This window comes from Triturus cristatus, chromosome 12 (assembly GCF_964204655.1).
Source record: "Triturus cristatus chromosome 12, aTriCri1.1, whole genome shotgun sequence".
Taxonomy (NCBI): Eukaryota; Metazoa; Chordata; class Amphibia; order Caudata; family Salamandridae; genus Triturus; species Triturus cristatus.
The window spans coordinates 479,600,592-479,672,680 of NC_140595.1; positions in this window are offsets into that span (position 1 = coordinate 479,600,592).

Here is a 72,089-nt window from a genome sequence, read left to right on the forward strand (position 1 = left end):
CTCCCTGGATTGTCCTGTCTGCTCATTTTACCTTCCAAGACATTTCCAGCATCGTAGTAAAAGACAGGTGAAGGGCTGAAGCTTTAGAAGCATTTCCTTTCTAAGTTATTTTCAGTTTGGCTCCTTTTTTAGATGAAAGCTGATCAATGCATCACATCAAAGAAGCCCCAGCCATGTAGAAGTGACAGAAATGCATGCGGGCCAATGTCACGATTCTGCAAGATCCCTTCAGCATCTCAAAGCCCTTTGTTCCTGTTCTCTTTCAAATGTGTGTGCATAATAACACGGGGATAGGAAAAATGCTCTCTTTCGGATAGATTTTGCTGCTCTCACCTGTGTTCTTGCGTACTTTGAGATATGAAAGAATCAGGTCTATTCTGTGCAAATATAATAAACCAGTTTCTTGCTTATTTGCGTCTGTGCACCGTCCAAAAGAACAAATAATTTGCTAAATTCGTAAATTTAGCGAAAAATAGAAGTGCGGATGCGTGCTAGTGAAATTCACCTACTTTTAAAATTAATTCATGAAATCAGCAATAATGTTTCAAATTTTAAAGACATATGGTCACATAAAATTTCAAAAATCACTTGACTGCAGGAAAATGAGGCCAGTGATGCCAATAAAGCACTAATGAAATGATGGCGAAATGTCCCCCTCGGGGATATCTCACAAGCAATAGTCCAGGATTAACAGCGAACTAGACATAATAACAGATTATGGAGTAATTAATTATTTCCCTTTTTGCTTCTGTGATATTAAATCATGTATTCATTATTAGCTCTTAAGAAATAAAGTCGTAGAAGAATTAGGTAGGTAAAAATGAAATATCTAATTTTTAAAAGGTTCCCTTTAAAGTATGTTAGTCCTGCGTTTTCTTCTTGAACTGCATGTATGCTTGTCCATGACCTAATTTGGTTTCAGTTTTGCTGATACATTGTCAGGCTTGTAGGTCCACTGGGGCACGGCCCACTGGCTACACCACTGAAGGAGCCATCTGACAGAAACAATCAATGCTAGTGGAAACCTTAACTGTAAAACAGGGTAGAAGACCCCAAGGCTGTAGGAGAAAATGATAAAGCTACCCCAAAGATTTAATTCTGGATACTACTACTGGTCTGGGTTAGAGTGTGGTGGATCTATTACTGCCAAAAATCAATTGGGGAGAATGGACCACTTGTAACTACGTAGCCAGGGTTTCCTATGGTGCTGGTTAACCCTCATAAAAAACCCTCATAAACGCACGGAGATGGTATGGCGGTATATCTTGATTCTCCGCTATTTACGTTGCGTTAGTGCATCATCATAGGGTTTTTGTTTTCTTGTATGCTAACCTCCACCCTGAGGTAACCACTGGATTCATAGTAGTGTCCAGAAAAAATATCTAGTGCTCAAAAATAGTGAGTTAAAATTATTTCGATCAACTTCAAAATGCGTATTTTTATTGAAAAAAGGTGCTTCAAGAAATAAAAAATGTTGATGTGTAGTTATGGATCTTGTTACTGGATCCTCTGCACAGCATATAAAACTTAGGCCGACATGTTTCAGCCCCACTGTGCCCAGCCGGGTCAATGGGCCTTTCTTCAGGACCAATTAAAAGCATGTACTTACACAATTTGTGCAGCAACTAGAAGTGGTTCTGTATTCCTTTCTAAGAAGACTGAGGTCAATAGTACCTATAGCCAAAAGAAGAAAGAAAACAAGAACAAAAGAAATATATAGAGGAACAGTAACAAGATCCATAACTACACACCAACATTTTTAATTTCTTGAATCAGTAGCAGGACTCTACGTGAGTTATTTTGAGAACAAACATGTCCTGAATAATGACAATCCTTTCTTTTCCAAAAATATTGTTTTGGAAGCGTTTCATAGATGACATCATCGTCATTTGGAAGGACAATAATGACAGCTTACAAGAATTCATTCATTGATTAAACAACAGAGATGAATGTTACAATTTATCTTCACGGCAGACAGAAAGAGACTAGCTTTTCTGGACATAACCGTATATGTAGAAGACATAAAGATCCAGACCAAAACGTATTACAAACCTACTGCCAAAAACAGTCTTTTGTCATACAAGAGTTTCCATCCAAGACCATTAAGGGACAATCTGCCTTACAGCCAATTCCTACGGCTCAAACTAAATTGCAGTAAACTTCAAGATTATAAAACACAAGCAAATGATCTGACCGAAAAATTGGTGAGAAGAGATTACCCAATAAAGACAATCCGCAAGTGTCAGAAAAGAGCCAGACACCAACCAAGGGAATGCCTTTTAGAAACAACATCAAAAGAGCCAACAGAGAACCAAATTACGTGTGTAACAACTTATAACACAGAAACAAATGCAGTGAAAAAGATAATCAATAAGAATTGGGAAATCATTTCATCAGGAAAACTGGATTGGCCAAAACCAAGTTTTGCGAACCGCAGAACAAAAAATCTAAAAGATCTGTTGGTTCACACACGACCACAACAAAGAATAGGAACTGAAAGCATTATGACAGCCTTGAATATGAATCCAGTTACAGGACACTACCCCTGCGGATCCTGTGCAGTGTGTAATCTGACCTCTGCCACAAAAACCTTGACACTGTCTGAAAATTTGGTCTGGACGCAACTGCAACATACCAACTGTAATTCAACCCACGTGATCTATATGATCAAGTGTCCATGTGGCTTGAAATATATTTGTATGACTTGTCGTAAAGCCAAATTAAGAATTGGTGAACATAAAAGCAACATTAAGACCAAAAAAATTACCACGAAAATGAGTAAACATTTCATTGACTCGAACCACACAGTTGAAGAAATAAAGTGGACAATCATAGAAATGTTATTAATAAAAAACAACAATGCTGAGCGAATTTTGTTTTGAAAAAAAACAAAGATGGGTAGACCATTTAAAAACGAATAGCCAAGGACTCAATGATGATGTACCTTGGCATCAACTGTATTGATCAGATCTGTGCGTTGATGAGGACTGAAGAATAAAAATCTGACACTAAATAATTAAGACTAAAGACACCTGCCAAGTTATCTTTGAACATTTAAAACTGACAAATACTCCCTGCCCTGCAGGAATATATGAATGGCCGAGTGATACTGTAAGAACCAACTTGAAACCCTTGAGAATTAATTGGCAATAGTGACTACTAAAAATAAATATTGAGATCCCCCCCGTTATCACAAAGCTGCTACTCACTGGTGTATTAAATCTACTCAACTCTACTGTATTATATAAAGAGGACGAATTGCCAACACATAATAGCAACACTCTAGTTAACAGCACGATGAATTTCATTTTAACATAAATTTATAGAGGGACACTTTTTTAAATATAACACAGTCACGGGAAGAGAACTTGCTTCCTCGTAAAAACAGACCACCACTGCCACGAAAATATTTAGGATCATCGGTCCCTTCTATTTCTCCGCCACTATTAAAATTAATATGCACCAACACAATATCAGTTTGCAAACACATAAAAATAAATTGCACTTTTCAATTTTTAGAAAAAACATCCTTATATTTTTATTTATAAACACAATACCCATATGAGCATTGTACTCGTCATTTTGTAATCACAATATTTCTTTTGAAAATGAACAAAATCACGTAGTCTTTCATGTATCTTCGTTATACTGAAGATAGAAAATGGATGTTCCCATAACTACCTCTGACTTCCGGGGGCAGAGTAAGCACAAGCAGGAAATTCCTACATGCCGGTAAGGAGAGAGGAATGAGAGAAACCTCCATCCGCCATCCAAACTAAGATCGTTTTAATAACACAGATTTCTTTACTACAGAATACCGAGATACTTTCTCCAGTTCCCCGAGAAAGTACAGAACTTCGCAAGCTAAGATATGAAACGCACGATGTTTGAATGGTGACACGCTTTTAATTAGAAGGCAAGAACAAACAAAATAGACTAATGGCGCGAGACTAGTAACATCATAATCGCGCTATTTTTGGCTCGCATTAACCTCTTCAGTGCCCCGCCCTTTCCACGCCCTGTGCCGGGCGTTTCATTAGCGGGCGGGGTTCATGACGAGATAGTCTCGTCATGAGCACAGCGCAACCGCGCTCCATGACGAGACTATCTCGTCATGGGCACTGAAGGGGTTAATAAATTGTCTTGCCTTGACATCAAATAACAGTCGAATTTTATGAAAAACGCACAGTGATATACTTTTAAAACTGAACGCACGTACACACGTCAAACGAACGTATGGCGCGAGGCTAGTAACATCACGATCACGCTACTTTGTACTTGCCTTAATGAAACAACCGGCCACTCCTTTATCGAGAGGATTTGTCTGGTTGCATGAAATAATTTGATCTTGCTAATAACCCGCAGTTTTCAGTATAAATCTACACAGCCAATATCTAGCCACTTTTGAGATGTCCATATTAAATATAAGAGTGCTAGTTGCAAACTTTACACAGAGGTTCAGCATAATAAAGTTGAAGCTTAATAATAGGGTAAAAGATATGTAGAAAATGGATAAGTGTTCCTCTATATATTTCTTTTGTTCTTGTTTTCTTTCTTCTTTTGGCTATAGGTACTATTGACCTCAGTCTTCTTAGAGTGGAATACAGAACCACTTCTAGTTGCTGCACAAATTGTGTAAGTACATGCTTTTAATTGGTCCTGAAGAAAGCCCCATAGACCCGGCTGGGCACAGTGGGGCTGAAACATGTCAACCTAAGTTTTATATGCTGTGCAGAGGATCCAGTAACAAGATCCATAACTACACACCAAAATTTGTAATTTCTTGAATCACCTTTTTTCAATGAAAATAAGCATTTTGAAGTTCATCGAAAGAATTTTAACTCACTATTTTTGAGCACTAGATATTTTTTCTGGACACTACTACAAATCCAGTGGTTACCTCCGGGTGGAGGTTAGCATACAAGAAAACAAAAACCCTATGATGATGCACTAACGCAACGTAGATAGCGGAGAATCAAGATATACCGCCATACCATCTACGTGCGTTTATGAGGGTTTTTTATGAGGGTTAACCAGCACCATAAGAAACCCTGGCTACGTAGTTACAAGTGGTCCATTCTCCCCCAATTGATTTTTGGATATAAGCTTGGAAGCTGAATGGACTTTGACTTCTTCCTCCCTCCCCCTTTGATTGAAAACGGATCTATTACTGCAATTGGAGGCCCAGTGTTTATTTCGAGCCGATGGTTTCCGGTGCTCGGCACTGGCCCTTAAATGTCAACACCAGTACTTATGGCAGTCTGTCACATGGTGGGGCTGTCTATTTCTTTTCAGATGAGCACAAGAACAGTTGTTTAACTAAATTAAATATCCTTTAAAAATGACTAATACCTCACACCCAGGCCACTCTATTATCCTTGAGTGGCCTTGAATTGCCTGAACTGTCACACTTGTGGAAGTGTGATGGTTAGCAGTTGTGTTGATACTGTAATTGGCAGTGCTGGCAGGGGCAATGGGTTGTGCAAGCTACAGCGGCCTCCTTACAAGGATCCTTGCACCCTTGGCCTCTTTACAAATTAAGCACTGTGGAGGCCACTGCATTCCTAAAGAGAAGGCACTGACTTTAGTGTGAAAGATAGTAGCCAAACTTTGTAAAGCTCACGAAGAGATCACAAACTTATCAATAGTTCAGGCTACACCAGGCACCTGAGGGTAACAGTGGCAAAGGAAGGGGATGGGTGTTGAAGAGTAGAAGTACCTCAGAATACAAAATTGCAATCCAAGGAGATATACCATCAGCAGCTTAAGTTGGAAACCCATGAAACTGCTGGTAATCAAAGGAAGTAAAATGGGGGAATAGGTACTTCAGAAAAGGCCTGGAAAATCATGGAGAGAAGGCAAGTGTATGACAGGACCGTTATCAGTTTAGTGCCTAAGGGGCTACACAGGGAAAGAAAACAGTAAGAAGCTAATCAACCCTGAGTAGGGAAAGATATGTTGTTAGAAATTGGGTTACTGGTTGTCTGGAGTATGACCCCCGATCAAGAAGTAACCACAATCCTAATCAGGGTAAGAGCCAGGCAAACCCTAAATCAGCCTATGCTCACCCAATGGCATCTTCGCACAGTGCAGTTAGACTTAACGTAGAGGCAGTGCGCAACATTTCAAACAGTAAAACAGTGAAAAAAACACACAAAATGATTCCACATCAGCTTAGAAAAGTAACTCAGATGTTTAATAAATAAATAGGACCAAAATGACAAAAAAACAATTTGTAGTCTCAGAGATATATATTTTTTTGTTGCTGTTTATTTTGAAAAATAATGCCAGAAATCACAAAGCGCTGTAGAGGATATTTGGTCATACAGGACAGGGGTAAAGTCACAAGTTCATGACAACCGCGGTGGAGTGCCAGTGGGTTACAGGGACCCAATTAGGCCAGCTAAACATAGTACCTTAAATCCTGGTTGTTGTGCTTTGTGTGGATCCACGCCAAAGATGCGCCACGCAGCCAAGGCGATGTGCCTGTTTCGAGATATGTAGAGGCTGCGGTGCGAGGTCCTTATGCATCAACGTTGAGGATCCTGTTGACGAGATTGTGATGTGAAGTCCAGTGTCCAGGATGTGGAGGCAGCTTAGACGATGTGCTGGTTCTGATGAGCGGTGAAGTTGCAATGAGAAGTTTAAGTGTTGTCATCGGGTCTGCCATCGAAGAGGGATGCGAGGAGCTTTGTTCCAAAGGTGATGCGTCATCCCAAGATACAGGTCCAAGACGAACAGCAGCGATGATGTGGCAGTTGTGCTCAGGATGTGCCGCTCAGAGTAGTACCTGGGTCAGTTTTGCTCAGGGATGCGTCGTTCAGCAGGGAAGATGCATTGGTTCCACTGGCAAGTCCCTTAGGCCCATTTCCGAGGGTCCAGGACTGGGTGGCACTACTTGGCAGGGTAGATTCACATATGACAGAGGACAGGTGCAGGGGTTGGAAGCCTGTTATGTCCCTGAGGCTTCAGATCAGTAGGCCAGCCAGCTAGCCACTGAAGTCACTCTGAGTTCTGAGGTCAAGTGATGCGGGTCCAGTCCTTCTCACCTAGGCAAGAGGGCAGCAGGCAGCAGATTAGCACTGCAAAGCAGAAGTAAAGCAGAATGCAGTCCAAAATAATGGAATCCCTTCAGCAGTACAGCAGTCCTTCCTGGCAGAGTATCCGCAGGTCCAGAATTGTACTGAAGTGGTGGTGTCTGAGGTCCAGTGCTTATACCCAGTTTTGCCTTTGAAGTGGTGGAGACTTTCAAGACATGACTTTGAAGTAAATAGATGTCCTCCCTCCCGGCCTTAGCTACACACTCACTATAGGGTATATGCAGTCCTTTGTGTGTGGACAGAACACAACCTTTTCAGGTGTAAGTGCCCAGCTCATCCCTCCCATCCTGCCAGAGATGGCCCATTGAGATGCACCTAAGCTCCCATTGTGTGTGGCTGTGTAGGAGGAATACACAAAGCCCAACTACACCCAGTCATGGTATCAGAGACAGGACATAGGCACGAAATGACTGCACCAAGAAAACTCCACCTGTCTAAAAGTATACAAAAAGGTGATGGATGGAATGTTTGAATTAATCTAAGCCACTGGTAATTACTCAAGCCACATCCCAATCCATTGTTATTTTGCACACCATGTGACCTCAGTTTCGACCCAGCTATATGAAAATCTGTCTTCACCCTGTTCTGATCGGAAGAGTCCTGACAGAACTGCCAAACCAGGTCCTCCCTGAACCGGACCACAAGCAACCCAGGACCCGTTTTGCCCTAGTTATGAGCGGATCAGCTGGGTACAGCTTGGTTCTAGTGACACTGTGTGCACAGGAACCACATCTGGGCATATCCAACCCACTTAGGTCAACACACTTTCTAAAAGTGGCATTTTCAGAATTGCAATTTAAAATCCGACTTCTCATTAAGTTTGGATTTAAAATTGTAATTGTAGAGACACCAATTATGAATCAGTCATATATTCCTATTTGGAAATTACTCTTATAAGATGTAATAATGTAAACCCTATGTGATCCTCTGAGAGAGATAAGCCTTACAGTAGTGAAAACGAATGTAAGAGTTTTTCACTACCAGGACATGTAAAACTTAAAGGTCATGCCCTGCTTTTAAATAATTGCTTCCTGCCCTCTGGGCTATCCAGGGACTACCCTAAGGCTGTCTTATGTGTATTAAAAAGGAAGGTTTGGGCCTCATCAAAGGTTTATTTTGCCAGGTTGACATAGCAGTATAAACTGAACAAAAAGGCTGTGCAATGGGAGGCCATAGAAATGGTTAAATGACTACTTAAGTGGATGTCACAATCAGTGGTGCAGACCAACTAGTAGCATTTAATTTACAGGCCCTGGGTCCACTTAGTACCACCTTACTAGGGACTTATAAGTAAATTAAATATTCCAATTGTGTATACACCAATATTACCATGTCTAGAGGAGAGAGCACAAGCACTTTAGCACTGGTCCTAAGGCCAACAAAAATGAATTCGGCAAAAAGTGGAGGGGAAAGGCAAATACGCATGGAGGTGACCCTAAGAGAGGGTTTTTACCCCAACATATGTTATAATAGCTAGGTTAAAAAATGCTACATAAAGTAGTTCAGGGGAAGAGAAGGTCAAGATTGAAAATTCCAACAAGACACAGCTGGAACAATTAAGTCAATCCTGCAGCCGAATTGTGGAACATGGATTTTTGGACTGCCTTTTCTTTTATAATGCTTGTTCTGTAACTATTCATGCGATGTAAGAGTGCAGCGTGGTTCCTGGGAAGTGTAGTGCAGTGCCAACTTATAAGATATCTTTGTCTCTACATTGATATTTGTGTATACATGGAAGGAATCCCCAATAATAGAACCCCACAACTATATCACGATATCACCATTTACCTACAGCAGATACTTTATAGAGCCCACTGTCAGAGAGGACATCACGGTATAGTACGCTCTCAGTAAAGTTGTGCAATTTTGGTTTCAGTTTGCAATGGTATTATGCCTTTCTAGTAGGAACACAGAGACTAAATGTCTCCTTAATATTAAGTAGGAGGAACACTGTGCTTGGTGTTGTGTATCCGTTACTTTTCTGTGAAATTTAATATTAGATTTATACATCATCTAAACCTGTGCAAGTTGATGAACCATATGAACTATGGGACAGGTTTTCTTGGACTTTTGCAGTCATTGTGCAGGCGGAGTGCCCCGGATTAGGACTAATACAGTCACCTGAAAGCCCATAAGCACAGATAAACAGGCGAGCAAGAATGTACCCCTCACTCTTGGTGTTTTGATTTTTACTTCGATTTGTGGGTGTGTAGGGATGTAGGTATTACATGGAATAAGGTAGGATTGATGAAAAACAAGGATTTAGTCAGTGCAGATGGTATGATTTCTGTTGTGGAATCAGGCTTTAACAATAAGCTTGGCCTTATTCAGTGTTTGCCAGATGGGATACTGAACTTAAATGCTAAGGATTTTAGTCGATGTTTGGGTGGGAAATTACTGAAAATGAACTATTTCCACACCATTTCTGGCTGTGTGGATAATTACACTGGAACTGTAATGGCGAATTAAGAGGGAATTAAATTGGGTACGGTTAATTAAGAAAAAAAAAAGAATATATATATATATATATTACCTACTGGCGGTCGCCAGTAGGTAGTTATAGTTAGGACCCTGTTTCCATAGGAAAACCGCAACATTCTATTTTGAATAACTTTGGCGCCGGTCGACGAATCCTCGCGAAATTTTCAAAATAGGTGGGGCGCTGCGCTCCGCTCCTACCCTGAAAGTCTCGGGGGGATTCGTCAAGCGGGGGCTGAGATAAAAGGGGGGTCCCAAAACACGTTTTTCCCATGCATTTTTCCATAGGACCTTTAGACACAGCTACAGCCCGAACGGCTGAACAGAGTTCCTTGAAATTTGGCAGAGAGGTAGTCTACAGGTCAAGGAAGTGCCTTTTGTAGGTTTGGTGTAAATCTGTTCAGTAGATTCTGAGAAAATAGCCTTTAAATCAATATATATATCTGAGCCAGCTTACGGTGCGCTTACGGTGCGCTTACCGTATGCGTACGGTGACGTGCGCGAGCGCGATTCTGATTGGCTGTTCGATCTAAGTAAACATTCGAATCGGTCGAAACCAGGAAGCGGCGGCCGCCATTTTCTCTCTCGCACTCTGAGGGGGGCAGCATAAACAAAGTCAAAAAACATCTAAAGGGGTAGTATATTTAGTTCTTAACCACCCAGCATCGATATAGGTGTCCCACAAAAGCCCCCAAGGCCAAAAAAACAATTTTAATTTTTTTCGAAAAATCGCCGATTATGCTTACCGTACGCGTACGGTTAAAATTATAAAAAAAAAATAATAATTATCCACACTTGCCCCACCCCGTGTGCAACGGCATATGTTATAGAAGGAAACAAAAAATGAATACCTTTTACAACCATGCACATAATATGTCCCCTATGTGTGCAGGCTGCGCGACGCGCAACGTGCGTACATGGCCCATCCCGCGTAACGTGGGCACGCGGTGCGTGCAGCGCACCGCGTGACCACCGTGCGTGCACGGCACTAACTGCGTAAAATTGCCGATTACGCTTACCGTACGCGTACGGTTAAAATTATTTAAAAAAAAAAAATCAACCACACTTTCCCCACCCCGTGTGCAAATCGTGCCCGAAGGGCACCATTTGTGCATGGCATATATTTTCCAAGGAAACTAAAAATGAATACCTTTCACAACGAAGCACATAATATGTCCCCCATGTGCGCACGGTTCGAAGCGCATCGTGCGTACATGGCCCATCCCGCGTAACGTGGGCACGCGGTGTGCGCAGCGCACCGCGTGACCACCGTGACCACCGTGACCACCGTGCGTGCACGGCACTAACTGCGTAAAGTGGGCGCGCGAAGCGCGAAGCGCACCGTGCGTGCACGGAACGAACTGCGTTAACTGGGCGCGCACGCCACGAATGGCATAAAGTAACTTAGCATTTAAAAAACCGTACAAATTCACTGAAAAAACCATAGGTTTCACACACGTTATAGTTAGGAATTAGCATTTAAAAAACCTTGCAAATTCACTGAAAAAACCATAGGTTTCACACAAGTTATAGTTAGCTGTACATTTCACTCGTAAAAAACCAATGAAATTCCCCCGTTATAGTTAGTGCAGGCAACTATAACTCACGCGACCGCAATCCTCTGCTGATGACATATGTGTCTTTATGAAAAAAAAATATTTGTAATATATGTATAGCTAAAATTTAATGGAAGAAGACATGGGCAAATAAGTGTCTAAATACAGTATTAGCATCAGCAGAGGATTGCGGTCGCGTGAGTTATAGTTGCCTGCACTAACTATAACGGGGGAATTTCATTGGTTTTTTACGAGTGAAATGTACAGCTAACTATAACTTGTGTGAAACCTATGGTTTTTTCAGTGAATTATATATATATATATATATTCACTGAAAAAACCATAGGTTTCAGGGGTGTTGTAGTTAGCTGGACATTTCCCTCGTACAAAGCCCTAGAAATTCCCCTGTTATAGTTAGTTCAGCTAACTATAACACGCGCCCCCGCAATGCACTGCTGATGACGTCACATATTACATCACTCATGAGATGGTCAGTGACATCACTGATGACATCACTGATGACATCATCCATGTGAAAAATTAGTGCATCTTCTCACACCCTAAAATAACCTTTGATACACCGACTCAAAATTTCAGACGGCCATTTTGACAACCATAGATACTCCAATACCAATAACTACTCACCCACTCATTGACTTTTAAGTCTACATACATCTCCACTCACTCACCTCTACAGTCACTCTGTGCATTTATACACCTATATAGACACTCACACACCACCAATCATCCATTGAGGTACTGACACATCTAGTCAGTCATGCAAATAATTAATCACAGTAAAATGTACTCACCTATACAGTTAAAAACACTCAAGTTCACTTACTCATAAAAATACTAACAAATTCTGTGTCTTCCTGCAGAAAAACAAACAGCGCATGACACAGATATCCTTGCACTATGGCGCATACAGCAACTCCCAAAATCACACACTCTCACATATAGATAGTTATATACTCTTACACACATATACACTGCGTTTCACATATGTAGTTACTGACACATGTACAACCGAGATATACATTCAATCACTAACACACCCATACATACACTCACCCAACCATACAGTCCATCACAGATGCACTCTTAAAAACATGCACCCACTGAATCACCCACTCACACATCTTGTCACAGAGTCACACACACCCTACCCACACAAACACTCAGGCACCCATACAGATACTCAGACTACCAATCAATAACCCATATAGACACTCATATGGCTGTTCACAAAACCATGCAGCCACTTATACACCAACACACAGACACATACAGACATTCACACAGTTTAGTCACTAGTCAGTAGTAAGATACATTTAATGACTCACTTATAGACTCAGCTACGCACCTAGAAAATCATCCATTCACACACTTGTACACCCAATTATTTTTCAACAGGCCTTTCCCTATATATATTAAACATAATAAAACTGTTCAGAAACACATACTCAATGGATGATGTCATCAGTGATATCATCAGTGATGTCATTTGAGATGTCATCAGTGATGTCATCAGTGATGTCACTGACCATGTCATGAGTGATGTAATATGTGACGTCATCAGCAGTGCATTGCGGGGGCGCGAGTTATAGTTAGCTGAACTAACTATAACAGGGGAATTTCTAGGGTTTTGTACGAGGGAAATGTCCAGCTAACTATAACATCCCTGAAACCTATGGTTTTTTCAGTGAATTTCTAAGGTTTTTTAAATGCCAATTCCTAACTATAACGTGCATGAAACCTATGGTTTTCTCATTGAATATATATATATATATATATATATATATATCGCTGCTCCGTAGGTCTTGCCTGCTGCCGCACTCGTGAGCCGGCAATAACTAGTGTAGACACTAACTATCCGGTTGCACGACATTTTGCGAAGAAGCACAATAGCAATAGATCTCTGTTGCAATTTTTCTGTCTCGATCATGTCCCGAAGAGCATCAGGGGAGGTGATAGAGAGAGGAGTCTAAGGAGATTGGAATCCCGCTATATTATAGACCTACAAACAAAATATCCGGGTGGTCTTAATAGCGGGGAGGAACTTGCAGTTCATTTGTAAGGTGAATAGAAATTGGTGGCCCACACTCTGTGTAATTTTGCATGCGACTATTGGACGGTAATAGATCTGGTCATATTACATAAGTAATGATGTTAATCAAAACCACTATAGAATGCCCATACAGGGCGATATGTTGACATCAGATGATTAAGAATTATGATTGACACTACATGCGATAGACTGATCACGGGCATTGTATGTATATAAACTTATTTAAAGAGGAAGCTTGAACTTTGAATGCAAGCCCATTCAGGGCGTTAATCAGTTCTCTATAGAAAATGATTGAATCATATAACTTCAATGTACCACTAACTAAAGTTTGAGATAGATTCCATGCCATGTGTTAGATCTATCCCAATGGAAATGATTTTGCCATCCAATTACGTACTGGTGGTTGAGGAAAATAGCGCGATTCCATCTAGGATGTAATTATGTTATTGAATTTACACGCTATTACTCACGGCTTGTGAAGCGACTTGCTTATTAATCGTGGTTTTGAATGAATTATGATATGATATATTTTGACCAGACCATTACATCAGGCTGTATTATTATTTTGAAGCAGTACATGTGAAGAATAACATGTTACAAGATGGCGCTCGAAATTGAGCAGTAGTCCTTTGTCCATTACATGTATTTGGTTTGAATTTAAGTTGCCACGGCAACGGCGCTCGTCGACACTGACGAAGGCTGACGCCGAAACGCGTTTGTTGTTATTTTTGAGTCTCGTGAATAAACCGTAAAAGTTTATACCCAACGTGAGTGCTGGCCCTAATTTACTGGAAAGTAAGGAGCCTGATATATATATATATATATATATATATATATATATATATATATATATATATATATATATATATATATATATATATATATATATATAATCAAAATGAACGCGGTCCTCCCGTAATTTTCGCCAGTAGTATGGTGGCACGATATGCCGGTAGAGCTACCGCCGGCAGATTAATTTTGCAAAAGTTCAAAGTCAAACGTGCTCTCAGATGCAGTGAATAAAAGCAAAATGTATTCGTCAATATAACGCGTTTTGAGAGCAAAGACTCTCTTGTTCTATATTGATGAATACATTTTGCTTTTATTCACTGCATCTGAGAGCACGTTTGACTTTGAACTTTTGCAAAAAAACATAGGTTTGAGGGACGTTATAGTTAGTTGGCCAAGGTGTATTGAAGAATGAATGGTGTATAAGAGTCAGGATTGATGATTAAGTAGGTGTGTAAATGACTGTGTAAGTGAGTGATTAATTGTGTCTTACTTAATGCATGTGTTAGCGACTGATACAGACATTCACACAGTTTAGGTTGTCAGTTGGTGTGTAAGCGATTGCATGCATTGGTTAGCAGTTAAATGAGGATCTATATGGCTATTGATTGGTTGTCTGAGTATCTGTATGGGTGCCTGAGTGTCTGAGTGGATGGGTGGGGGGTGTGACTCTGTGCATAGATGTGTGAGTGGATAATTCACTGGGTATATGTGTTCAAGTCTATATCTGTGAAGGGCTGTATGGCTCGGTGAGTGTGTGTATGAGTGTATTGGTGAGTGAATGGATGCCTCAGTGGTACATGTGCGAGTAACTGCATATGTGAAAGGCAGTATATATTAGTGTTGAAGTGTATAAATGACTATATGTGAGACTGAGTGATTGTGAGAGTGCCTGTATGGATCAGTGTGTGCTTGTATTAGTTATTGTATTAGAGTGGAAGTATGTGTTAGTATATGTTTAAATAAGTGAGGTGGTATTTGCGTAACTGCACAGGTGAGTAAATATAACTGTGATTGATTATTTCCTTTTCCATTACTGACTACATGTGTGAATAACTCTATCATTGAGAGGCGGTGTGTGAGTGTCTGTATAGATATGTGACTGGATATGATAATGCTGTATTGATGGCTGACTGTATGTATGAGTGACTGTATGTGTGAATGAATAGACGTGTGTGTAGACCTAGGAATTAGTGAGTGGATATGTACTAACTGGTATTGGTGTGTTCATGGTGTTGAAAATTATAGTCTCTATTTTAGGGTGGGTGTATCAACTATTACATTAGGGTCTGATGAGGTGCATCAGATTTTCACGTGGATGATGTCATCAGTGATGTCATCAGTGATGTCATTTGAGATGCCATCAGTGATGTCATCAGTGATGTCACTGACCATGTCATGAATGATTTAATATTTGACGTCATCAGCAGTGCATTGCGGGTGCACAAGTTATAGTTAGCTCAACTAACCATAACAGGGGAATTTCTATGGTTTTCTATGAGTGAAATGTCCAACTAACTATAACGTCCCTGAAACCTATGTTTTTTTCAGTGAATTTCTAAGGTTTTTTAAATGCTAATTCCTAACTATAACATCTGTAAAACCTATGTTTTTTTCAGTGAATTTCGAAGGTTTTTTAAATGTTAATTTCATATTTTAATATTTATAAAACTTAGATTTTTTCTAATTTTTTAAATAATATTTTTGAACTCAATAAACCTTATTTTAACTTTAAAAATTATGTAATGTTTTATATCTTCAAAAAATAATCTATATTATTTTTTTTTTCCTGAGAATACTAAAGTCCTGTACCGGTAGTCTACCAAGCTCCATCAGCACACAAATTCTATCTGCCATATTGAAATGATGCGCATTTTGTATTCGACGAGTTCATGGCACCACATCCTGCATAAGAACATATACGTATGAGGTCGCACCAGCTGCTACTTTGGTATGCGACGGGTACGCAATACCAAGCCACGCGTTAGGTCATGTACGTATGGGGTCACACCCGCTGCGCGTTGCGTATGCAGCGACTGCACGCTGCCAGGCCTGGGTTATGTCATAGACGTATGGTGCCCCGCCGGGTACGCCATTCCCTCATTTTTTTGTATGTCTCAAAACTATAGCTACATAACTTTAAAGTGTATATGAAAGCAAGCGATAATCTAAACTATTTTAAACATTTGTATATTTCTAACTGTAATAAACTTATATTATGATAATATTTTCTCAAAATCGCGTCGGCTGCGGACTCCTTGCGCGCTCCCTGCGCGATTCCCATGTGACCTTAAAGAAAAGCATTTGATTGGTTAATAACATTTCCCATTGTAACAGTTGGAGGACCCCACCCATTTTTGCCATTCTGTCTACAGCGTTTGATGAGAGACTCCTCTTCTACTTACAGAGCTTTTTTGAAAACCTTTTGCTATGTACACTTATCTGACAGTACACACAACATGCAACCATCATCTTCATCAATATTCATGATCTGTAAAGCAGCCTTCCACCTGTGATAGCCATGCATCTAAAAGCTACATAACAGAACTTTTCCCCACTGCCAGAGGTAACATGGTTGCATACACTGTCCACAGCACATGTTATATGGTACGGCCCAGGGGCAGAATCATGCATAGATAATGAGCACGCGGACACAGATAGATAGTGGAAGTGGGTACGGGCAAGTGCGCTCGACTCCTTTTTATTACCAGGGTCACATATTCAGTGACGTCTGTGCTGGATGCGTGTGCGGTGAGTGTAAACCAGCCCTCAGGGAATGGTTGCTGCTAGCATCAGCTACAACAGTAATCAATGGATCACACACAGAGATTCATTAATAAAAGGGTCAATAGTTTGTGCTGCAGTAAGGTAGGGACAGTAGATGTAAAATAATACAGAAAAGATTCTATCGTAAAAGAACCATTACTTGTGGTATACTGAGACACAGGCAGTAGATCTGAAATAATACACAAAAAGATTGCATCATAAAGGGTCCAGCAGTTCTAGTACACTCAGATAGCCACATCAAAAGCATTCAGCATGTGCACAGCCAGCGATGAAGCGTGCTGCAAGTGGGCTGTACTAGCAGCAATATCTGTTGCCATCAACACTGCATCATCTGCAATAGCGACTCGATCTCAATTGTGAACACTGCTCTCTGCAGTGTAGGCCAGAGAGAGCGGTCAGCAAAGACCCACAGCTACGTAAGGTGGACTTGAACTACACAGTTTGTCGTACGCGAAGCAAGAAAAAGCATGTACGGAGCTTGCGATAACACGTATGCATGGTGCGGACAGAGCACACTGCAGCAATGTCTTTTCCTACAGGACTGCGTCATCTACAATACCGACTTGATCTGAATTGTGAACACTGCTGTGTGCAGTGTAAATTGAAGGCATTAGTCACACAGACATCCATTAATACTTTTTCTCACTTCCTCTTCCCAAAATACAACATGAATTACAGAAAACTCTGCAATAAATAAATTAAAACAATTCGAATTGTGATTTCTACTGTCCACAGTGTAGACTATTCTGTGTTCCTTTGAACTTGCAAGATGAATTTCACCATTGTACTAAACATATAACTCATCTAAAAAAAAGTCTTCAAGCAAATATACTAAAAGAATATTCTGTATATTTCAAAACGTTGTAGTTAGTTGCCTACTGAATTCTGTAATCAAACAATCACAACTCGATCTGAATTGTGAAGCCTGGTGACCGCAGTGTAAGCCAGAGGCAGTAGTCATTAACATCTCACAGCCACGTGCCGTTGGATTCGGATGCATGGAGTTGGTTGCACCTGGTCGGAGGGGGTACACAGAAATCATCACAGACTTTAACGTCTGACATCTTCAATCATATAATCAAGACCCTGTTTCACTGTTTGGACCTTCTGTACCGCGGTGTAGTCCTCCGACTACAGTCAACCAAGCCCAACAATCATGTGCAGCAGTTAACTACGGAAGCACAGACACTGACTGATGCACCTCAACGGAAACAGTTCGGTGAAAAGCAAGCAGCAGTTAATATCGGACACCGTCCATTGTGGGATCAAGACACCGTTCCACTGTTAGGACCTAGAGTTGATTGCACCTGTTCGAAGGGAGTACCTTCATCTCCACTCTTAGATGCAGTTCTAACATCGTCCATTGTGGGATCAAGACACCGTTCCACTGTTGGGACCTAGAGTTGGTTGCATCTGGTGGAAGGGAGTACCTTCATTTCCACTCTGAGATGCAGTTCTAACATAGTCCATTGTGGGATCAAGACACCGTTCCACTGTTGGGACCTATAGTTGGTAGCACCTGGTCGAAGGGAGTACCTTTATCTCCACTCTCAGACGCAGTTCTTACACCGTCCATTGTGGGATCAAGACACCGTTCCACTGTTAGGACCTAGAGTTGATTGCACCTGTTCGTAGGGAGTGCCTTCATCTCCACTCTCAGATGCAGTTCTAACATCGTCCATTGTGGGATCAAGACACCGTTCCACTGTTGGGACCTAGAGTTGGTTGCACCTCGTTGAAGGGAGTACCTTCATCTCCACTCTCGATCCAGTTCCAACATCATCTATTGTGGGATCAAGACACCGTTCCACTGTTGGGACATAGAGTTGGTTACACCTGGTCGAAGGAAGGACCTTCATCTGCACTCTGAGATGCAGTTCTAACATAGTCCATTGTGGGATCAAGACACCGTTCCACTGTTGGGACCTAGAGTTGGTATCACCTGCTCGAAGGGAGTACCTTCATCTCCACTCTCAGATGCAGTTATAACATCGTCCATTGTGGGATCAAGACCCCATTTCACTGTTCGGACCTGCTATAGCACGGTGTACTCCAGCCACTGCAGTCAGCCAAGCCCAATAATCATGTGCAGCAATTACCTACGGAAGCACAGAGTCTGATGCATGTGAACAGAAGTTCTGTGAAAACCCACTAGCAAGTAATATCGGACATCGTCCATTCTGGAATAAATACACCGTTCCACTATTGTGACCTAGAGTTGGTTGCACCTGCTCCAAGAGATTACCTTCATCTCCACTCTCAGATGCAGTTCTAACATCGTCCATTGTGGGATCAAGACACCGTTCCACGGTTGGTACCTGTTCGACTACTGTGTTAGTAGTATACAGAGCACTCCACGCTGATGGGCCTCAAACTGAACGCTGTGTGCCTGTGTCGCGGTAGCCAGCATTGATCTGAGGAACCTTCCGACCTCGCAGACCTCGCCCCAGGAGTTTCCGCCGGCACACGGTGGGCCCTCTTTCACATAATGTGGTAGCGAAAGGTGAACTGTGGGGCATATGTGCATCGCAGAGGCCACAACGGTTTCTGAGTACCAGCAGGTTGAGAGCATCATTCACGTAGCCAGCTTCACCCACGAGGTCAACCTCGTGGCGGTGTAAGCCGCGCAGATCTGGCAGACGCGTTCGCCATTCCGGAAGAGAACCACACCCAGAAAAACGTGCCTTTTATTCATACCCCTTCGCTAGCCTTGCGTACGCCGAGCCAGCCCACTACGCTAAAGATTTTGGGGGGGAATGGCACATATGCACTATGTTTTCTAAAGTTTCCCTACTGAATGTACTATTATGGTTCCGTACACTATCTACTTCACTCAATAGACCATCAGTGTATGTTCACATGTACAAGTGTGTGCTCTGCATACTCAAGTCTATCCGGCACATCCATTCAACACTTTGCATTGTATGCTTTTATAATCGAGAATCACTTGCCACCTTTGCACATACTTTGCTCCCATCTCTCCCTGCATTCTGCATTGTGTAACAGAGGTGCTATGCCATGTTTGCTTTGTGTACATGGCTGCCCACAGTTCCCACAGTACGTAGTGTTGTTGTGTGTGATAGGTGTACATGTTATTTGTCATGTTGTATGCGATTATATAAGGTAGCGTGTTTATTCACGAGCAGTGGTTTCTCCCATTTACATATCTCTGTCTTAAAGAGCATACAGAAGTTTTTCTCACAGGTGCAAACTGTGACCACAATGGCAGTCATTCATTACTATGCAAGAATTTCCAACTGCTCAACACTTCTAAGCTTACAGCCCCCAATCTTGCCTGCTTTCTTGATAGCACGCCAACTCCCACAATCACATCAACATTCACACAGCTTTCTAACTGCAGTTATCTGCTTCTCAAGAACATGCACTCCTACGGAATGTGAGGTGGCATACCGTATGTCCTTACTGTTTCAAACCGAGTAACTTCCTGTAGCAATGTCTACTCCCACCCACACAAACTAACTCCCAAACTTCAACTTGGGCTTGAATCCCTACTTTGCAAACAGATTTCATTAAACTAACCAAACTAAAGTGCTTTTCTTCACAACAGAAGTGTCCCTCACTTCTGCAAAAGAAATTTATCGCCTGCAGATAGCACGAACTTCCAGTAAAATACCGTCCCTTTTAAATTCGAACCTCCCATTACACTTTGTGAATTGTTACCTAATTTTCAACACATCTCACACTCAAGGTCTGGCACACTTTTTTAATACGGTCTCCTCCGGCCTTCTCACAGCCTTTCAAACTGTTTTTCGTATAATACCACACTTTATTTATTCGATCATCTCTGGAAAAACAGGAACAGTGCCCAAAATTCTCGCTCTCTTTGCGGCCATCCTACTACTATTTTTGCTTGTAAAAAATGACCGCGCTCCCTGTGGTAACAAGCATCTCTGACAGAATATGCCTCTACTCGAAGCTACATCAATACCGTGAAAAAATTGAACAACTTTTCGGCTGCCTGCCTCTATCTATTTTCGGAGCCAGCTACAACATGACATTTCTTTACACATATACAATCTGCGTGCAACCATCTTTCTATTGCAAAACTTGTCCATTCGACTGGCGAATGGATGTATGCCTTGCTAACATCCCAACAATCGCTCCCGATATCCAGCAGGTAATGGAGTATCTTGAAATCCATGAACTTGATTGTTCAGGCAGTAGAACAATGTCGGATGCAACGCAAAAAGGTATCGATGGCGGAATGGGATTTCTGCGCAGCTGCGAAAGATCTACTGCAACGTACGACCTTTGACAACATCGCAGATTGCCTGCCAATTCAAATTACCGCTCCAACGTTCAAGGAACATTACTGTCCCTTCGGAGATATGAATTGGATCGCTTCCCTTTTCTCACACAATGGCAACAATGACCTCTTGGAAAATTACGCATCCCAAGTCACTGAAGAACTTCCGGACTGCAATCTCCAAGACTTGTAAGAAATTCACATTCTCCTTAGATTGATTTTTACCAACTTTTTTGAGCTTTTCCTTTCAATTTTTTTAATACACTTCAATTGAACTATTTTCATATAATAACTTTCTAAGTATGCTCAGGAATTTGAACTCTGTTTTCATTATTGCCCCGTACATCTCCAGTCTAACAAGGGATGGGTGATGTATGGCTTATCCAAATACGCTATTTACTTCCTAAATTAGCCTAAACTCGACATCCATTTTGAAACCATCTCTATTCTTTGTGCACACGTCTCTCTGCCTGCCTGTTATCCACGAAGCCCTTTCACACAAATGTACTCATCCTCAGCCTCTACTCACGAGCTGTCGATCAACATCAAAAAACACAACATTGTTTAGGAACTGGTGCTAATCGTATCCTACCTTTATTTTCATTATAGAATTGAGTCATTCATGTCTAATAGCTATTGTTTATGTCACATGGAACTGTTACATGTAATGTGGAATGCACTAATGCAGCAGCTTCGGATTTGAATATAACAGAATTGTTTGGAGTTTAACTCAGCTCAGTGCCTTAGCTCTTTGTACAAGAATTGTTTTTTAAAGAGCTGAAGACAATAATGTATGGTTTGACAAGAAGGGTACCTAATGTGCTTCTCAGAAGCACAATTTTGTGTTCTTCCTCAAAGTTCCGATGTGACTAGAACTATTACCAATTCTGACACGCACCAGATTGAATCTACCGTACAAGAGATTGCTGACTGTTCTACTGTTGATAATTTTGTGTTACAACAAAGGGGTACCAGGATAACGAAGAAGTTTGATGTCTACACTTTGCAATTTTTTTTTGTTTCTTTTCATAAAGGATACATGTGCTAATCGTATCCTACCTTTATTTTCATTATAGAATTTCGAGTCATTCAAGTGTAATAGGTATTGTTTATGTCACATGGAACTGTAACATGTAATGTGGAATTCACTGATGCAGAAGCTTACGTTTGAATACAGCAGAAGCGGTTGGAATTTGGCTCAACTGAATGCCTTACCTCTTACACCAGTGGATCCATTTATGGCACTTAAATAAAGACACTCTTTATATAACTTTCAGACTCCATCGCTTTCTTACACACAGCCACTTTCTTAGACACACCTGATTTCACCATTTCTCTTCTGTGGCATTGCAACATTCTGTATCATATTCTACACAATTATTTCTTTATTCCTCCTTCCTATTACACACACTCACTTTCTTAGACACACCTGATTTCACCATTGCTCTTCTGGGGCATTGCAACATTCTGCATTATATTCTTCACGATTATTTCTTTATTCCTGCTTTCCAAAACGCTGCATTCGAGTCTTCAGAAAGTAGAGGTGAGTAGTTCGCTTCCCACTCCCTGTATCGTATAAACGCATACTAACACTACTTACACAGATATGCTAAAGCGGCCAGTATCCTACAATGCCCACACACATCAATCAGTTCACGGCTTACGCTCACGGTTTCATCCCCGAGACCAGTACCAGTGAGTAGTTTGCTTCCCACTCCCGCTATACTCTAAACGCATGCCAACACCACCTGCACAGCTATCCTACAGCGGCCAGTATGCTACAGCGCCCAGACCACATCAGTTTACACCACTCAGCTCACGGTTTAGGCGCACACTTTCATCCCTGAGTGTACCTGCACCTCACCTCAGCACCATCTCACTCTGCTCAAAACAGCACTTTCACACCGGTAGGGATAAATACTTCAGCGCACGCATCAGTTTACAGCACTCAGCTCACGGTTTAGGCGTACGCTTTCATCCCTGAGTGTACCGGCACCTCACCTCAGCACCCTCTCAGTCTTGGCAAAACAGCACTTTCACACCGGTAGGACTAAATACCTCGCTTCACACTCCCTGTATAGCACACCCTAAACACCCCACAGACGTTACAGTGCTCCTACCCCCCCTTTCCTACTTTTTTCGCCCTTTTTCCCCCTTACTCATTTCAACGGAATCACAAAATGGCGGCCAACACTTCCTAGTTGCAACTGCTCGCACCGCTCACAGCCAATAAGCAGCAAGCTCGTGCTCGTAACGCCTCAGCCAATCAGATGGCAAAATTCCCAAATATTGATATCTGTAAATTTCGATATTTCTCCAAAATTACTGAATGGATTTACACCAAATAAACAAAAACATGCTTTCTAGACCAAGACCCTTCTCCCTGCCAAATTTGGGGCAATTCCGTTCACCCGTTCGACCTGTAGCCTTGTTTAAAGTTTCCCATGGAAATTAACATGGACTTTCCACGTAGGAGCTGATATGAACAAAGAATTAGTTTGGAAAATTTCATGAAGATTCATCAAACAATGCCAAAGTTATAAGCAAAACAAAAAATCCTCTTCCTATGGAAACTTGGTCCTAAGTATAACTTCCTACTGGCAACCGCCAGTAGGTAATATATATATATATATATATCTATCTATCTATATATATATATATATATATTACCTACTGGCGGTCGCCAGTAGGTAGTTATAGTTAGGACCCCTTTTCCATAGGAAATCCGCAACATTCTATTTTGAATAACTTTGGCGCCGGTCGACGAATCCTCGCGAATTTTTCAAAATAGGTGGGGCGCTACGCTCCGCTCCTACCCTGAAAGTCTCGGGGGGATTCGTCAAGCGGGGGCTGAGATAAAAGGGGGGTCCCAAAACGCGTTTTTCCCATGCATTTTTCCATAGGACCTTTAGACAGGGCTACAGCCCGAACGGCTGAACAGATTTACTTGAAATTTGGCAGAGAGGTAGTCCTCAGGTCAAGGAAGTGCCTTTTGTAGATTTGGTGTAAATCTGTTCAGTATTTCCTGAGAAAAACGCATTTAAAAGCATATATATATGTGGGCGGAGCCTAACCACACATCTCATCCTGAGATCTGATTGGCTGTCAGCACTTCCTCCAAGAAGTGTTGGCAGCCATCTTGGGACCAATATACATGATAGCACCTCATTAAAAAGCATTGCAGTTAATAGAAGGTTTTAAGACTTTAGTTACATTATAAATCATTTGTTGATGGTACCATACTCATTTTAGGAATTGTGGTATGTTCTAAGGTGATTTCACCATGTGAAAAAGCCTTCTGCTGGGATATCATGATTGAGAGAAAAATATTTTCTCATGCTTTTACCACAGAGGTTTGGAAGGTGATCTATAAGCTAAACTGAGAGCTTATTTTCTGTAAATTCACATTATCTTTCTCAGTCATGTGAGAATGAAGTCTGACATTCTCAGTAAAACATGTACATCCAACAAGGGCAGAGACTGTCAGTTGATTCCTTTGTGTTCTACTGCAGCTTCCCAGAGTGTTCCAAAGAACTACTAGAGCGCTAACAGTCCTACCTATGATAAACGTATGGCACACCTGAAGCCATCTTGCTTGGAATAAAGTGGTAACTCTTAAAACATTTAATTTCAAAAGGAACAAAATGAGGGGGTTCATTTTTCCATAAAAAGTATGATTAGTGCTGCAGAAAGAAAAATTAGGGCACCTTTTGAGTGACTTCTCAAATCCTCTTCTATTTCATTAAAAAATTCTGACATGCAGACTGAAACATGAACTTTCAATACCAGCAGCAGTTTTCCCTGGTGAGCAGTAGCTTTACTACAGTGATCTAATGAGCAAAAAGAGTGCTAACATTCTGAATTTATGGCAAATGTGTGACACATCTGAATGCCTTCTTGATGGAATCAAAGTAAAAAACTGAAAGTATTTCCTACTGAGGAGACTGCAGTAAATGAGGAAATTAGGAAACTTCATAACAAATAAGTCTCCCAAGATGGCCACCAGAGACAAAAGAGCCCAAATGTAGCCCAAATATCACCTAGATGTAGCCCAAGTATAGCCCAATGACAGAATGTCCCAGAATGTTCTTAAAAACAACTAGAGCGCTTACTGTCTTCATTATGACAAAAGTATGGCACACCTGAAGCCATCTTGATTGGAATAAACTGGTAACACTTAAAACATTTAATTTAAAAAGGAACACAATGAGGGGGTTCATTTTGCCATAGAAATTATCATTAATGCTGAAGAAAGAAAATGAGGGCACATTTTGAGTGACTTCTCAAATCCTCTTCTATTTCATTAAAAAATTCTGACATGCAGACTGAAACATGCACTTTTAATACCAGGAGCAGACTTCCATGGTGAACAGTAGTTTTACTACAGTGATCTAATGAGCAACTAGAGTGCTAACATTCAGAATTTATGGCAAATGTGTGACATATCTGAATACCTTCATGATGGAATCAACGTAAAAAACTGAAAGCATTTCCTACTGAGGAGACTGCAGTACATGAGGAAATTAGGAAACTTCATAACAAATAAATCTCCCAAGATGGCCACCGGAGACAAAAGAGCCCAAATGTAGCCCAAAATCACCCAGATGTAGCCCAAATATAGCCCAATGACAGAAGTGTGCAAAACACTTATTATTTAGTGTTTTTGCAGTGTTATATAGTGCAGACTTGTCAGGTATTGGAGTGCTTTACATGAGCATTGGTTACATCACACAAGCACATATTCATTTTGGTTGTAGACATGGGGAGACTAAGTGATTTGACCAGAATCACAGAATGTCGAGCTGAAGCAGAAACTTCAACCTGGTTCCCCAGTTGCAAAGTCTGCAGTTCTGGAAGTAACACCACATCCTCTCCCCTAAGTGCAACATTTAATCAAGTGGTCAACTGGATAAAAAAACATAAAGATAACAAATAATTTAAAAGTGCTTTGTCGCTATTTGAAAACTCAGACAAAATGTCCTTATTTTAGTCTTTTAGAGCACTAACCATAATTTTGATGCCAATAAGACCCTCTCATATATGTAATTTCTAAAGGAAATGCTCTAGGTATTACAGTTTTGATTACATCAAGATGATGTCAGGCGTTCCACACTTTTGTAATAAATATAGAATGTTAGCAATCTAGTTGTTCATTGGGATACTGTTGAGAGGCAAAGGCCAGGGGCACGGACTCTGAAAACTGAAGGCAGGTAGGAGAGTGCAAAGGCAACAATTTAACCACACTGAGCAGGCAGGAAGGGCCGTGGAAGCACAACAGACTATGGAGGGCAGTGGAAAGGGGGGCAGGGGCAACAAACCAACAATACAGGACTTGCAAGAGAGGCTGTTGGAGGGAAGATCTATTACGGGTCAAGGAAGCTAGAGGCGGTCCCCAGAGCCCCGGGAGCCACCACAGAACTGAGCAGGAGAGTGAGTCAGGGACAAAAGGGGCACCTTAATTTGAGCCGGGGTGCCTAGGAACGCTTGCTCCAAAAATGAAGAAAACAGACATATGAGACATGGAATTGGTGGCAGAATACAATGGCAGTTTAATGAGAAGATACAACTTCAAAGAAACCGCAGAATAGAGACATAAAGTACAAAATACAGAATCCAGATAATCATACAGCTGTCATGATATTCTCTGTATCTCAATTAATGTACTGACAGAGAGAGAGAGAAAACACATCTATAAATGCATCATGAGAAACAAGTTACACCAAGGAAAATGTTACCTAGGAATACTCACGTTTACTCTTAGAGCAAGCATTCCTGCAATTACAATACAAAATCTTTTAAATGCAAAAGTAAAGAGAACAATGGTTAAACATAACATGACATTTCATATAGGTAAAATAGAATAAGATACTTCAAGCAAAGCAGAGCAAGACATTTTAAGCAAAGGAAGACAAGAGCTCCCAGCTCTTGGGGAAAACCTGCACAGCCTGTTAACCTACATACAGACGGCGAGGTAGTCCGTCGATATCTGTGGGTGCTCCCTTTTTATATCATTTTGTGGGCTCCTTTGCACGCTACATCTACCTACGTATGCTACCCAAAAGCTTCGTCTGCAGATTTTACCAGACATTTCGCCATTTACCCACTTAATGCTGACAATGGACTGGGTGAAAAGGTCAGTCTCTCAGGCCAATCGCTTATCGTAAGTTCCATAGAGCAAGCAGAAAATAATGGGTATTGTACGGGAATTCAATATATTCATGTACAAAATCTCCTCAGTTCTCCTAACTTGACGCTCTGCGGTTGCCACTTCCTTAAAAGCGGGAAACCTGCCCAGGAAGCAAGTACCAGTCCAGGATGCAGCCTACTGTATGTCGACAGCTTCAGTGGGATGTTGAACTTTGATACCGAGCACGGAGCACTCGGGTAGGGTGGGGGCTACTAGTTTGGAGCATAAGGCCTCGCAGACCTGCCTTCAGACTGCTATACACTAAAATTGCAGAGCTATGGTCAAATTAACAAAGAGGCCTACATATTGAACAGAAGGGCCTACACAGGGGTTTTATGCTGGCTGAGTGGTAAGGATGTCTCAGCATAATTATATAGCAACACAGGACCCGCTGGTCAATTTAATACGGCCTACAAATGCGGCTGGCAGGGCAAGGACAAGGGTCTCATACTTCAGGTGTGGACAGAACGGGCCAGGGGCCCCCTGTGATACAAAATCTACCCTCCTTCAAGGCTGTGGCAATGTAATAGACCATTGTGGGCAGAAGGAAGAGGCAATGGTAGTACAACCATACATGCCAACAGACCCGATTCAGCCAGGAAACGACCAATGTTTTTAAGCTCAAATGGGCTTTATTTGATCTGTCTCCTGTCTACAATATCCTCTTTTTCAATGTAACTCAAAGGGGAAAATCATTACCCCAGTTTTTTTTCAAAATCTCCCTCTTACCAAGTTCAAAATGTTCGCAAGTATGGTACATTGGATCATGGAAGGAAATGGGATAGGGACATGGACTTGGATAACAGAGGACAAGAGGGACATGGAGAGGTGCACCAAACTGACCCTGCAGGGCAGGCATCAGGGTTTGCAGCAGCACAATACACCACACAGGGCATGCAGGATGGAGTGCAGCACAACAATCCATAGAAAGCAAGAGGGAGGGGACAGGACCATGCACATGGACAACAGAGAACAGAGGGGCAAGAGGCAATGGTAGCTAGCTGACCATAATGGACAGACAGGAGAGAAAGCTGCAGCATTACAGACCATAAAGGGCAGTAGGGACGGATCAGGGGCATTACAATGGAACAGACAAGCCAGGAGGGAGGGAGTAGGGGTCTTCACATGTAAACAGAGGGCTGGGGGCAAGGGGGCAGGGCAGGAGCAGCAAGATAGCCATGGAGGTCAGGCAGGATGGGCACTAGAAGCAAGACACACCATGAAGAGCAACAGTGAGACTGTGATGGCATACACACAGACCATGGAGGGAAGGTGGGAGGGGGTCAGGGGCAGCTAACTGACCACACAGGGAAGGTGGGAGGGGCCATGGCAGCACAGAAGACCAATGGCTATGATGGGCAAGAAGGAGGGTGCAGGGGCATGCACAAAGGACGATGGAGGATAGAAGGGAGGGTCAGGACCTGTGCACAGACAAGAATGTTCAGGGGAAGGGACCTCACAACAGACCACACGGGGCAGGCAGGAGGAGCAGTTGCAGCACAACAGACCAGGGAGGGCAGAAGGGTGTGGCAGTACAATGGACCATGTAGGACAGGAGGAAGAGGATAGGGGCATGTCATGTGGACAGGCAGGGTGGAGGTGGCAGGAACAGGTTACAGTCATCTGACAATGCTAGGCAGGTGGGAGGGGAGTGGCAGCTCAACAGAACACTCAGAGTAGATAGGAGTGGCAGGTCCATGGGACATGGTGGGCAAAAAGGATGGAGCAGGGGCATGCACAAAGACATCGGAGGGCAGGGGGAAGGAGAATAGGGGCAGCAAGCTAAGCACAGAGTTTAAGCAGGAGGTCAATGATGGGGCATAGAATTGGGCAATGGAGGGCAGGAGGAGTGGACTGGTACATCATACTAAATTGAGGGCAGTGGCAGCACATCAGACCATGCATGGCAGGAGGGAGGAGGCTATTCCATGGATTCACACAACAGAGGATAGGGAGGAGGGGGATGGGGCAGCAAGCTAACTGTTCAGAGAAGGCGGGTATTAGGAACTTTATTGTTTTTAAAACATTGAGTCTGTGCGAACTACTTAAAATATGAACAAGTATGCAGCATAATCTCACTTTTATTCAGGAAGAAGAGGACGTTTGTGACTGTGACTCCGGGCTCACTTGGCAGAAACACCCCCTGACCCTCCACCCCCTATCGCAAAATGTAATGCCCGTGAAAAGGGTAGGTGAACACAGTGTTATATAGAACATAGTCCTGAGAGCACGATTGAAAATGAAAACTAGATATAGTGTATGGTATAAACTATGCACCAAAAAGTGTGATATAAGATGAACCGGGCGTGAAATATAATATGCAATACATTGTGCGCAATGACAGATTCATTGGAGAGCGCGAGATAGCACAGGCACTAGCGCGTGCTATGCGATATGCGCCTTGGAGTGTAATATGCACAGGGCAGTGTTGTGTAACCTAACTAGTCTCTAAAGTTGTAATATAAAATATGTGCTGGGGAGTGTAACGTTGCATATGCACTGTGACACAGATATGGATCGCAGATTGTAATATGTATGGCATAGCACTGTGCGTTATAACATAGGCATCGAGGAAGGCACGTTAGATGGGGCAATATAACCCGTGCGAAGACAAGTGTGGCATGACATATTCACGGGGTGGTGTTACAGTGCACATGGGCTAGAGAGTGTCATAGCATATGCACTAGCTAGTGGAATACAACACAGAGGTGTGTGGCACTCGGCAGGCAATGGTGGGTGTAACACAGCATTGGGCTCTGTCAGGAGCGCGCTGTGACTCTCAAGTGATGTTCGTCCCCTTTCCAGAGAGTAAAATAAAAAGTATTACACATCCGGCAGTGGATGTGTGTTTTATTAACCGTGAGGGGGGTTTCTTGCATAGTTTTGGTTGAATTTTTGTCGAATCTCCTTTGAATGGCTTGGTGTGCATGTGTATTAAATGTGCCCGTCAATAGCTACCCATGTTTGTATAAATAAACGACAAGGGTGTCTACCGGGATTAGGCACGGTAGGGCATCAGACATGTCAGAGCTTCACTAGTAGTGTAAATACATTCCACGTGGATTCATTGCATGCATAGTCGCCTTTTAATGAATATCCCGCAAATCGTCATGGTGATAGGTACGTACGGTTTGTCCAGCATGTCCTAGGTGTGTCTATAAATAAATATTTTTTTAAAATAATAAAAAACAGTGGCCGGCCCTAGGGATTGGGGTCAAAAAAATATAATTAGGAGACAGGCCCTGGGGGATGGGGTCATCAGGGCCAATAAATTAGAATAAGAAGGGAAACCACACAGCCCCCCTTCTTAAAAAATTAAAATAAATAAAAGACTGGCATCGTGCCGGAGGCCATGCCCCCTCCGTGCAGCACTCTGCAAACGTGCCCCCAACAGGCATCTCCAGTATGCGCCAGGGAGCTGCGCTGCAGACAGGTGTTCTGAGGCCAAGCCCCTTTTTACACCTCTCTGCAACGCAGCTCTGTGGCGCTTACTGGAGGTACCTAGTGGTCTAGTTTGACCCTAGGGACCCTTAGGATTCAAGGGGACTTAATCTCTCAACTTAGAACAGCCACAGGGCGCGTTTACACAGTGGTGAAGGGAGGGGACGGGGCCTGAGGTGACGTGTGCAAACACGCACTATGGCACGTTTTAAATTGGGGATATAATTTCCCTTCAATACTGAGGGCCCCTGGGGGCTAACTAGCCCACCAAGTGCTTCCAGTAAGCGCCACTGAGCTGCATTGCAAGGAGGTGGTCCAGGCCGTGCCACTTTTTACACCTCTCTGCAACACAGCTCTGTGGCATTTACTGGAGGTACCTAGTGGGCTAGTTGGACCCTAGGGACCCTCAGGATTCAAATGAACTTAATCTCCCAACTAAAAATGGACACAGGGCGTGTTTACACAGTGGTGAAGGGAGGGGACGGGGCCTGAGTTAACGTGTGCAAAAACGCCCTGTGGCCTGTTTTAAGAGGTAGTTTTAATCCCCATGCCCTATTATGTACTAGGGGCTTACAGAGGAGGTCATGCTAATCACAGGGGGACCCCAACGCATAATGTTCCCTAGTGTATGTAGGTGTTTTCACTGTATTCTAAGTGTCTTTTAACATAGCACTGGCTCTAGGACTGGCTAGTCAGACTCAGTTACCACCAGTATCCGTCTGAAAAAGTTGAGGGTACAGGATGATTTTGCAACAATGCTTCTTTCTGCTCTTCTTTTTGTTCTTTCTGCACGTTATCCTTCTTCCTGCACTTATCTTCGTATTTGAGGACTTCTGTTGCTTCTTTCTGCACTTCTTTTGTTTCTTTCTGTGCATTTTTTCTTCTTTCTTCACATGTCCTATCTCTGTAGGCATAGTTAGAAATTAGCATTTAAAAAACCTTTGAAATTCACAGAAAAAACCATAGGTTTCAGGCACGTTATAGTTAGGAATTAGCATTTAAAAAACCTCAGAAATTCACTGAAAAAACCATAGGTTTCAGGGGTGTTATAGTTAGCTGGACTTTTCACTTGTACAAAACCATTGAAATTCCCCCGTTATAGTTAGTTCAGCTAACTATAACTCGCGCGCCCGCAATGCACTGCTGATGACGTCACATATTACATCACTCATGACATGGTCAGTGACATCACTCATGACATCACTGATGACATCTCAAATGACATCACTGATGACATCACTGATGACATCATCCTTGTGATAGAGTGGCAGACCTCCTCTCACCCTAATATAACCTTTGATACACACATTCAAAAATAGAGACTAAAATTTTCAAAACAATGGACATACCAATACCAGTTACAACAACCTCTTCAGTAATTCTAAGATCCACATACACATCCACTCATTCACCAACAGTCCTATACAGTCACTCATACATGTACTCACTCATCATATGTACTCATGCACCTATACATCCTGTTACACAATGCCACTCATCCATAGAGTTACTCACACACATAGTCACTCATGCTAATAAAGAATCAAACATACATTTACTTGCATATACAGTTATATACACACACCACCACACTTACTTCTACGGAAACTTACACATACTTAGTCTTCTAAACAATCACTTATAGAAACACATACTTATTCATACAGGAACTCTTTCAATCTCTCACTCTCACATATACTCACATATATACACCAATAGTCACATATACTAGTTTAAAACATATGTAGTTACTCATAAAGACACTATTGAGATAGTCATTCACTCACTAACACACCCATACACACACTCATCCACCCATACAGTCCTGCACACATGCTGTGTTCAACACATACAAACAGTGAGTCACTCATTCATGCACCTATGCACTACGTAATACCCCCCACCGAACCATGCAGACACTCAGACTGATACTCAAAAAACCAACTAATAACCTATATAGACACCCATGTAGCTACTCACCAACCCATACAGCCACTTATACACAAAGTGAGAGACTGATACAGATATTTACATATTTAAACATTACTCACTAAGCCATGTATTCACTATGATACACTTAATCAGTCAGTTACACAATCAATTTTTCAAAAACAAATCATCCATTTAGACACTTATATACCCATTTATTCTTCCATCGACCTTGAGATATACATATATAAAACATATTTAATTTTCAGAAAAACACACATTCACTGGATGATGTCATCAGTGATGTCATCAGTGATGTCATTTGAGATGTCATCAGTGATGTCATGAGTGATGTCACTGACCATGTCATGAGTGATGTAATATGTGACGTCATCAGCAGTGCATTGCGGGCGCGCGAGTTATAGTTAGCTGAACTAACTATAACGGGGGAATTTCAATGGTTTTGTACAAGTGAAAAGTCCAGCTAACTATTACACCCCTGAAACCTATGGTTTTTTCAGTGAATTTCTGAGGTTTTTTAAATGCTAATTCCTAACTATAACGTGCCTGAAACCTATGTTTTTTTTGTGAATATATATATATATATATATATATATATATATATATATATATATATATATATATATATATATATATATATATATATATATAACTTTACCCAGTTTTAATTGCCAATTCGGGTTTTTAGGTGTATGTAGTGGGGCTCTTGGGCTCTTGTGTATAAAATTGATTATTTTCTGTAGTCATTTCATTGGTAGAATCTAGAAAATCTCAAATATCACATGCTATTACCTCACCATTTAAGGGAGTTCAATTTTCAAAATTGTAAGTGTTATCTTCAGGCATGTTTCTTGTAGCAGAGAGCAGATTGACGCCCCATTTCCGAAGGAGTCCTCTGTAAGGGTGCATAAAATTGCTCACTATTTCTTCTTGCGATATACATATAATTCTCCCAAAAACTTTTAAAACAACATGCAGCACCTATATTTGGTTGTAAAGAGAGATTCTGCATGAAAAGCAAGACTTTCACAAGCATTTCTTACACCAGTGGTATTTTTACTGAGTCACTAAGAAAGAAATGCTAAGCTAAGTTAACACTCACATACACAATGGTTTTCATAACCAATGTGGCATTATTTCTGATAATGCAGGAGAAAAAGCTAAGCATTCTCATACAAAATGCTTGTGAAATATGGGTGCCAAAGTGCACTTGTGAAACAAAACTGTGTATTTGAGTAGAAATAGGAAAAATACAGTATGCTATAGCTCTAGTTCTCTGGGGAAATGGAGGGTGAAAGGATTCAGATAATATCACAATCATCAAATGTGTGCATTTTTCTTTTTTCCACTTTAAGGAAACTCACATTTAACAGATCACCAGGCCTCACAGCTTGATGTTGAAAGAAGTCCACATGAGGAGTCATATTACAGATTGCGTCACTCTTGCAACACTCATTCTGGTGCAAGAGAGACACAAACCTTAAGTCATATATTTTTTATTCCACGCAAAGCCGCTTTGCATAGCTTTGATGACTCTAAAAATATGGAGTAATGCAATGCAGTGCAAATTGCTGCGTTGCACTACTGTGCCCTGGGTAGGCGCTCCACGGGTGTTGCATTGGTTTTTCCACGCAACTCCAATGGTTTTTGGTGCATTCCCAGATTTACAAGACCTTGCAAACTTGTGAATCCGCCAAAAAGCTATGTCTCCCCAGGGGAGGCAAATGGAGAAAAACATCTGTATTTCTCCTTGAATTTTCCTCTTTCTATGTGTGCTGTATCCAGCATTTTCTGAGGAAAAAGCCTCTCAGGATTGTTTTTGTGCAGGAAGGTGCACCTTCTTGCACAAAAACAATCCTGTCTACAACACAGGCACTTTTGCAACATGGTGCAAGTGTGCCTGCATTGATGCTACGCTGCCAAAACAGCACCAGCGCAAGAGAAAAGAACAGGAATTTGCCAAATTGGATAAATACGGCACATTCTTGCTCTTTCCCTGTGACGCAGTACAGTGCAGTAAGATAACTTCCTGCACTGCGCCACTATAGTCATAAACATGGCCCTTAATATTTATCTTGTCACACTTGCTGCCCATTCAAGACAAGTGTCAACTGTCTGTCTATATCTTCTGATAATTTGCTGCTTATTTGGAAACTGAAATTTACTTGCATTTCTCTAACTGCAAAGTGAGAGGATGTTGTAACAAGCATTTGCAATGCAATAGGTCTCATATTTGCAAAGGTGTGAGCTATTGTCATTGTAAATTATAATGCCTTTTTATTTTTTGAAAAACCTGCAAGCGGCACGTAAACATGCACTTTGTTCTAATAGTCCTTGCTTACTAAAAGCAAGGCTGGCAGTAAAAGAGGTGCAGTTACTGCCAGACTTGCTTCTCGCAAGCAAAGACTATAAGAACAAAGTACGTGTTTATGCACTTCTTGCAGGTTTTCAAAAAACATAAATAAAAGGCATTGTCATTTACAGTGCCAATAGCTCAAACTCTTGCAAATGCGAGACCTATTGCATTGCAAATGCTTGTTAAAAAGTGCTATTACACGTGCGATGCTGGCCGCGTCATAGCGTTTCTTAAAACATTTTAATAAATGTGCGACATAAAAAATACATTGACAAATCCAGTAGATTTTGCATTGGTGAAACCTATTGGTTTTGTCTATGCTATTTGTTTTGCAGGCTGTAGTGTCTGGGCCACGAGCAACTTTCGGCGCAGACAATCACAGGCAGCGCCCACACACACAGCAGAAGCCGCTGTAGAAGTCGTATGTCTTTGCCTGACCCCTGAATGCCGTCTTTGTTTACTTTGCAGCTACATAAAGTTGCGGTTTTCCAACACGGACCGAGTGACAGTGAACAGCCCTCTGTGTGTGTTCAGCATTAGCATCAATCACTTGCAGGCGTGGTGCTGCTTGCTTGCTGCTGGCAGTAATGGAAGCTGTCTGTGAAATTATTGAAATGTCTCAGTCGGTTGTGGGTGTGCTGTAGAGACCTCTGTACAGTTCAGGCACGGTTGTCAGTCCTGCTAGGCTGCCATCCACATAAGAGTCATAGAGAAGTAGTCTTGACACGGGTGGGACTAAACTTCTAAGGCATTCTGGATTGTTGATAAAAGTCTCAATCTAAAGGACGCTTTTTTGTATAAACGTTTACACAGATATAGTGAAAAAGTAAATATTGTCCTGTTGATGGCATCAAGGTTATATTACCAGTCCTTGATGCCACCGCACCATACAACATAAAGATAACAGGCACGTTACAGGGAACAGGCCGGCGGTGGTGCACAGTGTGCACAGATTCCCTTCTTGGCACGCTACAGAAACACTTATTATAACACCAGGTTTCTGTTTAGAGAGTTTGATCCATCCCTGTGGTATTCAAGCCCAGTACTACTTACACAAATATGGTTCTCATTTTCTTCACATCAAAAATACATAAACACTGAGAAGAACCTACAGGGATTTGAATATTTCACTCTCAAAGCAAGCACGCGGAGCAGGCAGGTGCTCCACCGGATGAGCTATCTCCTCAGCGCAGCATCAGTGCCACCATGGATGGGGTGTGCAGTGTTACTGCAAGCACTCCTGGACACTGACTGAGATACATGCGTGTCTCCATATTTCACTGACCTCTCACAACCCCTTCGATACCTTCTGCGTTAACCATACCCTTGGGCTGTTGACCTTTGTTTTGTAAGAGGTCAGAGGTCAAAGATTAGAGGATCCTTCTAATGTACCGCTGCCAAGAAAAAGGCAAAACAACACGTATCTGATTGCTGAGGAGCCACACATGAGAGAGAAAACAATGCTTGTGTTAAGATATAAATATTTGTTTTATGTTAGTTTTGGAACTTGTTGTCGTCCACTTGGTTACTGAGATAGCTCAGTGGGTAAATGTACCGGCCTGCTGCATAGACATGTGTGCTACCTGCAGGCTTCATTTCCTAATCCTGGGAATGCCGACTTTGCTTTTAACCGTAAACGTGCTGATGAAACGAGTACTTTTAAACTAGGTAATAGGAGGTTAGGGTACACTTAGATCATGATTAGGTAATGCAGTTATTGTTAGGTCATCCACCCTTTCCCAAACGATCACCAAAGATAACTCCTTTCTGTGTGCAGAATGCTTTACAAATGAGTGGTGCGCGCGCGCGCGCCACAGCAAGACATCTGATTTCAATTATCGCGCCTGTGTCAGGGCACGATAATTGAAACCACATGGCGGCTGTGCGGGTAACCGACACCAATAGGCCATGGGCGGCGCAAATGCGGGACATGCGCCCACATTTGCCCAATTGCGTGCTGTCTTTGTTAGAAAGACACACGCAACACCCCATAGCCTGCAACAAAAATAAAAAACCACATGCACAAGCGTGTGGTCAGCCTTCTGAAGCCCCTACAAGAAGTCTCGCGCTGCCCGAGCAGGGTTACGCACCGCAACGCTAGGCACAAGACCTAAAAATGACCTAGGTGACAATCTTGCTAAAGTAAAGGAAGTGAAAGATATGGCTGTAGGACGTCGTTTTTCTTTCTAACACACAACATTTAAATACCTCTATATGACCTATACACATCTTTCAATATATTTCAGGAAAGCGCAAATAAAGCACATTTTTTAAAATACTATAATTCTGAAGTGTGATGGAAACAAAGGGCCCGATTCACAGAACTAACTTAAGACAAAATCCTAAACTTACTACCATTTTGGTATTCACAGAAGGCACTTACTCATTTTGGTATTCACAGAAGACACTTACTCATTTCAGTATTCACAGAAGTTAGTAGTCCTAACTTTAGGACTCCTAAATGCCTTCTTTGAATACCAAAAGTCTTAAAGTTAGGATTTTTCTCAGTTTAGGTGTAGTAAAGTTAGGACTCCTAACTTTAGGACTCCTAAATGCCTTCAGTGAATACATAAAGTCTTAAAGTTAGGATTTTTCTCAGTTTAGGAGTAGTAAAGTTAGGATCGAGGAAAGGCAGTCACCATAGGGCATTACAGGGGAGCTGCATTGTCCATGCATATTACGAGTTGAATGTTCCACAAAGGGACCACAGCAGTCAGATAGCCAGCTTCACAGAGCGGTGACAAAGGATTTGGGATGCATACTTACCCCTTTCTTCCTCTTCCACGCAGATTGCAACATGGATCCCTTTCTTCAGGTCCTCTCTTCACAGCAGGATCTTCACCCTGAGGATTAGAGACCCTGTGTGTGTCGATCTGAAGGGGAGTACTTTTCGTACCATATACCAATTGCTTGGACTAACCACATATGGGCTGAACCCCAGGAATGGGTATAGGCTATTGTCCCACAGATATCATGCATATGTGTGCAGCCGACACATATGCTGTTGAAATGCACACACAGGCATTGATATATTGGGTAATAGTACTCACTACCGTGGAAAGCCGACCGCCAACCGACCGCGAACATCAGAATCAGGCGGTTGTCAGTCCTGCTAGGCTGCCATCCACATAAGAGTCATAAAGAAGTAGTCTTGACACGGGTGGGCCTAAACTTCTAAGGCATTCCGGATTGTTGATAAAAGTCTTAATCTAAAAGACCGCGAACATCAAAATCGGGTGGGCGGAATTTAAACCGACTGTGTGGGTCGGATGGGCTCCGATGCGGTCGAGGAGATTCCGACTGTGCGTAAAAGGCTTTTCTGTGTGTAATGCATGCTTAAAATAAAGACCTACTGGGGCGCAACACAAGTGAAGCTGACCGTTAACACTCCCAAGTGGCTCTGGTAAACTCCTGGAAGCATGGCTTTCCCTGACTTTGGCTGCTCTTCTTTTAACAGGAATGCAGGATCAGAAGGTGGGCGCCACATTTAAAGCATATTGTAATTTTTCCTGTGTGCAACGTTTGCATTTTTTTCTTCACACAGCACTGCGTGCATCAGGAAGCACTGCTATTATAGGCCCTGTTTTTCCTTCTGAGTGGAAGGCTATACTACACACATTTTTCAAATTGGATTATCTAATGTAGCAGTTATTTAATTGCAGTAGCGGGACTCTTTGCTCTCAGTATGAATAATTTATTTTTCATTTCATTTCACATGCAACAATTAATTGGAGAGGATATAACCTTACGGCTAGAGTGGTCGACCTCGAAGCTGGGGAACTGGGTTCGAGTCTCAGCAGGGATGCTCAACATCCTGTGATTCTGGGTAAACCACTTATTCTACCCGCACCTAACAAAAATGAATGTGTCCATCTGTAACAAAACTAGTGTTCATGTAATGCGCTCTGATACCTGATATCTTTGGGTCAAGTTCGTGCTATTTAAAACTAAAAAAAAAAAAAAATCCTCAGAGTAAGTGGTTCTCTGTACTTCATTCGTACTAAGTTTTTTAAACACTGATTGACCTTCGCACCCACATGAGCTACTGCTTTTAATCTAATGTTTTTTCAATCTAACGGCAGGTGACAAATTCTCTGTTCGATATGTGCTGCTCCTAAACTTCGCATCTGTTCTCTCTGCCTCACAGCTCTGACCATGCTCTTCAGAATTGGACTTTTCATCTGTTGTTTTTTACTGATCTGAATTAATTTTGTGGCAAATTCATTGCTATTTGTTCATCTTCTTCACCTATTTAAATGGGTATTGAACAAGTTTGCCTTTATGGGCAGATCACTGAAACAGAAGGAAAAAGCCAAACTTGTCCTATCCTCCAGTAAACCTACCACACAACATAAAATTTGCCAACGTGACCTAGCTCTGATAATATCTCACTCCTCATGGAGAGCACCAGTGAATTTGGAATGGGCAGTGCTCTCTCAGATTCTGGGCCTGCGTCAAAGAAACCCTCAAGCTCAGTCAAAAGATCTAAGAAATATTTAGATTCTTCTTCCCAATCCCCTGCCAACTCATCTTAGAGGACGTCATAGGAGAAATAAGAGCCTTACAACCCTTTGTTGTTGAAACCAATAAATCTCTTCAATGCATCAAGGAGAAATGGTCCACTCATGACCAATTTATCACTGCTATTGACAAAAGAATAAGCAATGTGGAGGACTCTATCCAAGATGCACGTTAGCTGACAAAAGAATTTGATCAACTTACAAAGATTGCTGAAGAGTTGGAAAACAGGAACTGGAGGAATAATTTGCTGTTTTATGGTATTCTGGAGAATTCAGACGGTCCCTACATGATTACCTTTCTGCAAAAGGCCATCCCCTCTATTGTCAATATATAGATACAATACAACGCGGTACAAAAGGGGGTGGTGATGGACAGAGTATCAGAACCAATCAAACACTCACACCCAGTCAACAGATCTGGGTTTGATCCATCACCGTTCTTTAGCCCACTCTGCCACCCCAGTTCAGACATGGCCATATGCAAATCAGTCTGACCCTGTGCCTCATGGGAACAGTCCAGCCCGAACTGCCAAGCCATGCCTTTCCTGGACCGGAAACAAGCTTCCTAGGACCGGTTTCTGGCATTTCAGCCGTCTTCAGCCAGGCTTGCTTGAATCCAGTGGCAAAGTGAGCAAGGGACTCAGGTCTGAGCATACCCTGCCAACTTATGGCGAACAAAGCGGTAAAAAGGGGGTGGTGATGGACGGAGTATCAGAACCAATCAAACACTTACACCCAGTCAACAGATCTGGGTTTGATCCATCACCGTTCTTTAGCCCACTCTGCCACCCCAGTTCAGACATGGCCATATGCAAATCAGTCTGACCCTGTGCCTCATGGGAACAGTCCAGCCCGAACTGCCAAGCCATGCCTTTCCTGGACCGGAAACAAGCTTCCTAGGACCGGTTTCTGGCATTTCAGCCGTCTTCAGCCAGGCTTGCTTGAATCCAGTGGCAAAGTGAGCAAGGGACTCACGTCTGAGCATACCGTGCCAACTTATGGCGAACAAAGCGGTACAAAAGGGGGTGGTGATGGACGGAGTATCAGAACCAATCAAACACTCACACCCAGTCAACAGATCTGGGTTTGATCCATCACCGTTCTTTAGCCCACTCTGCCACCCCAGTTCAGACATGGCCATATGCAAATCAGTCTGACCCTGTGCCTCATGGGAACAGTCCAGCCCGAACTGCCAAGCCATGCCTTTCCTGGACCAAAAACAAGCTTCCTAGGACCGGTTTCTGGCATTTCAGCCGTCTTCAGCCAGGCTTGCTTGAATCCAGTGGCAAAGTGAGCAAGGGACTCACGTCTGAGCATACCCTGCCAACTTATGGTGAACAAAGCGGTACAAAAGGGGGTGGTGATGGACGGAGTATCAGAACCAATCAAACACTCACACCCAGTCAACAGATCTGGGTTTGATCCATCACCGTTCTTTAGCCCACTCTGCCACCCCAGTTCAGACATGGCCATATGCAAATCAGTCTGACCCTGTGCCTCATGGGAACAGTCCAGCCCGAACTGCCAAGCCATGCCTTTCCTGGACCGGAAACAAGCTTCCTAGGACCGGTTTCTGGCATTTCAGCCGTCTTCAGCCAGGCTTGCTTGAATCCAGTGGCAAAGTGAGCAAGGGACTCACGTCTGAGCATACCCTGCCAACTTATGGCGAACAAAGCGGTACAAAAGGGGGTGGTGATGGACGGAGTATCAGAACCAATCAAACACTCACACCCAGTCAACAGATCTGGGTTTGATCCATCACCGTTCTTTAGCCCACTCTGCCACCCCAGTTCAGACATGGCCATATGCAAATCAGTCTGACCCTGTGCCTCATGGGAACAGTCCAGCCCGAACTGCCAAGCTATGCCTTTCCTGGACCGGAAACAAGCTTCCTAGGACCGGTTTCTGGCATTTCAGCCGTCTTCAGCCAGGCTTGCTTGAATCCAGTGGCAAAGTGAGCAAGGGACTCAGGTCTGAGCATACCCTGCCAACTTATGGCGAACAAAGCGGTACAAAAGGGGGTGGTGATGGACGGAGTATCAGAACCAATCAAACACTCACACCCAGTCAACAGATCTGGGTTTGATCCATCACCGTTCTTTAGCCCACTCTGCCACCCCAGTTCAGACATGGCCATATGCAAATCAGTCTGACCCTGTGCCTCATGGGAACAGTCCAGCCCGAACTGCCAAGCCATGCCTTTCCTGGACCGGAAACAAGCTTCCTATGACCGGTTTCTGGCATTTCAGCCGTCTTCAGCCAGGCTTGCTTGAATCCAGTGGCAAAGTGAGCAAGGGACTCACGTCTGAGCATACCCTGCCAACTTATGGCGAACAAAGCGGTACAAAAGGGGGTGGTGATGGACGGAGTATCAGAACCAATCAAACACTCACACCCAGTCAACAGATCTGGGTTTGATCCATCACCGTTCTTTAGCCCACTCTGCCACCCCAGTTCAGACATGGCCATATGCAAATCAGTCTGACCCTGTGCCTCATGGGAACAGTCCAGCCCGAACTGCCAAGCCATGCCTTTCTTGGACCGGAAACAAGCTTCCTAGGATGCTTGTTTCCAGTCCAGGGAGGACCTGGCTTGGCAGTTCGGGCTGGACTGTTTCCATGAGGCACAGGGTCAAGACTGATTTGCATATGGCTGGGTTCAAACTGGAACGGCATGGTGAGCAAAAAAACGATGGATTTAGGCCCAGATCTCTGTACTGGGGTGAATGTATGACATTGTTCTGCATTCTGTCCATCCAGTCAACAGATCTGGGTTTGATCCATCACCGTTCTTTAGCCCACTCTGCCACCCCAGTTCAGACATGGCCATATGCAAATCAGTCTGACCCTGTGCCTCATGGGAACAGTCCAGCCCGAACTGCCAAGCCATGCCTTTCCTGGACCGGAAACAAGCTTCCTAGGACCGGTTTCTGGCATTTCAGCCGTCTTCAGCCAGGCTTGCTTGAATCCAGTGGCAAAGTGAGCAAGGGACTCACGTCTGAGCATACCCTGCCAACTTATGGCGAACAAAGCGGTACAAAAGGGGGTGGTGATGGACGGAGTATCAGAACCAATCAAACACTCACACCCAGTCAACAGATCTGGGTTTGATCCATCACCGTTCTTTAGCCCACTCTGCCACCCCAGTTCAGACATGGCCATATGCAAATCAGTCTGACCCTGTGCCTCATGGGAACAGTCCAGCCCGAACTGCCAAGCCATGCCTTTCTTGGACCGGAAACAAGCTTCCTAGGATGCTTGTTTCCAGTCCAGGGAGGACCTGGCTTGGCAGTTCGGGCTGGACTGTTCCCATGAGGCACAGGGTCAAGACTGATTTGCATATGGCTGGGTTCAAACTGGAACGGCATGGTGAGCAAAAAAACGATGGATTTAGGCCCAGATCTCTGTACTGGGGTGAATGTATGACATTGTTCTGCATTCTGTCCATCAATTGTTGTTTTTGCATTTGTCACCCCGAGTGGGAAGGGTATGCCCAGACGTGGGTCCCTTGCTCTCCATGCCTCTGGAATCAAGCTATCCTGTCTGAAGAGGGGTGAAACCCCGAAACCGGTCCTAGGATGCTTGTTTCCAGTCCAGGGAGGACCTGGCTTGGCAGTTCGGGCTGGACTGTTCCCATGAGGCACAGGGTCAAGACTGATTTGCATATGGCTGGGTTCAAACTGGAACGGCATGGTGAGCAAAAAAATGATGGATTTAGGCCCAGATCTCTGTACTGGGGTGAATGTATGACATTGTTCTGCATTCTGTCCATCAATTGTTGTTTTTGCATTTGTCACCCCGAGTGGGAAGGGTATGCCCAGACGTGGGTCCCTTGCTCTCCATGCCACTGGAATCAAGCTATCCTGTCTGAAGAGGGGTGAAACCCCGAAACCGGTCCTAGGATGCTTGTTTCCAGTCCAGGGAGGACCTGGCTTGGCAGTTCGGGCTGGACTGTTCCCATGAGGCACAGGGTCAAGACTGATTTGCATATGGCTGGGTTCAAACTGGAACGGCATGGTGAGCAAAAAAACGATGGATTTAGGCCCAAATCTCTGTACTGGGGTGAATGTATGACATTGTTCTGCATTCTGTCCATCAATATTTTTTTTTAGCATTTGTCACCCCGAGTGGGAAGGGTATGCCCAGACGTGGGTCCCTTGCTCTCCATGCCACTGGAATCAAGCTATCCTGGCTAAAGAGGGGTGAAACCCCGAAACCGGTCCTAGAATGCTTGTTTCCAGTCCAGGGAGGACCTGGCTTGGCAGTTCGGGCTGGACTGTTCCCATGAGGCACAGGGTCAAGACTGATTTGCATATGGCGGGGTTCAAACTGGAACGGCATGGTGAGCAAAAAAAACTATTGATTTAGGCCCAGATCTCTGTACTGGGGTGAATGTATGACATTGTTCTGCATTCTGTCCATCAATTGTTGTTTTTGCATTTGTCACCCCGAGTGGGAAGGGTATGCCCAGACGTGGGTCCCTTGCTCTCCATGCCACTGGAATCAAGCTATCCTGGCTGAAGAGGGGTGAAACCCCGAAACCGGTCCTAGGATGCTTGTTTCCAGTCCAGGGAGGACCTGGCTTGGCAGTTCGGGCTGGACTGTTCCCATGAGGCACAGGGTCAAGACTGATTTGCATATGGCTGGGTTCAAACTGGAACGGCATGGTGAGCAAAAAAACGATGGATTTAGGCCCAGATCTCTGTACTGGGGTGAATGTATGACATTGTTCTGCATTCTGTCCATCAATTGTTGTTTTTGCATTTGTCTCCAATACAACAGCTGCTAAAGCGAAACACTTTCTTGATTTGTGTCCACAACTTAAGTCCTTGAATTTATGTGTGGTTTAGTCTATCCATGCTTCTTCACAATTACCTACAAAGAGAAATCTTATACCTTTGAGGATCCAGCTCAACTGCAGAACTTCCTTTGTGAACATCAGCACAAGGACATGGAGATCGGTGCCACTTCTAAAACATGACTTCCACGTCTGATTTATTTTATGTCTAAACTTTTGTTTTCCCGTTTCTAGGCATTATTTTTTCTTTGGATCACTTCCCTATTTCATATTCTTGTTCCTTTCCCTTTGTATTTTAGCAGCAGAATGTTCTATGGAGTTTTCCAATTGTCTTAGTTATCCTTGCCATAATGTTGTTGTGTACAGTTACCCCCAACTCCTCTCCTCTGTTATCTTTGGTTCGTTTTACGTCATGTTATTTATCCTTTTGTTTCAATCCTCCTTGTGACTATTAAATATTAAAGTGTCCATTCCAGTTCCCCTTTCCCTATCTAGCAGTATTCTGTATTTTTTCTTTGTCATTGTTATATCTCCCCTGTCTGTTCACTGGGGCTAGAATCTCTTCCATCTTCTTTAGGTGCGGTGTACCCTCTTCATCTTTCGGGATGTCCTTTTCTGTCAATAACAATATCAATGCAACCAAGGAAATTCTTCCTTCATTGCCTCTTTTTTCTATCCACTTTTCTGGGTCTTTCTTCCCATCTTTTCTTTATCTTTCTCTTTACTTTTCTATTTGTTTCTCCTCCCTTTCTCTGTTTTCCAACTGGTTGCTTCCTTTGCTCAAAACTATGATTACTATGGATTATATTAAAGTTTATTCATGGCATCTTCATGAATGACACTCAGAATAGCAAGATGAAATGGTAAAGGTTTTTTAAAGTCTCATTAAATGCTAACGTGTTTTAGACCACCTACCTGGACTGAAATGTCAATTGGCTTTACTTCAGGAAACGCACCTTGCTGACACAGACATTAATAAACTTAAAAAACAATGGGTGGGTAAACTCTATTTTTTATCTTCTGTTTTACATAAGAAGAGTGCTGTTATACTATAGTACTATGGTATAAACGTTTAAATGTATCACTTGTTACCCAGGAGAATGACAAGGAGAGCATATGGGTCAACTCAAAATTGATGACACTATTTTCATGATAATGGACAGTTATGGTCCCACACACCGTGATCCAAGCTCTGGAGAAAGATTTCTCAAAAGGTTGCACTATACTCCACTCAGAACCTCATACTGGGTGGTGACTGCAATCAAATCATTCACCCCTTCTGCTACTCGGTTTTTTCCCCATAAAGCATTCAAGCACATTATCATGTACACTGCCTTGTAAGCCTCTTGGACATTATTCAATCCCACTCTCAAAGAATTCTCCTTTTACTCACCCCCACAATTCCCAAACCAGAATTGATAATGTGTTTATAAGAAAAACTTTGACCCAACACCTGGTTCATTGGGAGATTGGTTCAATTTTGATCTTGGACTATGCCCCTATATGTACTGATCTTGATAATATTCGGGAGAACTCATCTAAATCTCACTGGAGAGTCAATAATACCTTACATTCTGGTGGGGTTTTCCTCGCTTCCTATGAAACCTTTGTTCACAAATATTTCAAGAAAAACAATATAGAGGAGACCTTTTCCATTTTGTTTGGGATACTTTAACACAGCCTCCAGAGGATTAATTAATAACCAATTCTCTGCAAAAAGGAAGGCTATGGAAAAAGAATCTCCCTCCATTCTAGTCGGCATCAAACAATTAAAACACAGATACTTCACGTCTAAAAATAACTAAGCTGACAATGATGTGCAGGGGGCAGCTAAGATTCAATTTGAGAAATCTTCCTCAGAGAAAGCATGTGGTAAACTCCTCAAGATTAGTGTTAAATATTACGAGGGTAAGTACAAAACTAGTACCTTGTTTGCACATTATTTGAATTTTGGGAGAGAAAAATGTTCTATCAAACCTATCGCAAATCAATTTTGAACTCATCTGTTCCGAAATTCAGACATTACTAAGCTTTTTGCAGACCCTGTATACCCCGAAACCTTCACCTTCTGAAGACTTAATTGAGTAATTTTTCTCTCACCATAAAACCTACAAGTCCACGCACATTGATTTAGCCTCTCTCGAGATCCCCTGCAAGTGGATGAATTGCTGTCAGCACTTGATTGTTTCCCGAATGGTAAGGCACCTAGTGCAGATGGTTTTGCAGTAGAATTTTCTCTCCACATTTTGAAATGACTATTTCCTAAGTTATTCAAATTAATTAATCTCTTACTATAATTGAATAACTCCTCAGGCTCTTTTACAGAAGCTATGATCTGTCTGTTCCCAAAAAAAGATCGAGACTTATTCCTATGTACGAATTATCATCCTATATCACCAATAAACACAGACTGTAACATATTTGCTAAAGCATTAGCCCCAGACTCACTGACTTCATGCATGATATATTCACTATTGAACAATCCAGTTTCAATAAAAAATAGAAATATAGTAGATAATTTGCATACCTTTCTGAATATTCTTAGCAAAGACCCTAAACTCAATCACGTTCTTGTGATGATAACTCTGGATGCAGAAACAACTTTTGATAGGGTTAATTAGCAATTTCTAGTGCATACCTTACATTAGCATTGGTGCTAGATTTCTGCAACTAATCTCTCTACGATACTCAGCACCCCACTCCGCTATTGTGGTAAACAGAGTACAATCCACATACTTAACTTTCAATAGAGGTACAAGGCAGGACTGTACCCTTGTCACCCCAGTTGTTCATTCTTGTACTCGAGACCTTCCTATATCGACTATAGCACTCTGATAACCCTTCCGGTTTCCAACTAAAGAGCACACACATTAAATTTACTGCATATGCTGATGACAACCTTCTTTAAATTTCTAAACCGGAAACTTCACACCCACATTTCTTTGAAGAGTGAAGACCATATTCGGCGGTGCCTGGATATAAACTTAGTATGAAAAGCTTGCAGTAATGCCCTTGAACAAGTTTTGTATTAAAACCTCATTTGCTGGAGCAGGTCTGTCCTAGAATCCTGACAAGATTAAATGCCTGAGAAGTTTGTATCGTAATAATCTCAGAGACAAGTTGCAATCCAACATGGATGCTCTTTTTTCAAAGATTGGCAAACAATGGAGGGTTGGTCACCACTATTTATGTCTTGGTATTGTTGCCTTGATACCAATAAAATGATGATACTTCCAATCATGACTGTTTTTCTTGGGATGTTACCTATCTGAATTTGGGGGAAGTATTTGAGAAGTATTTTACAGCTACAGACAAGCTATTGTCTCCTTTTTTCTGAAGGGAAATGCTTCTCGTACATCTTTACACTGCCTAAAACTACCCAAGTTCTCTGATGGGGGGGAATTTCCCTGATTTTTCCCTCTATCATAAAGCATTTAGTGTTAAGCAAAGCCAAAGTTGCTTTTTGGACCCCCTGATACTGAATCCAAATTGTGGTATCATTTGTAGCTAGACATAATTTCTCCTTTTTCCCCACAAACACATTCTTCAAATGTCTCACCCTCCCAAATACTGGATTCCCTCAATTATATCTCATTCCTGTACTATACTTAAGCCGTATTTGGTTGTTCATTTATCACTGGCTCAGGAAGAATGGAAAGTAGTGGATCTGGCAGACTTGGTTAGACAAGGTCTCTTTAAAGTGTCTCAATTACTACACCATAATAATGCAGTTATTCCATTCGAATCAATGTCCTATTCCTATAATCTTTCCCCTAACAATATCAGCTTATAAATCAGTGCTTATAGTTACACTTGGGTCCTTCCCCTTTTCTCTCATTCAGGGTCATGGTTAGCAGGTTACTCCAATCTCCATCACAAATCCCTCTAAAGCTGTACATATATATAACATTAGGAATGCCTCAGACGGATAGATATAAATCCAAACTTGAACTCCTCTGCGAACCCGACATACAATCTAGTTGGTCTATTACCTTATGGGTTAAAATATGAGAAAAGATTTGTTTCTCTGCTCATGCAGCCAATCTTACCCAAAACCTATATTATTTTTACAAGAGACTTTTATCCACCCTGGCAAACCTTTTTAAACTTAAACTTACCAAACAAGATGCCTGTTGGAGATGCAATTCCAACTCTGCTAGCTATACCTATATGTTTTCCTTTGTCCTAAGTCATCTGGGGCCATATGTAGGTAGCTAAATACCGGTCGGTAACGGCTGAAATTCGGTAAATATCCCGTTACCGACCGGTATTTAGTCAAGTGAGATGTAGGAGGCCAAAAACCAGTTTCCGGTAAATATGAATCGGTAAATACCGATTCATAATTACCGATTTCTAAAATACCGATTCATATTTACCGAATACATATTTACCGAATCGGTAAATAAGAAGTGGTAAAAAGAGAAGAGACATGTAGGTAAATTCGGTATTTAAGAAATCCATGAAATTCGGTAATTAACACAGATTGAAAGCAGGTGGTAAGCATCAACAGTGCATATAAGCAATCCCAAAATGCAACAGCATGGACAACATGGCCGCTCTGTATGTCATTGCAAGGCGCCTACGTCTACAGGCAGCAGGTCTGAGGATTTGAAGACGGGAGGAACGCATTTACAGACAGCGCACCACACTCTTTCAACAGACTGAGGCTGAGATACATGAAAGGTACAGGCTACACCCCCAAACCATCATGGACCTGATAAGGGACCTGCACCCACTCCTGGACCAGCCAACAAGAAGGGCGCATGCCATACCACCACATGTGCAGGTGCTCTGCAGCCTACATCTACTCGCATCTGGCAGTTACCAGGGGGTGATAGCTGCGGTGGGCGGTGTATCCCAGAGTTGCCTGTCCCGTTTCTTCAGGAAGTTCCTGGATGCCATGATGCAGAGAATGCACCACTACATCAGCTTCCCAAACACACAGGCTGAACTGCAGAAAACCAAAACAGACTTTTATCACATGGCACAGTTCCCCCATGTCATAGGCTGTATTGATGGCACACACATTCCAATCTGCCCACCAGCTGCCACTGAGCACATCTACAGGAACAGAAAGTCCACCCACTCCATAAATGTGCAGGTGATCTGCGATGCAGGGAACATCATCACTGATATCGTAGCTAAGTTTCCTGGGAGCACCCACGACTCCTTCATCTTCCAGAACAGTGGAATCTACACACGACTGCTTGCCGGAGAATTTGGAGAAGGATACCTGCTAGGTAAGTAACAGTGACGCTCCATTCTACTAAGTGCAAATCATCGTGTATTGAGGCATGTGACTGATGGTTCTCTCATACTCACCTAGGCGACAGTGCATATGCCGTGCGGTCATTCATCCTCACTCCCTACCTACACCCATCAACCCAGAGTGAGAGACGATATAACGTGGCACACAAATCTACACGCAACGTGGTGGAGCGCACGTTTGGACTATTGAAAAGCAGGTTCCGCTGCCTCCACAAAAGCGGAGGCGCACGCCAGTACACACCCATCATCTGTTGCAAGATCGTTGCCACTTGTGCAATGCTGCACAACCTTGCCACGAAGAGAGGTACAGAGGTGGAACTAACAGATTTCGAGGACAATGAGGATGAGTCAGGACAGCCAGAGGCCAACGCAGCTGGAGTGCCAACAGCAACAGATGGGAGAGAGAGACGGGCAGAGATCACATGCAACTATTTCTGAGTAAGTAAGGGGACACAACCAGTTGTTGGATGTCATGACGTAGTTTAATAACGCGGCCCTACGCCACAACACCAAGAAAATGCCATTCTGGCAACATTGTGTAATGACTACTAGCAAGTCCAGGGTTACGTCACCCAATTGTCTTAGGCTATGCCGTGCAGCATTACTGTTTGCGGCCACGCACAACAGTGTGGGATGCCACGGATTGTGCATCCTCACTAGTGGCAGCCCCATGCCGCCTGCTGCTCCTGCGTGTATCTAGGACCGGGGGGGTTATGCTGCTCCTGCCGCTGGTTTCGATGCTTTCCGCAGCATCCCCAGCACCAGTTGTGGCCGCCTGGCTTGTCAATAGCACTTCCAGTGCACTGGTGACCTGCACCATCCCCCTCGAAACGTCGCTGCTGCAGTGTGTCAGGCCCTCCTGCATAGCCACAGAGCGCCAGCAGAGCAGTGAAGTGGCAGTTGTCAGCCGGTTGAGTGCCCTTGTATGACTGTCTCTCCTCTGCCGTTCCCGGCGCCGTGCAGCTCTGTCTGCATCATACTTGCTGCACAACAGCTTGACGGACTGGGACATGTCCCGCATGCCCGCAGCCATCTCACTCATCCCAACCGCCATAGCGCTGATGCCCCTGTCCATGTTGTCAAATGTAGCTTTCAGTCCCCGCATTTGGCGCTGAACTGACATCACTGCCTTTGTTTGTAGGCGCTGTTGCCCTCGAGCCCCGAGAACACCCCATGGCTCTCATCGTGTGCTGGTGGACTCTGCACCCGAGACCTGCGGCGCTGTCTGGCACCTGTGTGTGCTCCCTCTGAGGTGGAGGGCACAGTGGCATGGCTCCCATCCTGGGGCACAGTGGTTGGCTCCGGGCCCCTGCTGTCGTCAGATGAGGACTCTAACACTCGCAACCTGGCAGCAGCACGCCTCCTCGACCTCACCAATGCAGGCGGTGATGTGGCCGGTGACTCAAGCATGAGTAGTGATGCTGGCTGTGGTGCTGATTCTGGCTGTGGTGGTGATGCTGGTTGTGGTAGTGGTGATGCTGGCTGTGGCAATGATCTATGGGCAGAACTTGTGCTGGCCAGCCCTGAACTGTCTGGCCGGTGTGCCCTCTCTCCTGTTGCATGTGCAGTCCTGCGCAATGTTTCATCTGTGGACAGAAATGCAACATCAGCTCAGTGTACCTGAAGCCCTGCATTGCAAACATCACAATACATTTCTGTTACACTCTCACATTGTCCTCTGCCTGCTTTTCGCTAATGTGTGTACCATGCCTTGTTATTCTGTGCTATTCAGTTTATGGTTGGGGTTTCCCAGACTACATCTCCCATAATGCATTGCCAGTCTGCACTAACACATGGACTGGAGTGGGATACTCATTTCACAATTGGGGATGTGGGATAGGGGTAGGGGGGCAACATTGCTGTGCATGCATCTTACCTTGTTGGGTGGCGGCTCTGGCAGAGCTGTCGGCATCCCCAAGCCCCACGACACTCTCGGGCTCTATTGTGGACTCCACCAGCTCCTCCAGTTCGGTAAGGGCAGGTGCCCTGTTCCTTCCACCTCCTGTCCGGCTGGCCTCCTTCTGCAGTTCCCCCATCTTCCTCTTCGTGACGATCCTTAGGTCGTACCAGCGCTTTTTCAGTACCTCAATGTCCCTGGGGGTCACTCCAATAGCATTGACCTGCGCCTGGATTCCCAGCCATATATTGCGCTTCTCTGACTCAGGCACTTGCAGGGACTGCCTCCCAAACAGCTTCTGGTGCTGCTTCACCACCTCCTCTACTAGTACCTGCAGTTCCTTGGGGCTAAATTTCTGCTTTCTCCTCCTTTCCCCTCCATCTCTCTGTGTCTCCTGGCTGGACATTGTGAGTTTGAGCTGCACAATTAGGCACTGGCTCCCTGCCTCTCCTCTGCACTCCCAGCCTCTCCAGAGTCTGTTGATTGTGTGCACCTGCCTGGGTGTGGCCACTTCCTGGTTGGGTGGGGTTTGGTTGCACACGATTGGCTGTTTCCTCCAGTCATGTGTTTTTGTATTTCCGATTCGGTAACTACCGATTCGGTATTTACCGATTCGGTAAATTCCACCTCGGTATTTACCGATTCGGTAAATTCCGATTCTTGAATATCGATTGTTACCGATTCGGTAATTATTACCGAATGATTACCTACATATATCTTACCGATTCATAAATACCAATTCGGTAAAATTCGGTATTTATGAATCGGTAAAATAAATTTACCTACATATGGCCCCTGATTTCTGGGTGCATGTCTGGACAAGAATTGGGTCACCACTTGAATTTTTACACCATTCTCCATGGCCACTTAATTTCTAAGTAGCTTAGGAATTCTATGGTCTCTTAAAAAAAAAATTGGTAAATTGGTGGATGTCAAAGTCATTATTGGCTACAAGTGATTATCTTCAATTGGAAATCTACAGCCAATATCACTATCCAACAGTGGTGGAACTCAGACTGTCATAATCATAAACTGGATCAGTAAAATTTACATTCTCACCTTTTAGCTGTCAAACGTGATATATTATGGGCACCACAGACCAGATATTTGTCTTCAATTGCAAGTGATTATGCTTTATTGATTTCCAAGGTAAAGCATGTTGTTCATTTTGCATATGTTTTCATATTTCTTTCTTTTTGTCATGTTGTTTACATGATTTCTTTATTATAGATATGTTAAAATACTGTCATAAGACTTTTTATTTGTTGAAACTTTCTTCTCTCTCTACTCTGTCTTTCCTCATTGTCCTTCTACTTCCAGCTCTCCTTACACTTTATTCATATCACTGCCCTTCCATTGTGATTAATTTAGAATACGTTTTATTATCACTTCAGTTGCTTTTAACCATTTGTGATTATTCTCTTCACTTTTTAATATTGTACTAATGGAATGGTATGTTTTTTCCTATGTGTACTCTGCTCTCACTTTCATAAACATATTAAACTAATAATGACTTACGTACTTGCAGTGCTTTCTGTGAACTCGTAACACTAAAAACTAGTCAAGTCACTATTCTTCACTGAATCAACCAAGACTTAATTCTGTGGCTCTCTGGTTACACACCGACCTTCTGAAGTGGGCCAACTAATAGAGGCTTTATAATGTACAGTAGTGCATTTCCCACTGTGTAACAACTTCTTAAATGTATTTTTCATTTTAACTGTGGGTTATTTTAAATGTAGCTATCTGACTGTGAAAGACCAAAAAAGCATACAAAATATTTTGTTTTTTAGGCACACCTTTGACCCTGCCCCCACACTCACTGACCCTACCCTCATTGCATGTAACACCACAGTTACCATATATATTTTTAAATGCACTTCAACCACTGATCATGGTGCTATGAGAAGCATCTTCTAACACTGATCCTTTATTAGATGTGATTAGTGATACAAGAAAACCTCCAGTAAGATATCTCAGCCTGATTGAGTAATAACAACCCCAGAACCCACTAAGTTGATTTAAAAAAAATCCTATATTTTTAAGAAGTAAACTAATTAATAAGGAACACTGACACATAAAGATATTTGTGCCTTTAAAAAAATTTCAGACGATTACATCTGTTGTAGATGCTAATGTTTCCTGCATAAAATGCTTGTTCCTTCACACCACACCGTTTATACCCACTCACTGTTTATATTAATAACGAAGAAACAGTCTGAGATAATGAAAAGAAAATTATACAGTTTGAAGATATAACGCGGAATACATTACAAGTGAAAATTGATCATTTTTGCGGAATTGAAGATTCGCTTTTTATAGGCCCAGAAAATTTTAATTGTTTGCATCATTAAGGAAATTTTGCATTGCACCTTTTACATAGAATTCCAGAAATGACAACACATTTGCAGCAAAAGTATATCTATATGTATATATATGAACCACAACAATGAGTAGAAAGTGAGTGGCTGTTATTTCCAGCACACCTGTTTTGGTGCTACTTTTAGCACAAAATGCATTCTCAAAGATATAAAGGACCTTTGGACACATTTCACAATCAAATATAGTGCAATTTGCCAGATCTGCATTTGCAAAATTATATGCCATTTCGTGTAATTCTCCTGAAAGTTTGAGCTATTACACAAAGGCAAAATACAAACATTTCACACACACCCCTACTTTGAAAATAAATAAATAAATGTTTTCTTTAAGCTTGGAAGGTACTGGGTCCCCGCAGCCACCAAGAGCCTTCAGATCATTTGAATGAAGAATATTCACCATGCTTAAGTTGTACAGTCTATTCTCAGCAAATCAAGTTTTGTGCTCGTGTGATAATATGAATATAATACAGATGATGATAGCTGGGTGGTTATGGAAATTACAAGAAAAACATCATAGCAAAGTCAATTGCTCAATGCGTTTATCGCTTCAAATATGCAAATTCAGAAATGTGTCCACAATAGTTTCTTTATATACTATTTACAATAAATAGAAATTTACATTTTTTAAACATTCAAACTGAGATCATGTGCTACTTTCAAATTGTGGTTTATGTGTCATAAAATTGAACTTCCATTAAATGTAAGCGGTCACAAATCTCACCAGGCATCACATTTGACATACCAAACCAGTAAGCTTTTTAAGCATACAATGAAGAAGTATCCTAAGGGTAAGTTGGCAAACAACTATTTTTATTGAATGTGAAAGTGTTATAGTAAAAAAGTCAAAAATGTCTAATCAAAAATATGTTCCTGGCGGATCTCTGAATTGTTGAAAAAAGAATCTCCTGGCTTTAAAACAGCTCCAATCTTTCGTGTTTGCATAAGGTAGGTTTAAAGACATATTTGTAATAAATCACATATGTGCTCATAACAAAATTTAACATCCATAGAACATCAGAAACAATCCACCATAGCAGGCAGTGCAGCTTTCTCAATCACCTGTTTCCTTTCAGTGTGTCAAAGAAACAACTCTAACAGCATACTCTCTCCACTACCACCCCCACGCGTATGTTCAGTTACTTTCTCACAAACAAGGAACACACAGGAATGGTTTGTACAGGATGAGGCTTCAGGAAGGATTGACATTTATTATGAATAGTGGACAGTGAGAGCATCCCTTCTTGCCAAAACTGCCTGAAGGCCAAACTTTCAAAGATAAGATGGGAGAAGGGTATCCAAGACGACCAGCATAGGTCAGATAGAACATTTCAATGGGGTAGAAAAAGGTCCTGTGCACATGTATTGGAGTAAAAGTTAAAGGTGTACCCAACGGGTAATTACACAGAAATCAATGAATTTTCTTGTTCTCGAAATCATGAGGATCCACATCAGATATGTCATATGCAAGTATCTTTTATATGTATTTTCATCAAGATCAATACAGTGTGAAACAAAACCAGCCGACACGTGTTTCGTCACAACGTGTTACACTTTGTGACTCTTCAGGGCTCGGAGGGACAACAAAAATACATGAGAGGGAGTAAAAACAAAACAGCTGAATAAGGCTGCTACCATGTGATGTGACATGAGAGTGTGGAGCACACAGGAATAAAGTGGAGACCCTATATATGTGGAAAGTACAAGTATTCTGTGACTTTTAATGTAAATAGAAAACAACCTCCATTGGTGAAGTAACCGTGTAGACAGAGAGTTTAGACAAAAAGGGGGGAGAGCGCAGAAGATGTAGGAATGGGTCATATTGAGAAAAGTATTATAGAGTAAAACCATAAGAGTCATTGCAATATTTCAACTCAGAAAAAAATATATATATACATACAAAATCCGACCAAATTTAAGAGAGGGTATAAGAGATTGAAGACACTAAGAAAAATATTAATGTAGAAAGCGATGGTGGCTTGTGAGAAATGTGAGCACATAAGTGACATAATGGATAACATTCTAAGCCTGTGATACAGAAAAGATGAGACCAGTAGGACTGATAAAAGCATATTAGGCATGACGGTAAAGCAAAAATAGGAGGTGGAAAAATTATTAGAAACATACGCCACATGTCGTATTTGTAACAAAAGATGCCAAAGTAAACATCTTTAGAACACGTATTAAGAGAAATCATCCAGAGAAATGGACGCCAAATTGCGTCAATTCACTCACTACCAAGTTACCTGGAAAATAATGGAGTAGACAGTAAACAAAAACGCACACTGTAATAGTGAACTATATACAGGTTCTGCGTGCCAGTATCAAAAGCGTACAAAGGTACTGATGCCACCCTATGGCAAATGTCATATTAGCAAAAGTTATGGTCACAAAACCAGGTCATGTTTTACAAGGTGCATGATGAACACATGACGCTCCTGAATCACACTACACCAAGGTAAGCAGAATCGCAATCAATTCGGTAGTAACGCTTTCAAAATGGTGGTTAAGACAGATCGAAAAGACATGAAAGAAGTGACCAAAGAAAAGGTAAAAACACCTAACATGAGCGAAGGAAGGAAATTATATGAGACAAAGAGCTAAGTTCGAAAATACCTGTAAGTGAAACAAAGCAGTACTGTGTTCTGTACATGACGGGCAAGCTAATAGAAAGAAAATGAAAGGAGAGTTAATAATGTGACGAGCACAGGGTATAAATGATCATAGTACACGTTTGTGTGTGTGTCTGCACTCACCGAGACGTCGGTGAGACTTCGGTGAGAAAGGTGTAACCGGGTCCTGGTAGGGTAAAGTTACGGGAAGAGGGCGGGATGAACGAGGGAGTCACCTCACCACATCAGGCGACTTGGCAACTAGATTTTACAGCATCTTCTTGCATTTTATATAATGTATCTTGGCATTCGTGTTAAATAAAATTAGATTGAGAGGAATTGGATGAATTGACGGTGACATTATTAACCATGCTTCGCCATAAAGGAAGTATCAACAGTGGTAGCTAACAAAAAACATGGACGTGGGGTTATTGGACTTCTTGGCAACACAGATTAATAATGGTGCAATGTGGAGAGGGAGATGTAGAGACAAGGTTTAGCTGTGTGCAATTACCCAGAAAGAATGTTGGATAAAGAAGCCAGCAGGTGTATAATCTTTCTGGAGGTATGTGTAAAGTAGGTCGCATGGTTATTTGTTTTGAGGTGGTAGGTAGACTGGAGACATTAATCCGGAAGTACAATGGTAACATTGTAACAGACAATGGTAAAGGATGAGGGAGAGAGGAGGGGGGACTGGGTGAGGTCTAGGACTTAGGGAAACTTGGAGCTCTGGAGACTGATACGAAATATAGAACTATTATGACACAGGTGAAAAGACAAAAGCAACCACTGTAAGGAATTAAACTCTTCATCTATTTTTTCTTTTTACTGCTAATTCTGACCAGGCAGATAGATCTACAGGTTCCAATAGCCAGATCAGTCCTGAGATGGAACAGGACATTAAAACCTGGTGATGGAACGCCAAGTGACTAAAGAGTGAACATAGGTGGCCGCAGAAAGGCATGAACAGATGCATATTTCATGGGTACCCCAACAACAGCTCTGAGGAGGGTCTTCAAATACATTATGCCTCTGAGTGTCAAAACTAAGGACACGTGGGAACGGTGTGAGGTAGACAATTTTAAATCTAGTAATCATTGTTTGGTGGCTGATGGGGGTAAGAACAGTGCAAGGTAACCCATGTCTTCATAGTCCTCCCACTGGTCTAATCATATTGTGGACTTTCCACACAAGAGTCTTGTGAATAAGCACAAAGGTATGTGTAACTTAGAGGAAGGAAATCAGTTACAATACAAAATCAGGCATTGTAGACTACATCATGTTCGGGAACCCCAACTTGTCCTCTCTCTTTTGTCTAGGTCTTCCATTGGTTGATGTCTGCTTTTCCACTTTTTTTAGACCGATTCTAGGCATCATTGTGCAGGCTGCAGAAACACTGTGTCAACCCAAGTTGCTTCTCTGCAACAGAACATTTTGTTGCCAGATCTTGGTCCTGTTGCAGAGGTCTCTTGTTGTGTAAATGGCAGGTATATCCATCATCTTCTTGAATTGTTTCAAATCCTCTGGGTCTCAGAATGCCCTGTTCCTTCCATTGATGGCGGGGAGCTTTGTGACTCCATATTTTAGGTTCTATTTACAGAGCTCTGACTGTAGAACATGAAATTTCATTTTTTTTCAAATTTGTTTCTTGTGAGAAGTCTGGCGCTATATAAATCTTGTTTGACTCTTAGAGAATCAGCTTCTTGGCCACTACGAGTATTTGATGGGCCTGTTGTTGGCGTAGGAAGCAAGCACTTGGAAGCAGGCACTATGTGCCCTTAGGAACTCTATCCCGAGATCGAAAGTGAGATGCATCAACTCAGAGACAGATAACTTTTGGAAAGTGCACATGTTTTCTGATTTACAAACCTCCATAACTCCAGAGAGCAACACATTATTTCTTCTACTGCGGTTCTCCAAGTCCACCACTTTAGTAGCACAAAGGGACCATTGTTCGTGCCTATATAGGGGCCTCTGACTACCTTGTACAGTTAGTCTTTGACCACTGAGCAGTCTAGGAAGAGGTGATATCCAACCTGAGAACATTATTTCTTCCACGATTTCTGCTGTGTTCTCTTGAATTGAGCACACCATTGAATTAATGGATGGTAATTCCCTCATCATGTCTCAAGGGTTGCATCTGGCATTTTATCAGGATGTCCTTAGGGTGTAGGTATTGCTATCCTTTCAGTTGTGGCTTCTGTATAAATAGGACTTGCAGTGTTATTTGGACACAGACATGAGGTGATTTACATTTTAGATGTGTACTGAGGATTTTAAATCCAACAGATTGACTAATAAGGGAAACTTCTGGCTAGCACTGAAAAACCTTTAGGTGTAATACTACATGATGCCACAATTCTCATACCCAGCTTTTTTGGAGGAAGGCAAGATGGTGGCCTGTAAGAGCACAGTTTTTTTCTCTGGATTGTATGTCATCCTCTAACTGTAAATGCTACTGAGTTCCAATTGTGCCAACTGGGATCTTTTGCTGCTTGTGTCATTGGGATCCATACTGCAAATTCTCGAAATGGGGAACAAGAACATCTTTTAGAATGTTCTTCTCAGGGTAATGAGACAGAAAAGTCCAAGGGTGCTGCACCCTTGGAGGGTCAGTGGCCCCCCCTGATTTGCAGGGGCTGCAGGAGCCTGCGTTACTCCCATGACTCGGGGTGCGATCTGGGCTAGAAACTCAGAACTCAATAATAACACCCATGAAATGAGTGTTCAAACAGTGCTTTTGACTTCAAAAAGGGAAAGCACTTTTAACACATACACCACTAAATATTAAGAACAAACGTACAGATAATTGCAAAATGGCAAGTAGAAAATTCTATTGAAACCCCTTCTAAGATGTGCATTGTGCATCAGCCGACCATAACCTCAAATAACCTCAATGCCAGTATATGTGCCTATAGCAAATCAAGCAAATGAACATAACTGTACAAAAGGCAGGCCTGTTGCCTTTCTCAAAGTGTGGTTACAATCAACCATCAATAAAAAATAGCCATTCCTATATTGGTGAACATTGCAATACAGATATCTTTACCATATTTATGATGACAGTTTGCCTTTTATTGACTCAAAGTAGATCTATTGGTTTGGTATCCTTTAGCCATAATGAACATTTAACAGCAATGAACATTTCACTGAAAGTCTATATTGCAATTGTAACAGTAGGCTACCAAAATATCTCCCGGAACCCAACACAAAAAGACCAACTCTCCCAGGTTAATGCAAAGGCTATACATTACTGGCAGGTGTGGGATATATCTGTGAATGTCTTCTGTGTGCAGACAGGGTAGTATGAGTTAGAAGTCAACAGCTAGATGAAACATATAAGTATGTTGTTCTTACCTGGCCTGATGTTGGGATTTCCTGGAAGTCCACCCAACTGCTCAGGGTGCTTGATAGAGAGGATACCCTCATTGAGGATAAAGAGATGGAAGAATTATCGGGGTAATCAGAGAGGCAGAGTTCTTGCCCCCTCTCTCCAGGCAAACTTGACCTTCATACCCTCCTCTCAGCCTGCCAATTCTTATTGACGTCCCTGGCAGGGAGTACCTCCACCCCTAAAACATTCAACCTGTCGGTTATGTCCTGCCACTTGAGCTTCCTCACTGCTCTACTGATGCGTGGAAGCAAACCATACAACTCTTGTAGTGGTCCACTACATAGCTCAACACAATGTCAGTCCCTTTTAAAGTAAAGTTCATCTTCCTTTGAGCAGGACAATCTGCAGTAAGGTAGTCGTAGCTGATGTATGGCTCTTAAATGCCTCTCAGCATAAGGGGAAGAGGCCACAGTCCGAGTGTAAGCTCTAGTTATGTCCTCTCTTAGGTTCTCACTGCAGCAGTGTTTGCCATCTGTTTACTTCCTTTAGGTGATTCTTGTTTCCCTATATTTTACAAGTCGAAGTTCTACGTAGCATAAGCAGAGATCCTACTTTTATATCTTGATTGATGGGCGTGGAGCATGTGTTCCTTTAAACAAAGAATGTGCATGGGTTGTTCCAGTTTATTGATGTTCTACGACATTTGGGATCCCTCTTGAAGTCAGTTGTCTGCTGACTGGAGAGGGAGCACCAACTGCTGTTATCTAGGTCTGGAATAAAAAAGATATAAAACCCATATGGAGATCATTATTTATTGAATTACAAGGCCTACCTACACCACGTAGATCTACAATTGGTAGCTTTATGCCTAAAATACACCCATGAGGTAACTAGGAGTCATTTTCAGTCATATTTTGATCTGTATATGTCCCCCAACCCCTGGCTTACTCATGTAAGTGGGTGGAGACATGGACCCCTGGTACAAGGTATAAAACTCCTCCCAGAGTTGCTCAATTACTTTCATAGTTGAGATCTACATCCAGGCAAAAGGGTAAATCTATGCGCCCTGAAATTAACACCCACTGATTTATTTTCTGAAATTGGACCCTGTATGTTATTTTTCAAACTGAATCTGGTTACAGCATTAAAATGTAAAATATGTGCAAGGACCCCTCACAACCCATTAATAATCAGAGAGGATGATGATGGAAATGCTTATCCCTCTACCTACTTTGTGTATGAAGGAATCATGACCACTGCCTATGACTTTGCTGGGACACGGAAGGGTTTATATATTAACCATGGAAAAGTACTGCCTCTAGCTAGCACCAGATGTTTCAGACAATCACCAGCAGCAACCTGGCTAAATCTGCCCCTCCCTTTCTTGCAACAAATCTTATCATTAGTGTTGGGACCAGTTATGGTATGTTCTGAGCCCTATGCTTTCCTCAGCAGGGATGTAAGACTTATGCTCCTGTATTTCACCATTAAGTATAATAGGGCAACCCTGTGTCACTTAGAACCTGGGTATAGTTGATAGGTACTACAGTGTGTTTTGTTGGGTTATTCGGTTGCTTAGTTCAAGTGATAATGATTCATAGTCAATTACAGTGATAATTCAAAATTGAAGGATATGTCAAAGGCACACCACACATAAGGTATACTTAATATATATCACATTTATATATCACTTGAATGTATTGTGTTATAGATGGCTGCCACAAAATTAAATAAAAAAACATACAACATCAATCAAAGGACTAACATAACATGAATCATGACAATATTCAATACACATTTAAAGAACTTCTTTCACTTAAGATCTGATTGTGATTCTTGTAAAACGCATTGATTCCCTTTTAACGAAATATCATTTATATGCTCTGCCTGAGAGATCTGATTAATCAATAGCCACGAAGCACAGACCAAAAGAAATCACAACTAAACTTTATTAGAACTGCTTTCCGGCCACACATCCTTTTGTGCTGGTCTTTGTATAACTGCCCTGAATGCCATCTCTCTAATTCAGCTAGAGGTGTTCGTACCTCACATAATACTCTTGGTTGCTCACTGAATAGTGCCACGAACAAATAGGACATTTTCATCAGCCATAGATAGCTATGTCTGTAGATGTCTGCCCACCACAGTCAAGCCTTCCCATACCCCTAGGAAATTTGACTGATGTGGGCATGTTATTGGCTGATGTGGCTAGAGTCTTAGATTGGATCACCGAGGACTTAGACATAGTTGCTCCATTCAAAAACTGTGTCATTAAAAGAGCAAAACCCTCGGCTCCATGGTTCTCGGAAGAGCTTATGGCTCTCAGGCGTCAATGCCGTAGGCAAGAATGGAAATGGCGTGCTGACCCTTGCCCTCGGGAAAAAGACAAGCAGAACTTTTTCCTGCAGGAAAATAAACACGCCATTTTTCAGGCCAAATCCTGTTTCCTCACTGAAAAGATGGTGTCAGCAGACAATACTATTAAGGAGAATACTATGAAGGAGATTGCTGAGCCAGCAGGGGCACAGCCCTTGAACCCCTCCCACGTCTTCTGTGACAGAGTAGCAATCTACTTCCAGGATAAAGTCCTTAAGATCTTCTATGAGTTCACCCCAACTGTAGATGATAAACCTACCACAGAGGTAGCCAAAGGGGAAAGTGAGGATCCGTCTAATGGGAAACTTACCCAGATTTGCGGGAAGTTTGCTGTGTCCTCTTTTCCTCAAATCACAGCTCTGCAAACCAAGGAACTCCTACTTGGCCTACATTCCAGAGCTCCATCGGACCCTTGCCTGCCCTCCACAATCAGACTTGCTCCTTAATTAATAGCCAGCTTCTGTGCAAGGTCTTCAACAACACACTCATGTCCGGCAACTACCCTTTCACCTGGAAGGAAGTAATTGTCTTACCTCTTCTTAAAAAACCCAACGTGACGCCTCTGATTTGAAGAACTTTTGAACTATCTCACTTCTCCCGCCAAAATGTTAGAGAAATTCATCAATGTTGAGCTGATGAAACACATTGAATCCCAGGAAATCCTTGACAGCTCTCAGAACGAGTTTCGGGCCGGTCACAGCACCGAAACCGTCCTAGTAGCAGCCACTGACTGTCTATACACGCAGGTTGACCAAGGCGTATCTGCGATGATGATTTTGCTCGACCTTTCAGCGACATTCAATACCATCTCCCCAATGTGCATGACCCAGCAACTGTGGGGAGTGGGAGTTACTGGAAGGGCCCTGCAGCTTCTCCACTCTTTCATGACCGGCAGAACACACATCGTCAATTGTGGAGGCTTCAGAGCAAAGGCCTTTGCCCTTCCCTGTGTAGTCCCCCAGGGATCTTCGCTTAGCCCCACTCTTTTAAACCTCTATGTGACCCCTCTAGCTGAGTTGGTGAAATCGTTCGGTTTCCAGGTACTTTCATACGTGGATGACACACAAATCATTGTCTCCATAACAAATAAATTGCTATCTGGTGCCCAAAAGTTTAATCAATGAATGTCCAGCATTTTATGCTGGATGAAGGACAATTCATTAAAGATCAATAGGGACAAAACCGAGGTGCTAGTTTTTGGTCCACAGAATTCTATCTGGTCAAATGCCTGGTGGCCTGCAGACTGCGGTCCCCTTCCTGTACCGGTCAAAACATCAAACAATCTTGGGGTCATTTTTGACGAGGGTCTGGACCTGCCCAGTTCAGCCATACAGTCAGCACCTGTTTCTACATCCTAAAATCCCTGAGGAAAGTACTGCTGTATATTCCATCTGAACTGCATCGATCCCCTATCATCGCACTAGTCACCTCCCGGCTGGACCATTGCAACGCTCTGTACCTTAACATCAACGCAGTATCCCTCAACAAGCTTCAGGTGGTACAGTACACAGCGGCAAGGCTGATCCTTAACATCCGGAAGTATCAGTCAGCCAGGGAAGGAATTTGAGCCTTGCATTGGCTCCCCATCAGGAAGCGCATTTCCTTCAAGGTCTTCTTGAGTATGATATACAAGGCTATGTGCAGCAAAGGCTCATCACATTTAAAAACCATGTTTCATTGGTATACTCCAGGGAGGACCTTGAGAACCTCTAAAAAAAAACCTGGTTTCTCCCAGATTTCACAGGTCCCGATGGGGCGGTCGCTCCTCTTCTGTAGCAGCCACCAAACTCTGGAACTCCTTGCCCCTTTCCATTTCCAAGTCGGACTCTCTTCCGGTCTTCAGTAAGCTTTGGAAAACCTGATTATTTGCTTCTTAGCTGGGTGTTGGCACTTTCTCCTCCTCCCCCGTCCGCTTAGCGCCTTGACACCAGCAGGCATAAGAGCGCTTTATAAATATTATCCTATCCTCTCCTAGGTATGCATGCCCTCACTCACGCTAAGCTGCATCTAAGCCAGGGGGCTCCATTTGTGTTATTTTCTGTTTTTTATCGTGTGCATATTTCTCTCAAGCTGTGTTCCATTGCATAAAACTGGCTTGCTTCTTTGTCAAATATCTTGCAATTGTCTTGTTTAATGGTATTTCATTTTGTAAATGTTTCTCTAGCGTTTTGTGTGCTCAAAAGAAACAGCCTGGTCTCTCCACAAAATGGCTTACTATTGTATCACTTTAATTTCATTTTGTGTTGCATATGTCGCTCACGTGACGTTCCCTCCCATAGCCCCATCCTCTCACTTTATCAAATGTCTCTCAGGTATTAGAAACTAATTTAAATATTCGCTTCTGTGGCACATCCCAGGTCAGCCACCTGATAAATCGCTCTTGCCCTTCATAAATAAACGTGGTTTTATTTCCCTTCTGACAGTCCCGACCTGCCTCTCTGACAAATGTTTCCCTCTCTACAATTATATTAAACGGGTGTTGCACATTTCTCTCTAAAGCTGTGCGCCTTCACACAAACCTGGCAAGGCTCTCTGGCGATTACCACTCTATTAAAGATCCTTATTAACTGTTTTCTATCCTTGGAGCTATAAATTCACTGATTCCTTGCTGTAAATAAAGAATCTGCCATCTCCAGCACGCTGTACTTCTCGGCAATGGCTTCTCTGAATAACACAGTCACCTTCCTCCCTCCACAAGTTTTTCTCACAAAATTCTACTGCCTGGACCTGTTCTGCCCTCTTAAACTATACTGCTGCCCACACTCCACGAAATCACAAAGTTTGCTCAATCCAGTTCGCACGAGATTCCACAGGCTAGCCTCAAACTTATGTCCCTAGGGCAGCTTCTGAACGTCTGAGTAGATAATGGTGGTTTGAACATGGCATGGCCTATTCATGAAGGCATTCTTCAGTAAGTAAAGAAGTATTCCTGTACTAATCTTTTACATACTCTTATATGTCTTTGTGAATTGCCCCCAAAACATCTAAAATGGGAATAAAATGGGACTATTTGGCCAAAATTCATATACAAATACAAAATATTGTACCATATTCGCACTTTTACTAATAGGGAGTTGCAGGTTCAGGGCTGATTAACAAAGGCATGAAAGAGTATGTGAAAGAATACTCTTGGAGCAATGCCTCTGGTACTCAAAAACGCTTTTGCGAATTGCCCATTGTAAGTTTCTCAACCACTGGAATGAGTGAGACCGATGCACAATTGCACCTCTTATCATAAATATTAGTATGCTTATGTTAGAAATTGGGTTACTGGTTCACTGCTGTGTGAGTCCTGGCCAAGCAGCAACCACAATCCTAGTCAGGGTAGGCTCAAACAAACCTGTGTATTTGTGCAACCCTTCAAACAGTAAAACAGTGAAAACTCCACAAAACAAAATCCTACACCAAGTAAAAAAAATAGAGGTTAACTTAATAAATAAAACAAGACCAAAACGACAAACATACAATCACTAGAACCGGAGTTATGAATTTTTGAATAACAAACTGTAAAACAGTGCCTAAAAGCAGAAAGCATAGTCCGCGGCTATCTGGTCGTGCTGGACCAGGTCAAAGTCACAAGTTCAGGCTGACCACCATGGGGCGTGGGTCGGGTACAGTCCCAGATTAGTCCCGCTGAAGCCTTACCGTCTCAAGTTTTGTGGCAAGAGTCCCGCTTGCGTTGGAGAGGGTCGCAGGGAGCAAGGAGACCATTGAGGGTGTTTTTTGCTTCTTGGTGCCATATTTCATTATAAACTTTAAAATGTAATATCTCAAGTTCTACTTACTGGATTTTTGTTGTGTTTACTGTTTGAAGTGTTGCATAAATACTTTACACACTGCCTATATAGTTAAGCGAGACTGCGCTGTGCCAAGCTACAGGATGGTGAGCACAGGTTAATTTAGGATTTGTCTGCCTCTTATCCTGACTAGGATTGTGGTTTCTGCTTCACTAGGGCTCCTACCCCAGTCAACCAACAACCAGATTTCTAACACAGAGCCACTGGATGGTGACTCTCATGGTTGTCAGCTGTAACAACTTGGTCCGGGCCAGAATGGCCACACTGGGCCTCGGGCATTTCCCCAGGAGGCTGGAATGGTGGGGGCAGGTTTGCAGTGGGGGGAGCTGGTTTTGTTACTGGGGGCCAGCTTTGCAGTGGTGCTGCAATATCAGCCCCCAGTAACAAAAGCAGCAATGCTTCACATTTGCACACACCCTGTTCCGGGGTCTGGTCTGACAAAATTACCAGGGCTGCTTTGGGTTCCCAGTCCAGCCTTGACTTGGTGGAATGCAATCGAGACTACATGCTCTGAGGTCTAGATGACATCTGACAGTTGTCATGCGGGCCCCAGTGTCTCTCCGAGCCTCCACACTGTGCCCATTATTGGTGACCCACTGCCTGTGTTTCCTGGTGTTACAGAGCATATGGGTTCTCTGTATCATCTCTCCATCACCCAGGGACACTAGGGTAACCTCTACACTGCCGCCCCAGTAATTTGGACAATCTCCTACCGAAGTGCTACACTAGCTGACTCCAGTGACTGCCCAACAGTTGGAGGCTGACCCATTTGGGACTCTTGGTTGGGGCAGCTTCTGGTTGTCCCTGAACATGTGCCTGTATTTCTCTGGTGTAAGACCATATTTCCTGACAAGGGTTTCTTTCATGGGGGAATAACTCATCCTGTCTCCCTTCTCTAGGACCAGTAGGGTGTCTCTGTCTTTGCTAGGATATGCCTCCATGGACTTGCCCCCCCCCAATTCTCCTCAGGAATCTTGTGCATCTGTAAGGCAATCTCATAAGCCTCAAACCACTTTTCAATTTTGTCTACAACAACAGAGCCATGCACCAGACCTTTAAGAATGTGGACCTTCTTGTCTCCAGATGGCACTGCAGGTATGCTGCCACCATCACTGTTGGGTCCATCTCCCTCATGCTTTTTTCATACTCCAACAATAGCTTTTTCTCAGCCAAGGTGCTATCAGCCTTCTCTTTTTCCATGGCCAATTTCTTTTCCTCCTTCTCCAGGATTCAATTTGGCCAGCTCTAACTTGAGCTTCCTGTCCTCTAGCTCCTCTGGTTCAAGCCTGTGCAAGACACACTGCTCCCTGCACAAGGAGAGATTTTGAATCCTGGGAGTAGGTTGTCCCCCCTCCTCAACAGGCTGCATTCCAAGACTCCCTGTAGATTCTGCTATGATTCTTCCTCATCTTATTCTCCCTCCCCATCATCTGTTGGCATCTGCTGGGCCTCTGACCTTGCCCTCAAGGCCTTCTGGAGCTCTGCCTTCCTGGTGCTTCTTTTGGGGGACAGCCCGCTCTCATTGCAAAACTCCTTGAGCTCAGCCAAAGTGTAGCTCTCCAGGTTGCCCAGCTCAAACTCCATCCTTACAGGTGGGATTGCAGACACAAATAGTCAGGCATAGTAGGAATGAACAAAGATAAACAGGGAGAATTCAAAACTCGATTGGTCTTGAATATGGGATGGTATTGTACACCAAATCACTGTATGGCACTGCACAAACACACGTCTTATCCTCAACACTGACCACCAATGAGAGAAATTGGGTTACTGATTGACTGAGGTCTGAGCCCTGGTCAAGCAGCAACCACGTTCCTAGTCAGGGTAAGGCACAAGCAAACTACAATTTAACCTGTGCTCAACCCCCTGGCAGCTTGGCACAAAGCAGTCAGGCTTAACTTAGAAGCAATGCGCAAAGTATTTGTGCAACACTTCAAACATTAAAATTGTGAAAACACCACACAAAAAAGATCCCACAATAGACTAGAAACATAGAGCTTAATCTAATAAATAAAACAAGACCAAAATGTCAAAATCAAATCAGTAGAACCTGAGTTATTTTTTTTAAATAATACAACTATAAAATAGCATCTAAAAGCAGAAAGTGCCAACTATCCCTATCTGTTCACACTAGATCGGGTCAAAGTCAAAAATTCTGGCAAAATGCGATGAAGTGTAGGACAGATACAGTCCCTGATTAGTCCTGCTGAAGTTTTACCTTCTAAAGTTTTGTGCCAAGAGTGCTGTTTACATTGGAGAGGGTCCCAGGGAACTAGGAGGGCACCGCGGGCATGGTCGGCATGGCGTGAAGAGCAGGTCAGATGTTGTGGATGGGTGGCTGGCGCTTCACAGTGGCAGTCCTCCGCAGGTGATCAATGCTTGCTGTGTGAAGAGACTGGCTGATGGTGGCTCACGCTGAACATTGGTGCAAGCAATGTGGTTCCATTGTAAACGGGCCGATTCACAGTTGCAAGACCACAAAAGCTTGATTTTGCAAACCACACCAACGGTTCAGGACCTGACAGGCACCACTTGGGGGTCAGGAAATTACTACAGCTGGATCCAGTAGCTGGTTTGGGAGTCTTTTATGTCCCAGAGGCTCAGATCAGGAGGCAAGCAGGGTAGCCCTTTGAGTCACTCTTGGGTCATGAGTTTAAGATGAAGTTGCAGGTCCAGTTCTTCTTAAACAGGCAAGAGGGCAGCAGCAAGCAGGAAAGCACTGCAGGGCATCCATTCCTTTAGAGCAGAGGTCCATCAGAGTGGCAGTCCTTGTAGCAGCCCAACAGTCCTTCTTCATGGCAGAATATCCACAGGTCCAGAAGTGTACTGAAGAGTTGGTTTCTGAGGTCCTTCTTTCATACACAGTGTGAGAAGTTGGCCTGGTATATGCTGGTCACTAGTTAAAGTGGCCACCTTGCACCAGTACAATTCGACTCTTATGGTAGATAGGTTTAAGACAACCTTTTTAAGAAAGCTATCCTAGTGGTAGCTGTGGAGAGCAGCCTTCAGGCTAAGTCTTTAGAGGAATGTAAAGCAGCTTGTTTTACCTTATAATCTCTTGAATCACTAAATCAAAGGACACCACACAGGTATATATATAAAATATATATGTATTTATTACTAGACACACTCTACTAATCTCTTTATGAGATTAGAAGTCAAGGACATATGCATAAATCAATGTTTCACAACAAATTAAGCACTTACATGGCTGGGGCCCTAGGGGCGTACCAGACCATATACTAAAAAAGAGGTATAAGAATATCGACTTGAGAAGAGACAAGGCCTAGGGCCTTCAGAAGCGCTGGGGCCTCACTAATCCACCCAAGGCAGGTAAGTAAAAGACCCATGGGAGACGCATGCAGTGTGAGAACACAGCCACTGATCCCAGTAGACTTCAATGGAGCAAGTCGCGGTTGGAATTTTAAAGTTTTAGGATACTTCGGGAGAGTCTACAAGCAAGTCACTTACAGGGTAAGTAGTTCTAGAGCCAACACCCATAGGAGCACCGTAGTGCTGGAGTTACCTCACCCAGGGAAGCCGGGTGCATAGGTGTCTTTTGGTGTCGGATCGCGGCGTCGTTTACAATGGGAGCCAAAGAAGACTTGCTGCTTGTGAAGACAGGAGAAGTGTCCGGTGGAATCCAAGGCTCGATTCAGAAGAAAGAAGTCCTGAAAGTAGAGGAGACAGTGTTCAAAGTCACTTGCCAGTGACCCGGGGCCAGGAAGCTGGATGCCCACAGTAGTCGGGTGATTTCAGGTGATCACATGTGTATTGACTCTTTCAGCCACGAGGTCCAGAAGGCGTTGATGACAACCAGGAGCTGGATTCTGTGTGTCCCATGAAGTCTGCAGCTTACTGAGGTGTCGAAAACGAGATTGGTGCCAACAAGCCTTGGCAACAGCAAGTCTTGTGGAAAGTGAAGAAACTCAGCGGTGCAGACCAGCAAGGTCTGAGGGCCTCACCCAGCAAAGGTAAGTCAGGGCAGGCCTGGAGCAATTAGGGGAGCCCTTTGGTTCTGTAGAAAAGTCTTCTGGGGACCCACAAGCTAACCGGCAAGGGATTGTGAAGAAGCCTCAGGAGGATTCACTCACCATGAGCCCACGGTCACTTGGGACAAGGTAGGCCCCTGATCTTCGGAGGATATCCTGTTAGAGGCTTGGACCATATGTGGTCCAAAGCACAAGTTTGTAGAACGTCGTGAAGGGGTTGCACTTGACAATAGTGCACGCTACCCATGTATTGATGTTCCTCATCACTCGTGGGGTCCACTTGCCACAGCTTCACTGGGGACTCAAGATGGCCGTAGAGAAGTCAGGAAATCTACTTCCAGGGCTGCAGGGACTTCAGACTGCGACAGGAGCGGGAAAGTTTGCGACCGTTGATGCAAAGTTTTGGTGCCTGCCAAGCAGGGGAGTCACTTCTTGACTCCAAGGGAGATTCTTCAGTCTTCCAAAGGTAGTGGACCAATGAAGGTCCAGGATTCTTCTTCAGAGCGTCATCCAGGGATATCTAGTTTGCAAAGGCAAGAGTTCCCTAACTTATACTACAAGGAAGGGAGGGACTAGCTCTATGACCACTCCTATGGGAGGGTCAGGGGAGTGGGTGGCTACACCCACTTCCCTTTGTCCGGTTTCACGCCAGAGCAGGGGTTGGTAGCCCCTGAACCGGTTTGAGCTGGCATATGCACAGAGGAGCCTACTGCTCCCCCAGTGCAGGACTTCAAAGCACTCTAGGAGTGCACCCACCCAGCCCCAATACACTAAATCCTGTCTGGAAGGTGGTAACACCTCCCTGTGACAGGATGCCTATTGTTGGGCCTCCTCCACTGCCAGTTTCGGTCAGCAGCAGGAGGGCAGCCCAGTGTCTGTGCTGGTGGCATCCATTTTGTGATGCCAGGGCTCTCCAGGATTCTACCGTGTTTCCACAGTGGGTACATGTCTATCCCTCTAAAAGGGTGGGATCATACTCCCATACCAGTTACTGGTGTGGGGGTATGATTCCAAAGCGTTTGACACCAAACACGACATGTTTTGATGCAGCCATCCCAAAGTTAGCATGTACCGCTAGGTTGTAATGCACTTAAGAGTATATGGTTTAACCGCATCCACAAACAGCTACAGAGGATGGATTCTGAGAGCGGCAAAGGGGCCCTGCTCAGGCAGAGGCACCCTCTCACATGGAAACCAAGCACCCTGCCCTCAGGATTGTTAGGGCCTGCCTTAGGGGTGACTGATAGGTTTATATGTGTGTGTAAGGTGAGATATAGGGAACCTATACCTCAGTGAGGAGTGCTAACACTACCTCACCCAGGCTGCAGTAGCAGACCTGTGTTGTCAGATTTAGTCTGCTTCCCAGGGGTGGCATAATACATGCTTCAGCCCCTGGTAGGCCTGTGAAGTACCAATGCCCTTTGTACCTAAGGTACCATATACTAGGGGCTCATAAGGTACCACAGTATCCAATCACTAGTGCATCTAATATGCACTCCAAGTTGTTTAAGGGAGTAAGCAGATAGGCTGGGGTCCTGAATAGCAGGGTCCCAGCTAGACTAGTCAAAAACCATGAAAACACCAGAAAAAAGTGGATTACACCTTCCTACATAACCCCCCCCCCCAAACGAAAGGAGATAAGGCTAACCTTGTCCAGATAAGCCTTTATTTCCTGAGTGGCCATATAAGGAAGAACCTGCACTAGCATGGTTGCTCCCTGTCTCATGGTCCACTTGGGAAATCCTACCCCAAGGGGTTCTGGAGTTTCTCCAAAGTCTAGGGAAATTACCTGTATTGTGTTTTGGTACAGAAGCAGGCTGGTGGGGTGTCTGAGTCTGGAAGTGAGGCCCTATTTGGGGTGGTCTCACCTTCCTCAGAACACTGGTCACCAGGGAAGCTTTTCTGTCCATGACTGTGTCATATCTGGCCCTAAGGGTCAACCTCTGGCTGCCTACAGCTGGGGGTTGGGTCCCTCTGGTTGGAATAGTGGAGGGCATTGGAATGTTTGGGGCAACTATGTCCCAGGTCTCCCTGTGCCCGACAGAGTCCATCTGTGGGATACCTATACCTAGGGGTAAGGGGGATCCCTCAGTATGTAGAGGAATATTCACCTGGCTAGAACTACTCTGCTGGGTG